This window comes from Ctenocephalides felis, unplaced genomic scaffold, assembly GCF_003426905.1.
Source record: "Ctenocephalides felis isolate EL2017-DRISC unplaced genomic scaffold, ASM342690v1 CF-g0.4_SCAFFOLD_03573, whole genome shotgun sequence".
Lineage (NCBI taxonomy): Eukaryota > Metazoa > Arthropoda > Insecta > Siphonaptera > Pulicidae > Ctenocephalides > Ctenocephalides felis.
Genome location: NW_020539727.1, coordinates 20778807 through 20850895, shown reverse-complemented (window position 1 = coordinate 20850895; position 72089 = coordinate 20778807). Strand labels below are relative to the sequence as shown.

Here is a 72089-nt window from a genome sequence, read left to right as displayed (position 1 = left end):
TTACTTATTGTGATATAGCAATTTATTCTAGATTCAATATGTGCAAGCATATTTAATTATACAGATTAAATTTTCAAAGTTATCAAATTTTGAGATAAAATTTGTTCATAAACTTATATATTGCATTACAACATTTTTTAAACAATTTATATTAGAATCAAAATGATTGCCTTGGTATATTTCGTGATATTTTTTATACTTTGCGTTAATTTTGTGTAATTTTGTTTGGACATGTATATACTATCATTTATCATTAAAAAGATGATAAAATTATCTATAAATTTGTGTATAAAAGTAAATAATATTCAGAACAAAATTATACTTAAAAAAATCCGCAAACAACTTATATACAACAAACAACCTTAGTGTACTTGGTGACAAAAATTTAGTTACATTATATTTGGTAATATTTTTATAATTTGCGTTAATTTTGAATAATTTTATTTGAACATGTATATACTGTTATATATCATTGGAAAGATGATAAAATTATCTATGAATCTGTATATAAAAATTAAAAATGCCTATAACAAAATTATATTGAAAAAAATCGTTAATAGGTTGTCAAGTATTTCCTTTCCGTCTTTTTGTATTATAAACCAAGAGCAAAAAAGCGGAAGGGAGATATTTGACATTTGTACAAAATACTCCTCAATAAATAACTTGCCAATAGTACAAATATTTTTAACAACCTTTTCTATCAATTTATCATTATTTTACCAAAGGTTCTCAACATCTGGTGTGGGTAAACCCGAAGAGATGGTCATCCTTGTCTTATGTTCAGTCAGTACAGTTAACATCGTATGGACAAACGCGCACGATTAAAGTTAAAACGCGATTTTAATACACCAAAATAGTTAAAAAGTATTTTTAATATTTAAATAAAGTATTAAACTAAGTATATAAAAAATTAAGCTCAGTGTTGTGGTTCAAGTAACGCTTTAGCATTAATTTTCAAAGAAGGATGGATATTAAATACAGTTGTATAGGATATTGTTTACAATAATATTAAATTATTATAAATAATTTTAGTGTATTATAAAATATAGTTTAAAGTGTTTTGTGTGTATGTGTCCTTGTTTGTGTGAAGTGTATGACGAAGCAAAATTAATTCCGGTGTTAATTTGGATGAATTTCTTTAGTGTTATGTAAGTTTCAATAGATTAAAATTATATAGAGTCCGCCAAATAATTTTATTTTTATTTGAAAAACCACTGAATATTTTTTCAAATTTCTTTTTTTATTTGAACGTTTTATAATGAAATTAATTCGGTTAACAATTTCATTCAAAAATGAAGAATAAAAACCTCGGTTGACCGTTGAAAAAAAAAAAGAAAATGAAAATGAAAAATGTTAGGTGGCATACCCTATATATATATATATGTAGTGGCAAGTTGTAATTTTTTTTTCAATTCTATAATTATTAATTTTTAATTCTATAAATTTCATTTTATGATTTTTTCTGTAAAACTTTGATTAATCTTTTTTGCTTGACTGATCTAAAAATTGATGTAGTAGTCGAATAATGGTTCCTAAATATCTTCTACAGAGGTTGCACAATGTCTGTTTTTCGAAATTGTTTAGATAGGTCTAAAATTGTCCATATAGGTTTGGAAAATTTACATTTGAAAATTTTTGTAGTACTTCAAAAAAGTCTAGAATTATCAAAAACATCTACAGTGGTTTTTGTGGTATATCAATGTTTGTAGTTGTCTATTTCCATAGGGAATGATCTAAGATTTTTATAGTCTATAATGGCCCAAGTTTATGAGTATTCTTACAATTTAGGATAGTCAGTATTTATCTAAAATATTTGTAGTGGTTTAGAAATGTCTACAATGTGCCAAGAATTTCTCTGGTAGTCTCTGAATGTTTATAGTTACCTACAAATGTCTATAGTAGTGCAACTGTATTCAATGTGATCTACTAATATGAACATGCTAGAAGTGTCTACAGTAGTCTAAGATTGTTTGAAAATAACTACTGTCATCTAATTTGTCAACTATGTTTGTAAAATATACAGTTGCCTTGATTTTGTCTAAGAACATCGATGGGTTTGTCTAAAATATCTGTCCAGAGTATCTGAGTAATATCTGTCTCAATTTATCGAAAACTTCCTAGGGTTGTTTGAAAGTGTCTAGGGGACACTTGTGTGTGTGTGATACATATTGTGTGTTATTTCCATAGCGATTCTGAAGATTTGGAAAATTCGGTATATTAAGAAAAACAAATGAGATTATTTTGATTGAAGTCCAGTCAAATAGTTGCCTTGAAGTCGGCCTTGGAGTTGGGATACTGAGGCAGGAATTGACATCTATCATGATAAGGAACCCTGGTTGATAATTAATAGCAGGATTTATTCTTGAGAAATTTATTACTTTTGGAAAATATATTAAAGTCACAAAACATGCAAAACGTATAGACAATACATTGTAGTATAAGTTTTGTAAACCAATCTCTTGAAAAACAAGTGAACATTACACAGAAATAAATAGTTGCACCAATTTGTTCACTGCTGCTCAAATGTGTTTACAGTTATCCAAAGCTTGTCTACACTTGCCCAAATTTGTTTACAATCGTTTTCAATTATTTACAATATGTCTACAGGTGCTCAAAATTAGCCTACAGTTGCTCAAATTAGCCTACAGTTGTCTAAATTAGTCTGCAGTTGCCTAAATCTGTCTCCAGATTAGCCTAGAGTGGCCCAAATTTGTCTACAGTTGCCTAAATCAGCCTACAGTGTTCCAGATCGGCCTAGAGTGGCCCAAATGTGCCTACAGTGCTCCAGATCGGCCTGCAGTGGCCCAAATTTGTCTACAGTTGCCCAAATTTGTCTGCCGTTGTCTAAATCTATCTTCAAATTGGCCTAGAGTGGCTCAAATTTATCTAGAAGTTGCCCAAATATGTCAACAGATGCCGAAAATTAGTCTACAGGTGCTCAAATTAGTCTACAGTTGTCCAAATTAGTCTGCACTTGCATAAATCTGTCTCCAGGTTTGCCCAAAGTGGCCCAAATTTGTCTACATTTGCCTTAATCTGTCTACAGTTGCCCAAATATGTCTAGAGATGCCCAAAATTAGTTACAATTGCTCAAATTAGTCTACAGTCTTTTACATTAATCTACAGTTGCTCAAATTAGTCTACAGTTGCCTAAATCTGTTTCCAGATTGCCAAGAGTGGCCCAAATTTGTCTACAGTTGCCTAAATGTGCCTACAGTGCTCCAGATTGCTCTAGAGTGGCCCAAGTTTGTCTACAGTAGCCTAAATCTGTCTACAGTGCTCCAAATTGGCCTATAGTGGCCCAAATTTATCTGCAGTTGTCTAAATCTGTTTACAGTGCTCTAAATTAGCCTAGAGTGGCCCAAATGTGTCTACAGTTGCCGTAATCTGTCTACAGTGCTCCAAATTGGCCTAGAGTGGCCCAAATTTGTCTACAGTTGCCTAAATCTATTTCCAGATTGCCAAGAGTGGCCCAAATTTGTCTACAGTTGCCTAAATGTGCCTACAGTGCTCCAGATTGGCCCAAAGTGGCCCAAATTTGTCTACAGTTGCCTAAATCTGTCTACAGTGCTCCAGATTGCTCTAGAGTGGCCCAAATTTGTCTACAGTTGCCTAAATTATTGGTCCAAATTTGTCTACAGTTGCCTAAATGTGTCTCCAGATTGGCCTAAAGTGGCCCAAATCTGTCTGCAGTCGCCTAAATCTATTTACAGTGCTCCAAATTGGCCTAGAATGGCCCAAGTTTGTCTACAGTTGCCTAAATCTGCCTACAGTACTCCAGATTGGTCTAGAGTGGCCCAAATTTGTCTACAGTTGCCTTAATGTGTCTCTAGGTTTGCCTGAAATAGCCCAAATTTATTTACAGTTGCCTAAATCTGTCTACAGTGCTCCAAATTAGCCTAGAGTGGCCCAAATTTGTTTAGATTTATCCAGATTTGTCTGCTGTTGCCTAAATCTGTCTGCAGTGCTCCAGATTGGCCAAGAGAGATCCAAATTTGTCTACAGTTGCCTAAATGTGTCCACAGTGCTCCAAATTAGCCTAGAGTGGCCCAAATGTGTCTACAGTTGCCTAAATCTGTTTAGAGTACTCCGAATTAGCCTAGAGTGGCCCAAATTTATCTACAGTTGCCTAAATTTGTCTGCAGTGCTCCAAATTGATCTAAATTGGCCCAAATTTGTCTACAGTTGCCCAAATTGGTCTAATATCGTCTGGATTTGTCAAAATAATGCCTGGAACTTTCTATATTGTTTGAAAATTTATGTCTAAGATTTATAATTATAAATTTATATATAAGATTTATCTTAAAATTCTCGATTTTATCTAGATTTGCTCAAAAATATCTGGATTCATCTAAAAATATCTCGATTTATTCACATCGACAATTTTCGATTAAAGAATGTGCAATAACAAGTTGTTCGACTTGGACTTGAATGTTTTATTAAATCTAGACTTGTGTTATAAAGTCTCGGCGAAGAAGAAACTTTCTCAAAACCTACTTTGAAGAAAATGCAGAGACACGTATTATTCAGTTTGAGTTTCTAGAGTTGGAAAAACTCGTGCACCGAAGGTCACTTTGAAACAATTTCATCAAAATATATTTATTCATTTCTTATAAGTTTTTGTGGTTTATTTTCGAAAGATCGTGTTCAACTTTCAGAAATGCAAATTTTGTGTTTTAGATTTTTAATTTTTTTGAAAAATTACAAAGTTGTAACAGATTTTCAAATTCTCATTTTGAACAGAAAAACAATCGTCGCAATCTGTAAAGATCTTTAAAGACTTAGTGAAATTTATTATGGACAAGATTTGTAAATGTTTTTAAAAAAATGAGTTTGAATGAAGTCTTATGACTGTTTTACAAAATTTATGAAAATTCAAAATTATTCAAGATCTTCAGAGATCTTTGTGAATATCTTGACGTTTTTAAAATTCCAATTTTTATCTCAATTATTTCTTTTGATTTGCCAATCTTTTCGTTTGCTTGTTATGAAATAAGCAAATATTTTTAGTAAAGATCTATAAAGATCTTTTCTGTATTATAATAAAACTAACAAAATTTTCTATTCTTTTTCAGATAAACCAAAAAATTAGTGCAAAATGGAATAAGTTTTTTATAAAATGTGCGAACAAAACAGATCTTTAACAATGTTTTCTGGAGACTGAGTATGCAAAATTAGTGCAAATTTCATTTATTAAAGTGATGGGGACCCTTAAAAAATGGATTCAGGTCCTGCCCTGCCTCGTACTAATCACCGGATACATCGGTAAGTAAAAATCTATATTTTAACCTATCGGCAAGTAATAAAAATACCATATTTTTTACTCTATACAAAACTCTAACAACAAATAAATATATATTTGTTCACGCGTAATGTGTTCACTGTTTTGGTTCCCGTTCTTCCCATTGGTCGTTGACCACCTGTTACCTTTGCGTTTGACCAATCGCAATGCTCGGATCGAAAACTTTCGTTGTTTTCACTCGATCCGATTCAAAACACTTGTAGAATTGAGTCTGTGTGTTCGCAATGATAGTTTTCTATGACCTACTTGAGAGGAATATTTGTATTAAATAGAGAGTTGATAACGAAAAATATTCAAAATAAATATTAATACGTTGAAAAATGAGTGGAAATATTTTTTAATGGATAGAAGAATGTTTGAAGTTTGGTGTACTGGTATTAAAAATAGTTAAAAGTGGTTGCTTATGTTTTAAAATATTTTTAAACTTGAGTATAAATATTTCATCTATAATTTGTTTAATGTTGTATCTGTATTAAAAATTATTTTTTAATCTTCTTATAATCGTTTTTTTAAATAATAACGATGAAAATTTATTAATAATTAATTTATTTATATAATAACAAACACTTCTGATCAAATTTGACATCTTTTGCTTCTTCTACGTTACTGTTACGTTTTTGTTACATTTCAGTTGCATATCATAGAAAATAGTGGGTAACGTTGCTGTTACGTTTTTTTGATGTGACACACAATAACGATAAAAATGTATTAATAATTAATTTATTTATTTATTAATAAATACTTTAGATAAAATCGGACATATTTATGTTGCATCTTTTACGTTCATGTTACGTTTTTGTTACATATTAGTGACATAACATAGAAAATAGTATGTTGCGTTACTGTTACGTTTTTCTAATGTGGTACACAATAACGATTAAAATGTATTAATAATTAATTAAATTATATAATAACAAACACTTTAGAACAAATTTGACATCTTTATTTTGCACCGTCGACGTTGATGTTACGTGTTTGTTACATATAAGTTATGTAACATAGAAAATAGTGTGTTACGTTTTTCTAACGTGGCACATAATAACGATATAAATTTATTAATGATTTATTTATTAACAAATACTTTAGATACAATTTGACACTCTTTATTTTGCCTCTTACACGTTGCTCTTACGTTTCTGTTACATTTGGTTACATAACATAGAATATAGAGTTAGAGACAGAAAACCTAACCTAAAAAACGCATAAATGTTAAAAAAAATGTTATCATAAGTGCATCTTCGTGATGTGCATTGATAACACACTCGAGAAGTTAAATTTTATGAGTATTTTCTTTTAGATATAGATTTTTATTAGCAAAATTGGAATTATTTAAAATTTATTAGAAGAACGTAACAGTAGCGTAATACACTATTGTCTATGTGTAACTGTAATGTAATGTAATGTAACAAAAACGTAACGTAGAAGATGTAAATTGAAGATATCAAATTTGTTCTAAAGTTTTTGTTGTCATATAAATTTATATTAGTTTTATTTTAAATATTCTTATTTTTATGTGTTCGAACAAAATGATTCAAAATTAACGCAAATTATGAAATCGTTTCCAAATAATAATATATTTCTATCACCAAATATACTTATATATATATATATATATATATATATTTATATATATATATATATATATGTTGTTTGAGGATTTGTTTAAACATAATTTTGTTTTGAACGTTATTTAATTTTATACACAGATTTATAGATAATTTTATCATATTTTCAATGTTATATAATAGTATATACATGTTCAAACAAAATTATTCAAAATTAACGCAAAGTATAAAAAATATCACCAATTATACCAAACATGTATACCTAATTTTACTTCAGTGTTGCGTTTGGGTAACTTTTCGGTCACATAACATGTTATTGTATTTTAATTTTTTGATAAAATAATATTTTTAAAATAATTTTATAAATCATTTTATATCGAATGATATTGCAAAAACATACCTTGTATTAATTAATAGCAATTGCAAATATTCAAAATATTGTTAGTGGTTTCGTTTGGTATTTTTTATGATACTGTTACGTAATATTAATTAAAAAATACATACAAAACGTGTTCAGATATTTAGTATTTTTTTTTACTATATAATAATTTATATTTTTTCATTTATGAGTAAAAAACCTCTCAGCTCTCTCACTATGTCTTCTTAGTTCGTTCTCGTCCGATGAATTTCTTTCATAAATTAACATCGAATGCAATAGAGCTTTCCCATCTTCGGCCATTTTGTCCTGGAAACCCATCTTGATTGATAATTTATTAATTTATTATTTTTAAAATGGGTGTGGTTAATTGGGTAATCGGTTAATGGGTTAATAGAGAGAAAAAAGTTAGTAGGTGTGTGTGAAAATTGAAGGCAAAGATAGAGGTTGAATTTGTGCATTTGTTTGTTGTATTTCTTGTAACTTTTGAATTAGTTTAAATTATATAGTATATTTGGAGTATTTATAGTACATTGAATGTACTTTGATTTGTTCTAACAATATATGATCCTAACACAACTCGGTATATTTAAAAAAAAAATCTTGAGTAATTGTATAGTTAAGTGTGACGCATATGTAAAGGTTGTATATCTTGTGCTTTTTTGCGTGAATTTACATTTAGTCCGTAATTTAATTAAATAATTTGCAAATGTAAATAATTTACAAGGTTTTTTAACTACCACAGAATAGACATTAAACACATTGTTTGTAATTTATTAATTAATTAATATTCTATGAACCGACGGTGGAGTAATAACAGTAATTAGGGCGGTGTATATGCAGTTGGTTAGTTAGTTTTGGGAAATTAATGGTGAATATATAGTACTAAGGGATGAATGGACAGTAGACCATGATTTATATATATATATATATATACATATATATAGATATATGTTATTACATGTGATAAGAATTTTGTTTTTAAAAATGTATGTGATTACACCTTTCAACTTTTTTTTAAATATAATTTTGTTCCGGACCTTATTGCTTGATATATACAGATTTATAGACAATTTTATTACCTTTCAAATGATATATAATAATATATAAGTGTACAAACAAAATTGTACAAAATTAGTGCCGACTCTAAAAAATAACATCAAATAATTAAGCTATATTTTCTGATACTAAATTTATGTATCTGTAGATCAAAAGCAGCGACTTAAATATAAAATTATAATTTTATACAACTATATATATACATATATATATATATATATATATATATATATATATATATATATATATATATATATATATATATAAATAAATCTTGACGATATAAAATTCTAAGATGATTTTTATTACATAACAAGATTGAATAGCCGAAAAAACGATTCTCACGCTGATTCTTTAATAATGTTTTATATATTCATATATATATATATATATACATATTGTGTGAATATAAATGTCTAAATTAAATTTACAATACTTTTGATCCGCCTAAACTTTCTCTTTTGAAATATTTCTATTGTGTTTTGTTCGAGTTTTTTTTTTCATAAAAGCATAAATCTTTATAGGAGTGAATGAAATAAGAAAAAAATTGAGTAATGTCTTAATATTATAAATATATTAATAATTTGATCATTATTTTGTTAAATAATGCGACGGTGAAAATTCTAAAAACTTATTTTTTTCTCTCACTTATTTATTTTTTTATCTTAACTATTCTAACTTTAGGTTTGCTTTTTCTATATTTAGTTATTTATTTATTTGCGTATTTATTTAACCAATGATATAAATTTTTAATTTATTTATTTATCTATTTTTTATATATTTATTTATTTATCTTTTTGTTAATGTTTATACTTAAATATTTATATCCGTTTATTTATATATTTAACTAATTCTTTATAAGTTCATTTATAAATTTATTATTTTTTATTTATATATTTGTTATTAATTCATCTACTTTTCTAACTACTTATTAGTTATATTTTAATGTATATATTTATTTACATTTATTTAACTATTTAGCAAACTATTTGTTAATATTTTTTTCCATTAGTTGTTTATATATTTTATTATATGCATTTATTTATATTTATTTAACTATTCATTCATTCATTAATTTTTTTACTTACATATTTATTTATTTATTTCTACATGTATTTTATTCATTAATATTTTTATTTAAAAATCTATTCATTATTCTATTCATTTATTTAAACATTTATTTTTATAAATGTATTTTTATTTGTCTATACCTTATTATTATTATTGTCTATTAATATATTTATTTATTTATTTATTTATTTATTACTGGAAATACTTTTTAATATAATCATACTCATATTTTTGACTTTACCAATTAATTTGAATATAATATAGGCTAAATTAAATACTACATTTATTATTAATAAATTATTATTTAACAAATATTAAAGTACTGAAATAATAATTACAATAAACAAGTTCACAAAATAAGTTTCTGAAATAATGAATTAAAGTAATTGGTTAATTTATTTGCCTTAATTGCGATTTAAAGCAAGGAATAAATATTTCATTAAGTCGATACAAACTTTTTACACTTAGGGATGAATAAATTACTTATATATATATATATATATAGACCAAAAACGCGTCTTAGGCAAAAACTGTCAATTTGTTTTAATGCACCAAGTATCAGCAGTAAGGGTTAACAATATTATACTGTAATTATATATAAATTAAATTTAATTAATACTTTTTTATTTTTTTCATTTGCATAGATTTATTGCCGACCAAAATACTATACTTATTATTAATATACTAATTATTAATAATAAACTAATTTTTGAAGACAATACGCAGGTAAACGCATTTGAAAGATTATCTTTTATGAGATATCTCTATTTTATTTTTATTTTTTGACATTTTATTTAAGAATTCATGGCAATTTTTTTTCATATTAATACTTGATTCTAAATATTCTCCCATATTTTATTTACATTTTAACCAAGGCCATCGACTTTTTTTTTTCTTCTTTTAACATATGATGTCATCGAATTGTTTGTGAATCGACTTTGAAAATAGAAAGTTAAAAATATAAATATAAAAATATAAGTATAAAATTATCTCATAAATTAAAAAATTCTATTTGGTCACAGATATTTAATATATATGAAGGAAAAATTTAAAAAAATAATTTCAAATCATAAACTTTATAATTCTAAAAAAATTGTCTATTATTTGTTTTTCTATTTTCTCTTCCCCTAGTGGTGTATCATCCTATCAATTACTCAAAACTAATCGATTATTAAACATCGGATGAAATTCGATGAATATTTAATGTTATCATGAAAGGGCGATAATACTAGCGATGTAGTAAAATCGATTCGATATAAATATTTAATTCGATTTTGTATCGATAATTACACTTTTGCGGTAATAGCCTGTATCGAAGTTTACTGAATAATTATGTGGATTTATAAATTATAAATAGAACAGTGGGTTAATAGATAGATTTTGTTGTTTTGAGGATCTATGGGTTGGAAATAGACTTTGTGGGTTGTTTAAATTAAATATACACACGGTTAATCACATAAGATAATAACCTATGAATATACACATTAGGGTGGTCCTTAATATGGACATTTTCGAATTTGCTTGCTCCCAAGGGCTCAAATGGTTCCAAATTGATAAAAAAACAATTCTCTGAAAGTTTTAGCTCTTAATATTAACTTTCAGATAGTGCACAATTCAATCAAATGGAAACAATTTTGAAAAAAAAAATTAGGTATAACTTATCGACAAATGAATTAAAAGTGAAAATTCGTATCATTTTTTATGAAAATTCGAAGCTCTGCAAAATTTTTGAAATTTTTTTTATGTTATTCTCATACAAAATTTTGATTGAATTGCGCTCTATCTAAACGTTAATATTAAGAGCTAAAACTTTCAGAGAATTGTTTTTTATTAATTTGGAACCATTTGAGCCCTTGGCAGCAAGGAAATTCCAAAATGTCCATATTAAGGACCACCCTAATACACATATAGTTAGAACTAAATGTCCTAATAATTTAATTTTTAATTTATTATACAATATTAATTTCAAACATTTTTGCTCTCAACTTTCTTACATCATTATCTTGTATGTATTCATTATATATTGGAATTTGTTACGCAAACTTTTCGCGAATATATTGAATAACAATAAATAATGAATACTGTACAATATAAATATTTTATGAGACGGGAATAAATTATTATCGGATATTTTGAAAGATTTTTTTGAGAGAATTATATGACTTGCGGATGCTGGGATTTACCGAAGAGAGAGGACTATGACGTGTATTGCAAATAAGTGAAAGTTTTTGCTAAAATACAAATATATATATATATATATATATATATATATATATATATACTAGATGACCCGACAGACGTTGTCCTGTACCCACATCTACGTTTTTTTCAATATCCTTTACTAATATTTACCGTTCAGTTAAAAATAATATTATTGTTTTTCATTCTACTTTATTTTGTCACGTGTTTGACGGTTTTTTTAAATATATTTTTGTTCTGGACTTTACCAATTGATATATACAAATTTGTAGACAATTTTATTATCTTTTTAATGATATATAATAGTAGATAGGCTTTTAAACAAAATTATTTAAAATTAAAGCAAATTATAAAAAAGTCACGAAATAAACTAAGGCCATTTTTATGTGTTATATTTTTGTTATGGACTTTACCAATTGATATATACAAATTTATAGACAATTTTAATATCTTTTCATTAATATATAAAAGTGTATAAGTGTTTAAACAAAATTATTTAAAATTAAAGCAAATTTGAAAAAATCACCAAGTAAACGAAAGGTTTGTTTTGTCATGTGTTTAACGATTTTTTTAAATATATTTTTGTTATGGGCATTATTAATTGATATGTACAGATTTATAGATAATTTAAGATATACATGTTCCAACAAAATTATTCAAAATTAACGCAAATTATAAAAATGTTACCAAATATAATATAACTAAATTTCTGTCACCAAGTACACCAAAGTTGTTTGTCATATATAAGTTGTTTGAGGATTTTTTTTAAGTATAATAATGAGAAATTGGTTGTTTTTTTTTCAATGGATTTTTTTCATAAAATTATGAGCTTTTTGAAAATCGTTTGTACTAAAGTTGTGGTATTTTCTAGAATTCATCATGATCTCTTATACCAAGTTAATTTTAGAGGGAATATAATCCTTATTTGTTTTTAATGTCAAACAATGCCTTAAATATTTTCAATGTCAATCAGTGATAAGCGGTTTTTTGTAATTTTTTCCATTTATTTCTACAATCTAACTAGATTTTTATGAACCAAAAAATCTTAGAAAATTTTCTTAACAAACTTCAGGAATATTTATGAAAATCCGAATAATAGTTAGGAGGATTAACCTTTCATATCCCATTACAGAAGAATTTTATATATAAGATATAATTTCCTTAGTATCGAATTACAACACTCAAATTCTTGATAATTTCTTATCAATGATCGATTCCTTTTGATGATGATCAAATATCCTTTTTCCAAGACAAATATTTATTTTTGATCTGTAAAAGGAATGAGCAATCAATCCACTTACTAAAAAGGACTCGAAGGAGAGAGTCCTTATATCAATTAAGGACTTGTCTGGGAAAAAGGGCCGGTTGAGACTTTTAGGGGATGAGAATTTATATAGTCATATAAATTTTAATTTATAAAATAATTTATTCATTGCAGATATAACTAATTTGTGAACAAAATATAAATTAACTGTTTACAAAATTAATTTCATTCATTTATTCATAACAATACCCAAATCAATTTTAAACAAAAAAATCATTTAAATTTTGCGCGCGGATAAAATCACGATTTGCAATTGTAAAATCATGATTTACAATTCATTCATTAATGCAATTATTAGCAAAAATTACACAAAATCAAATGCAATTTTCAACAATATGCATTTTAATTAAATCCATTCAGAGAATATACTAACTAACAAGACATAATAATTATTCGTGTGCGGTTTTCTCGGACAGAGTTTACGGTTTCATTAAAACCGCAAAACTAGAATCGCAATTCTAGAATAACATTTGATGTAATACTAAGTCTAGTCGTTAAAATAGTGATTAAAATCATTTGTGGTAATGGACTGTTAGTCAGGGCAGGTGGCGAGTAGATAATAAAAGTTTGATGGTTTTGTGCTTTTTTGCTATTTTTTTTGTAACTTTTAAATGGTTCGTTTGATGTCAATGAAATATTAGGAAAATTTGTTCAGAATTCAATTCTCAATAATATTTACTAATATTGTAGTGACCTACAGCAACTCGGTATACCCTAAAATCGCAATTGAAAATGCACCATGATTCCAGACGAATTAGTATGGCTTTAAACACAATTGCCCTTCAGGACATTTATTTATTGTAACTCTTGTAATTTCTGAGTAGCAATTCAATAGATGTTATTAGTTTTTTGAAATCATATTTTATTAAACAAAAAAACAATTAGAATATTTAAAATTAATTAATTAAAATGGCTCGGAACAGATAATACACGAGTTTAGCTTAATTGTTTTTAAAACTATAATTGATATTACCAAGTATGTATCAACATGTATCTAATATTAATTTAATGAATGTTTTTTATTCAAAAATGTATTGTTTTTATCCATTCAAAAATTTTCCTTTTACTATCAAAAATATTTTTATTCTTATATGTGAAAATGATGCATGAATAACAAATAATTATTTTCAAAGTTATTTAATCAAGATAAACTATTATTTTTTAGTTCTACGAATCAAAATTAAAATAATTTTGTTTACTATCTATAAAATTGAACAATAAATAAATTCAGTCTAATACTGCTCTAAATAACACTAAATTTGCGAATAAATTACAGAATATTCGAGCAAAATTTTATTTTTTATATAAAATTCGAAAACCGGTTAAAACCGTTTTTTTTTAGTAAAATTAAAATTCGAAAACCGGTTTTCTGAAATGTCGGTTTTTGTATAAATCCTATTACGACACATATTATGACACATATTAAACGGAATACTCCTGCTTTACAAAAAACTTAATATTTTTTCTCTATGTTCATTTTTATTTATTTCCTTTTATTTAAAAATTCAACTAAATATGAATGTATTAGTCATAAGAGTTACCGGGTTTAAAAATAAAAATACCGAAATACCGGTACTAGGGTTTATACAAAAACCGACATTTCAGAAAACCGGTTTTCGAATTTTAATTGTACTAAAAAACCGGTTTTAACCGGTTTTCGAATTTTATGTAGAAAATAAATTTTTACTCGAATATTCTGTAATTCATCCGCAAATTTAGTGTATTTTAGAGCACTATTTGACTGAATTTATTTATTGTTTAATTTTATAGATAGTAAACATAAATATTTTAATTTTAATTAGTAAAACTAAAAATAATAGTTTATCTTGATTAAAAAACTTTGAAAATAGTTATTCGTTATTCATGCGTCATTTCTACATATAAGAATGGTAAAGAAAAGTATTCGAATAAATAAAAATAAAACATTTTTAAATAAAAAAATGCATTAAATTAAAAAAATAATAAAAAAATATTATATAAATGTTGATACATACTTGTTAATATCAATTTTAGTTTTAAAAAGAATTAAGCTAAACTCGGGTATTGTCTGTTCCCAGCAATTTTAATCAATTATTTTTAAACATTCTAAGTGTTTTTTTTGTTTAATAAAATATGATTTCAAAAAAATGAGAACGTCTATCGAATTGCTACTTAAACGTATCTTTTGTTTACTCTCAAAATTTCCTGACCAAATTATGCTTAATTGTTTTTAAAGCCTGATATAATAATTCTAAGTTTTTTGTTCTTTAGTTTGTGGCTTCTAGGGTTTAAAACTCTTTTTTTTTTTAAGTTTGAGTAGAGGAAGTTACTTCTTTAAGAAGAAGTCACACTGATTTAAATTAATATATACACTGGTATAAAAATCTAAATTAATATATACAAAACCTTTCTGGGAACCATTACAGACTGATAAGATATCAAATGCTATTGAACCGATTTGATTTCTAGAATCAAAACGCTTTCATCTATCTTTTATATTTGGCTATATTTGTCATTTTCCATTTAAACAGTAAAAACCGGCTTTTTTCACTAAAAAACCGGTTTTTAAATTTCGTAATTTTCGCCAAAAAACCGGTTTTTGAAAACCGATAAACCCTAGTACTAATCATAAGGTTTGCTAATTGCTACTGGTATTATTATAAAATCTACATAATTGGACTTAATATTAATGCATTTTAATGTGACTAACAGGTTTAAATACTAAAGTTTTTATAAAAAAAAAATTAGTTATTTCGTCTAATCAATTCAGTTTTCACTGTTTTTAAATATTTCAGTATTACTTCCAATAGCACTAATAATCACATATACTAAATTGATATTTAATTAGTTGTAAGTGGAATTCTGTCTTGAGGCAATTATGGTATCGTGCCTTAAGGCAAATTGCTGGAACTTCCCGTACCGTAACGAAATGTTCGAGGAATACTGAATGTTTTCAAATAGTTTATTATAAATATTGTAACATTGTCTAATATTTATAAGAATTATATAAACTGAATTGCAGAGTTGAAATTATTTGTAAAGATATTAGAACTATAGTCAGAATTAAAAATAAAATCTGAAATATTTTCGATATATAAAAAACTAAAAAAAAAAAAAATGGAACAAATTTTTTTTTCCAAAATCAATTATTTTGTTAAGACAAGCAGAAAGTTCTTTGAATCATTTAAATAGGACGCTTAGTTCTCTCAAAAACTGCCATTTTTTACATATTTAGCTCCGTATTTTCAAAATGGCCGGGCCTGCCTTTGCCAAAAACTAATAAACACTTCTCCCAATCATTACTAATTGAATGCTTTTTAGATCATTCAAATCGGATACTTTGTTCTCTCGAAAATTCGATTTCTATTTTCTGCACTCTTTGCACGGTTGATCCGTGCGTCCTAAAACGTGACTGGAAATTTGTATCCATACATACATACACACACACACACACACACATCCATTTTTTCTGAGGTATGCCAAAACGTTCAGAAACCTTCAAAACGTCGAGAAATGTAAAAATTTTCAATTCCGATTTTTGGCCCATTACAATAACTTACCCTACGGGAAGTTAAAAAATGTTATCAATAATTTACATATGTAAGTAAATATTAAATTAACTTATCAAAGAAGGTTATTACTGGTTTTACAAGGGAAAATACCGAAATACCAGTATTTATTAATTATTCATATCTAGTATGTGTCATTGTGTCCTTTCTCCTAGGCCTCTAATATTTACTCCAAACAAATTTCAACCAATTTCTGTCCTTTTCCAGTGAACAGCCAATCGGTTAGCGAGAACACTCCGCCAATAATGCGCCTGGACAGAAATTGGCGAGTGAGCAGCGCCGAGCCGATAGGCAGCGTCATAGTCCGAGTAAGGGCCGAAGACGCCGAAAACGATCGACTGACCTTCGGCATAGAGCCGATTTCAAGGGACTCGAATTTGGGAGGACTTTCGGGAAACGTCGAAAGGGACATCCCTTTTGAAATCGATCCCGACACGGGAGTCGTCACTTTGACTAAGAGCTTGAAAGACAGGGTGAGTAGAAAGGATTGATTTGTAATAAAAAAAAAGTGCGCGTAAGGATCAAACGCGATTGAAGTAAAACTTATTTGCTACTGTACAAGATGGCATTTAAGTGAAAATAAATACATTATATAATAATTTTGAATAATGTTTATTAGTAATATGGTAACACTCGTGATGCACACATTTATTAGTGTCGACAATCATTATACACATTTATATAATGATAAATTATAAATTATATATTTATAATAGCATTAAAAATATGTATAATATTTACAAACAATAATGTAATCAAAGTCATACTTGAGATATGACATGATCGGTTTAAAGTAATTGCTGATTAATAAATTCTATAATATTCGTTCACACAGTGGATTATATTAAGCAACGCCTAAACAAATATTGTTTTTGCAAATTCACTCATCTTGTAACAATTGTGTTTGAAGAACTTCATGTAATTCAAATTAGCATACATTAATTGACTACTTTTTCGATGGTGATATAGTCTCATTCTTTGAACAGCTGTAATATCTGTCTTGCCTAAAAAATTGAAGCCATACTTTTATATTTGTTTTATTTATCAAGCCCTGCACGTGGCTTGATCTATGAATTATTTACTTTTTTATGTGAACGTTAATGCAATGATCATCATCAATATTACGAGGTAATAAATCAATCATATTATTAACGTCAACAGGCACATTTATAATTTGGCCAAACATTCCAAATTGTCTATTTGCATGTCGCAATCGTCTGATTTGCATGAAACACAACCTAGGTGAAATTAATCTTTCAGATACAGTATCTAGTTTAGGTAGATAATTTGGTTTAGGTGAAAATACAAACCTGTTAAATTTATAGAAAGTGCGAATTTTACCCGAATTTAATGCCTTTCGACAAGTTTGACATCCAACCTGATTATTTGAATCAATATTCAAAAAAACATTATTAAGAATTTGTTTTTGAGCATCATTTGATATTTCTAAGTCACTTTGAAACCAAAGTCGATCACACACAAAACATACATAGCCAAAGCTATCATTTGTAAATTATTTTTTAAACAATTTTCGTGCATTTCTAAACAAATTGAAGTCTTTATATGGAAGTTCAAATACTTCATTTGACTCTTGCAAAAGATCAGTTCTTATCACAATATATACAGAATCATCAATTTGCAATTGACGTGATGTAGTTGCTGTATCAGAAAAAGTTACAGCAGTACTTTCATCTAAAAAGATAACAGAATAATATATTCAAATGTGAATAGTTGAAACGTTTTTCGGGAGTCAAATAGCGAAAAAATATTCCTACTTATGCCAACATCTAAATTGATACCTGGCACAAGATTTTATAGTAAATTGGCAGTAACCGATTATTTTCCTGCAGTTGTTTTGTTTGACGATGTAATGTTGATCTTTCAGAGTTTGAACATGCATCAATATTTATAATTACTATTATAATAAATTAATATTATTCTTCATAGCCATCATAAAAGATAAACATGTAAACTTACGTTAAATTGCCAATGAAGAAATATTGTTTCCACAATTTCACTTATCATGTAATTGTGTTTGTAGAACTTCATTATTGGCTGCTTGTTTATTTTGACTATTTCGCTGGCGATACAGTTTCATTCTTTGAGCAAGTTTAGTATCTGTCTTGCCTATAAAAATATTTTCCATTTTAGTAATAACCTCAAAGGTATATAGAAACCTCGAATAACTCGAATAATACAAATTACTTCAATAAACTTATATTTCTTACGCAGCGCAGATTTTCCTTTGTTTCATTATTTGCGATCATTTGCACTACAGTTATTTATGAGGGACGAAATAAAATATTCTTCCGATCCTGACATTTTTATTAACTCACAAGTCAGAATTTATACCACTGTTTAACCTTAAAAAGTTTTGACATAACACCGGAAATTTGAACAATATGCTTCGTGCTTTCGGTGACGTATGATGGACGTATGCACGTATAAAGCACGCTTTCGGTGACGCACGCACGTATAAATTAACCAATGACTCTTACTTCACCTTGGCGTAACAGTTTCCGTTGCATTTGTACGGATTTACACCCATGTTGCGCCTAAAGAAGTTTTACTTCAAAAATATGGTATTGATATTTTTTAAATTTTTTATCCAGGGTGGCCAAAACTTTTTTCTGTACGTCACTGTGTTTGATGGCCAATTGAAGGCCAAAAATGAAGTCTATGTTAATATTGTTGACTCTGATAAACCTACCAAAGTTGTTGCTCCACACAACCAAGGTGAGATTTTGTAAATTCTTCTTATTGATTTAATTTATTTTTTAATGTAGTATTACTAATGAATATGTTTTTTTTTTTTGATCAGCTCCTCCACCGCCACCAAGGATACCACCATTTCTATCAGTACCAGGTTACAACAATCGTCCTCCAATATCACCACCAGATTTGAACGTTTTTTTAAATAATAATAATATAAATATAAACCAAGAAGGAGTTGGGGTTGTAGAGCCAAGTGTTGTCAAAAAAGATGGCCCAAAAATGGTGAGTAGATAATGGATCTAATCTCTGTTACTAAATATTTCAAAATTTTTAAAGAAACTTTAGTAAATTTACAAATTGGAATCAAAGTAGATAGATTGATGTATCAGTTACCAAAATTTTATAAGTGTAGTACAAACGGTACAGCCATAAAAAATTATGGCACATCATATTTTAATACTAAGTATCATTTTCTTTAACAATTTTTTATCTATTTTGCAGACAAATGCATCTCCCAATTCAACCAAACTTCTACCATCAATCGATTTCCATCCCTTACCAGCAAATACCACAACTGTTGGGGTAACTGACACCAATTTTGGCAACCAAACTTTGGGGGATGATTTGGATAATGAAGATGATACCACGACAAAGGTAAAAATTTAATATAATTATAAATTTTAAAATAAAAAATTTAATTTCAAAAAGAATTGAAAAATCACTGGTGGTACCTTGGTAGTTTTTGGTGAATTTTTGTCGTTGATGAAAAAAATTGTTGGGAAATTTGATAGTATAAGTATTTAGAGGTTGAAGTAGGTAGATTTGTGTACCAGTTTGTGAATTTTTTCGAAAAATAATAAATTATAAAATAAAATATTTAATCGTGGTTATATCCAGGATGAAACACCATTGGTGGTACCATGGTAGTTTTTGTAAAATTTTGTCTTTGATGAAAAAAATTGTGGGAAAGTTTGATAATTTTAGTAATGGATGTTGAAGTAGGTAGATTTGTGTACCAGTTTGTGATTTTTATTGAAAAAAACAGTAAATTCTAAAATGAAAAAATTTAATTATGGTGAAAACCACGATGAAAACCTACTGGTAGTACCATGATAGTTTTTGTAATTTTTTGTCGTTGTTAAAAAAATTGTGGGAAAGTTTGATAATTTTAGTAATGGAGGTTGAAATAGGTAAATTTGTATACCAGAAATTTTTGGGAAAAATAATAAATTCTAAAATAAAAAATTTAATTGTGGTTACATTTAGGATGAAAGACTACTGGTAGTACCATGGTAGTTTTTGTAATTTTTTGTCGTTGATGAAAAAAAATGCAAAAAAGTTTGATAATTTTAGTAAAGGAGGTTGAACTAGATAGATTTGTGTATCATTTTGTAAAATTTTTTGAAAAAAATAATAAATTCTAAAATGAAAAATTTAATTGTGGTTATATCCAGGATGAGAGACCACTGGTAGTACCATGATAGTTTTTGTAATTTTTTGTCGTTGTTAAAAAAATTGCAAGAAAGTTTGATAATTTAAGTAATAGAGGTTGAATTAGGTAGATTTTTGTACTAGTTTGTGAAATTTTAGAAGTGTAGTACAAACGGTGCGTGCAGGATCACGTCTTGAAAACAAGCAAAAGATTACTTATGGTGTGAGGAATGTAGTAGGTTTTGTAAGTTGTTATAAATAATTCAAAATTTTATGTGGAAGATTCCAAATTTTAGTATTTTCTTTCAATGAGGATAGTTTGTTGTACTAGTTGTCAAAATATTAGGAGTGTAATACAAACGGTGCGTCCAAAAAGAGTTTCTAAACATCTGTACAAGTCCTAATGATGTTTTGACCTAAGGAAGATTTTTTGGGCGATTGATGTGGTAGTTTTTGTAAGTTGCTGTGAATATGTCAAGATTTTGCAAAAATGTGTACTAATTTTAATGTTTAGGATTAAAGTAGATAATTTGGTGCACTAGTTGTCAAAATATTAGGAGTGTAATACAAACGGTGCGTGCAGGTCTACGTTTCGAAAATAAGCAAAAGATTATTTTTGGTACTAGTGACGTTTTCAAATTTTAGTAATTGGAGTCGAAGTGGATAGTTTATTGTTCCAATTGTCAAAATTTCAGGAGTGTAGTACAAACGGTGCGTGCAGGACCACGTTTTGAAAACAAGCGAAGGATCACTTATGGTTCTAATGACATAGTAGTTTATGTAAATTGTTGTAACTATTTTCATATTTTGTTAGAAATTGTACTAATTTTAGTATATAGTATCTAAGTAGATATATTGATGTACATATTACCACAATTTCAGTACTGTAGCGCCAACGGTGCGTCCAAAAACAGTTCCTAAACATCTGTACAAGTCTTAACGAGGTTTGGACCTACGGAAGATTGTTTACACTTATACAATAGGACGTAAAGTTTTAAGCTCCAAATTTATTGAATACAATACACAAAATATTGATAACAATATTTGCTACATAAAATTCATTCCAGTGGTTCCCAAATTTTTAATAAAATTTTCACTTGGCACCAAATCGATCACCAAAACTAAGCATCACCTACTTCAATCATTTGTAAAATTTGGACGTGCATAATAGAACGTAGAGTTTAAGCCTCCAAAATTATCAAATACAATACACAAAATATTGATAACAATATTTGCTACATTAAATTTATTCCAGTGGTTCCCAATTTTTTAATAAAATTCTTATTTATCATCAATTCAAACACCAGAACTAGTCACCACCTATTCCAATCATTTATAAAATTTGGACGTGCACAATAGAACGTAAAGTTTAAACCTCCGAAATTATTGAAAACGATACACAAAATATTAATGACAATATTTGCTACATTAAATTTATTCCAGTGGTTCCCAAATTTTTAAAAAAATCCTCATTTGTCATCAACTCTAACACCAGAACTAGTCATCACCTACTCCAATCATTTATAAAATTAGACGTGCACAATAGAACGTAAAGTTTAAGCCTCCAAAATTATTGAAAACAGTACACAAAATATTGATGACAATATCTGCTACACTAGATTTACTCCAGTGGTTCCCAATTTTTTAATAAAATTCTTATTTGTCACCAAATCGAACACCCAGAACTAGTCATCACCTACTCTAATCATTTATAAAATTTGGACGTGCACAATAGAACGTGAAGTTTAAGCCTCCAAAATTATTGAAGACGATACACAAATATTGATAACAATATTTGCTACAATAAATTTACTCCAGTGGTTCCCAACTTTTTAATAAAATTCTCATTTCTCACCAATTTGAACTCCAAAACCAGGCATCACCTACTCCAATCATTTATAAAATTTGCCAGATTTTTTATTTACCTTATTTTTATTATTTTTTAGATTCCAGCTATGGTAACATACAATTTTACGATCACTGTTATACCAATGGCAATTGTAGCAGTGGTTTCCATTTTGGGGTCCGGATTTGTTTTTTTGTGCCGAAAGAAATTGTGCATGTGGAGGAATGGCAAAGTCGATAAAAATAATGAAGAGGTGCGTAAATTGATTACAAATAGTAATTATTACTTGAAATTGATTTTAGCCTGAAATTTATCGCATTTTTTCGATTTGATTTACTATGTTATCTTATTTTGACTCCAATATTCTAACTTTCATTATATATTTTTTTTCCAGAGTAAAGATCCTTCTGGAGGCATAGCCCTTCAGGAGGCCCCAAGTGATGCTTCCATGGGCAACTGGAGGGCTCCAAGGGCCACTTCAAACAGATATGAACCTTGGGACCAACAAGGATCCAGGATTTTGGCCCAGGTAAGGAACCATATTAACATGGTCAACCTAATTTGATAAATTGCTTTTGATATATTATTCAGTTTGTGTTGCTGTTTTGAAGTATACAGAGTTGTTGTAGGGCCTCATGTTGTTAGACAAAGTTTTTGATGAATTAATTTTGAACCTATTTGTTCAATACGACTTTTATGTAAATCGAATGGTTTAGAAGTTATTGAATATCTAATGCATAATTGTACCTTAACTAATGTAAAGATTTGGACTACTACTCTGTTGGACTTAAGGGGCACAACTAGTGTGAAATTTTCAAAGAATCGAATTTTCAATTTTTCCATATTTCGATAGCTTATACCTTTAAAATAACATACCAAAATTTTAAATCGATATCTTAAATAGTTTTTGAGTCACAGCCATTTAAAGAGTATATATATATATAATATATAGTATCCCGACTGGAAATTGAAGTATGGCGCGGATCAGGGCTGCCCTAAATTAAGTAGGGTCCCAGTGCGGCAACCGTACTTGGCCCCTATGCGATATGTAACGCCTTGCCGGATAAGGTCTGTGTTGGGCAAACTGTTCCGGGCCCTAATCGAAAATATGAAATGGCCCCTATAAAAATATCGAACTTGGCCCTTAACTTAAAATAAGCATATGGCCCTGAAAATAATATGTGATATGGCCCTGAAAAATATATTTGATATGGCCCTGAAAAATATATTTGATGCGGCCCTGAAAATAATATGTGATATGGTCCTGAAAAATATATTTGATATGGCCCTGAAAAATATATTTGATGTGGCCCTGAAAATAATAATTGGCATGGCTCATAAAAAATGCATATGCTAAATTTTTTTTATTAATTCTTTTGATAACAATATTTTAATATATAATAACAATAAATAACAAATGTTAATTAGGTTTTATTGGTCCGCCTATGATCTCTCCCATTCTCCCAATCACGGGAATAATTTATAACCTTCCCGAGGGCTTGGTTAAATGCTTGCTCTTTAATAGGGCTCAACTGCGGATTTTTAATTGATTCAGTTGTCATTATACCTGTAACAAAATGTATAGCCATAAATAATAAAATCATCTATGTGTACTGTGTGAATAATACCTACCATATAAACACTTCACAAGTTCACTGTCTTTAAGACATTAAACACTAAAAAAATAAAAACTAAAAATTAAAATTAAATAATTCGATAATAATAAAAAGAAAAATACACGATAACTTGTTAACAAGAATACACTTACTTGAAGCATTGCGCGACTTATTGCCTAAATTTATGTTACATTCCGACAACTGATGATCGACGTTATTCTGATTTACAAAACGCCCTTTATTCAAGCGGTATTGTTTTTTCAGAACATCTTGCCTTCTGTTTATGGTTTCTTCATTGTCCGTAGAAAACGCATATTCCTTTTGTTGCAATATTTTTAACTTTTCCAAGGCAATTTAATATGTATCTGAAATTACAACTCAAATCAAAGATATGTTTATATATATATATATATATATATATATATATATATGTGTGTGTGTGTGTGTGTGTGTGTGTGTGTGTTTGTGTGTATATAACAAAATACACAATACGTAGTTGATCAATAATACTTACTCGCGTAATCTCGTACATCCACCTCATGAAGACCCCAATTATCCGATGCTGGTGCCGCCCGACGCTTCACCAAATCTTGAAGAAGAAGTAAATTTTCTCCCGATAGCTCATAATTATTTAAAAATGGGCATTCGAATTTATCTTATCCTTCATTATATATCAACCAATCCACCGGCACTACATCGATACTCTATTTTCACTTGTATCATTGAGAAATAAAACAACACAATACACTACTTTTCCACTGATTATTAAACGATAATTACACGACGTTCTTTTAAAACAAATAAAAATATATCGTAATAATATTTCGTAATTTTCGCACTTCCTATTAAACACATAACGACCGCTTAGCTTGGCATTCAGTAATGAACTAAAAAACTAACAATGGTCCTCTTTGATAGAAGATGAAGTTCTTACATACATGTATTGGTGCCTCGATCGTATTCCATATTATCAATCAATGGTTTATATAATATGATATGCAACGGCGCGATGATGATCTCTTTCTCTGCATTCAATATATACTATATATATATATATATATATATATATATATATATATATATAATAAATTTTTATGGGTCGTCGAATAAAAAAATTAATGTTCTATTAATTTTTTTACGTAGAACTTCAATATTAGATCTATTTGAACTAATATCAGTATTTCTGTCCACATAAAAAAATTGTTCGAAATAATATTTGACAAAATGTTTGTTGCCTATTCGTACTATATGAGCAATCATAAATGTATATTGTTCACAATCTGCTGTACGCCGGCATCTATAAAGTTAACGTGTGACATAGCGCCGATCTTTCTTACTCTTGCCCACTCTATTTCATTCGATGTTAATGTTTAGCAGTATTTAGAATATGTTAAAATGAAATGTAAAACTTTTGATATTTATTATTGAAGTAAAATTATGTAAATTTATTTCAGTTTTTCTACTTGTCCTATGTCAAGGTCCTATGCTTTAGATAGACCAAGTACGCATAAGAAAAAGGTCATCGATCCTGTTTCTGATTGTTACACTTTCGATACTCGATATGAGTTAATATTCATGTATAGTCTAGACTCTAAAATGAATAAATACGATATATGTGTGCTGGACGAATTTTCTAAGAAGGTCCTATATCTTATGCAAACAGTTCACGTACGCAGAATTGATCTTATTATTTCTACTTATTACATTAGATATGATTATTATATATATATATATATATATATATATATATATGTATATATAATTTCAGTGAGGAAACTACTACTATTATTAATAAATTGATCATAACTTATAGTACATTAATTTTTTTATTCGACGACCCATAAAAATTTATATATATATATATATATATATATATATATATATTATATGTCTCACATGACAAAATCGAAAAATAGTAATATAAATAACTTCTAATCACAAAAAGTATTATTTTTATTAAAAAATTATTTTATTGTATTCGCTATAATTTTAATATCTTGTTATATAATCGATTCAATAATTATTTTTATTGTTAATAAATTTTATGTAATTTCCTATCTTTCATGATTTTATTAATTTTATTAAAAAAAAAACACTTTTTGGTTTTGTATTACCATTGGATTTTTTGTTCATAGTTGTATAAAGCTTTCGTAAATTTGTATATTATATTTATAATATATTGATAATAATGAATACGGTATCATGCAGATTATGGAAAGAACGAAGAAATATATTGTTACCGATTACATATTGTTATTATTTATTAATAGTTATTTTTTATAATTCATTTATTGTTTATTATTTATTATTTCTTTATTATTAATTATATAATTTATTTCTATATTTATTTTAGGCTATAACGACAATCATTGATCAATAATACACATTATAATCCTTTTTTTTACAAAATATTAATAAATCAAACTATTTTGATTCTATTGATATTGAATCCTAGTAGGATTCAAATAAAGAATGCAGATAGGGCTTGTCTAAATAATCTGTGGGTAAGCCGTATTAGGGCTCTAATAATGAATTTCCAATACGGACCGTATCATCATATTATGGGCAATACGTATTAGGGGTACAATAGGGCATCCGAATATGGCCCGTTTCAATTATTATAGGGCAATCCGTGTTAGGGCTGAATTCAGGCATGCCTTTTATGGACCCTATTCAAATTACCATATTAGGGCCGCCCATATATGGCCCCTATGAGGGCCATGCACTAAATTCCGTAATACGGACGCCGGAGTAGAGCCTTATAGGGGCCTATAGGGGCCGGACCTGAGTTAGGGCTTGCCGTAACAAATTTCCACTCGGGATAACGATTATTTAATCTTTAAACGCGTTTTTCTCGAAACAGCATTTTCCGAATTTGCTGCAGCGATTACTCAAAAACAAATGATCCGATCACTATCAACTTTTTTTTACATGTTCTAAATATAGTTCTCCGTAAAATGAACTATCGATTTTTTGATCGGATCAAAAATCGAATTTTGGCAGTCCAAAAACGACCAAAATTTTGGGTACAATTCGACTTTTTTTTAAAAAACGCCGTCATTTTGTCAATATTTCATTTTTTTTCTTTATCGTAGTTCATTTTACAGACAATATTATCTAGTTTAACGAGATTTTTTTTTTAAATTTTATCCACGTAGAAGGCCGGAATCACTGCAGCAGTGAAAGGTCTTTATTTGTCGCGCCATTGGAGATCGACGATAACTTAAAGAAAAAATTAATTTTTTTCTTCAAAAATTTTACTAGGTATTCTTAAAATATGTATAAATATATTCCTAAAATTTTGAAATGATTGATAAAGTAGTTTTTTTAATATAGATTCCCAAAAATCACCTTGTTTTTAGGCGGTTACACTAGTTGTGCCCCTTAAAGCACTTTAGAATATTTTATCATTTCCTAATAATGATTTTTTTTCAACATGATGTTTCTATTCAAATAGGTCATATAGTTTTAATTTAACCCCAGTTTTTTATTATCGAATTGTTTCCACGATGTTAGGGAGTTTTTTTCGTACAGATTTGGCTTTGTGCGAAAGTGGTCCGTCCATTAACCCGGAAACAAAAGTATTAAAAACCATGATAAGAGCTCAAAGTATTATCACACATTTTTATTATTGAAAAACACATATTTGATGCTAAAAAATTACATATGAAACTTTAGCCATAACAATTTCTTCAAGTTTCTCTGGTCCTAGCCTAATTACAATAGTGATTTACAGTTTTTTTCAATTTGTTGTAAATATTTTCGGGAGAACGATTATTAAATTTAATGACAGCAGGCAAAGTAAATAAATTGAGGTACCAGGTGACAAAATTACAGATCTGTAATACAAACGGTGCGACCTGGAACACTTTTAGAAATCACCGGTAGAAGTTTTAATCAATCATTATCCATAGTACACATCTGCTAACCAAAGACATTTTTCATTTGTTTTAGCAACAAATTGTACTATTTTTCTAATATCTCAAAAACTAATAAAGTTACTAAAAAACAATATAAGAGGAAAAATAGTTTATAAAATTCTTTAAATGTTTCTTTAAGACAATTTTGTGCTAATATCAATATTTACAACGTTACATTTATTTGAAAGCTTAAATATTTTTGTTTTTCTAAATAATATTTAATACTCATAAACTTTAGAAACTTTGATGTAACAAACGGTACAAAATTGTATTATTTTTCTAATATACGGTTGTCAAATATCTCCCTTCCGCCTTTTTGTATTATAAACCAAGAGCAAAAAAGCGGAAGGGAGATATTTGACAACCTAATATCTCATAAACTAATAAAGTTACTAAAAAACAATATGAGATTAAAAGATAGTTTATAAAATTCTTTAAATGTTTCTTTAAGGCAATTTTGTGCTATTTTCAATATTTACAGATTTACATTCGTTTGACAGCATAAATATTTTTATTCACCATTCAGAAGTTTAAACCAGAAGTTTTATTAATCTTAAGTCTCAAAAATGTTAGTGAAGACAAAAGTTTAGAATATAATTTAGTTTATATATATATATATATAAATTATATTTAAACTGCAATTAGACAACCAAACACTACATAAACTATTAAATTAAAAATAAATAAATAATAAAAAATATAAAAAATAAAAACATAATGAGGTTGTGAAAATTCAAACACCAAAGCAATTTATATAAAAAATAATTAATATTTAAACCTTTGTATGCAAATTAATTGACAATCAAGGTACCAGTCAACAAAATTACAAGTCTGTAGTACAAATAGTGCGCCCTAGACTAGCATTTGAAATCATCAATTGAATCCACTATTGGTAGTACATGGCTTCTTATTATTACCAATTCTTGCCTTTGTTTGCTTACAAAATTCAAATTATCAAAAACAAATGATATATTTTTGACTACAAAGCTATATAAACATGTGTACACACTGTTTTTAAGTCTGGCCTGCGTTCAAACTCAAAAATATTTATGCAAAACCTATTTTATCTCTCTCAAAGCCATAACAATTCCTTCAAGTTTACTCGAATATTGAATTGAATGATACACTTTTGTGTCATATTAGGTTGTCAAATATCTCCCTTCCGCTTTTTTGCTCTTGGTTTATAATACAAAAAGGCGGAAGGGAGATATTTGACAACCTTACATATTATTTATTACCAGAAAGGACTTCAGACAAAAAAGTAAAAAATGAATAATAACATAGAATAGTGTAATAAACTCGTCCTCCAAAAAGACAACCTAAAAATTCAACTTTTTTTTTTTTTTGGCTTTTGATATACATCATAAGGCCAGATGCCATTCATATAATTGTTTACTACAAATTCTCATTAAATAATTAACTTATAAATTAATTTTAGTATTATTAATAAACTTAAATACATATTTATAAATTATTAAATTATTACTAGCTACTAGTGTTTGTACATTGATTGGGAAAATAACATTTTCTTTGAGTAAAATTCAACTTCAACTACTTTTTATCACTACATTTTTTATTATTTTTATCTGATTTTTTTTTCTTCAGGAGGCCAATATAAGTCCATCCTGTACGACAAACCTGGATGCAATTCCTGCCAGGTTTTCGTCCAGGGAACCAATCCAGGATCGTTGGGAATTTCCCAGGCACAAACTTAAAGTCTATGATATTTTGGGCGAAGGTGCATTCGGGCAAGTTTGGCGTTGTGAAGCACAGGACATAGACGGTAAGTTGGTGGAAAATTAATAAAAACACATTTAATATTATGTCTATATATAAATTGTTGTTTAGGCAAACAAGGACCAAGTACTGTAGCTGTAAAGACTTTGAAAGGCAACGCTACTGAAAGGGATAAAAAAGATTTGGAGTCGGAATTACAGGTAAATGTTTTACTAAAATCATCCTAATTTTATTACTATATTTTTAACTTCCCGTAGGGTAGTTATAGTAATGAGCCGAAAATCGAAAATGAACATGTTTGCATTTCTCGAGTTAAAATGACCTTTAGATTGCTGCAATATTATCAAAAGTCAAAAGAATGTTGAAAAAATATCACTTCTACTGGGTTTGCTTTCTAATATCCAACTGTTAATAAAAAAATACTCTAGTTGGTTTTTTATACGTTTAGTTTCTTCAAGAGTTTTTGTACAAAAAAAATCCGGTTTGATTATGTTAAGATTTGGCAAAGTTAGATCCGTGGCGCTAGAGTACGAGCTTTGGTCTCGCAACCCTAGGGATACTGTTATATCATGATGTAATGATATCAGATTTTTGCTTGAGTAAAAAATGCAAATTATTTTTTTAAATTGCAAATTGTCAGGGTTTTACACACATGACGAGTAAACACATCAAGACGCAAAATTCTGCCACTCGTCCATGGCGAGTATATTCGTCAATCACATTTAACCAGTCAAATTATAAATCATAAATACATTTATCATCGAAAATGTGATGAATTTTATAATCAGTTTATATGGATATAAACAGTGGTAAATTACCTAAGTTGATTAAATACAGATTTATTTTATAATCTGTTTAATGAATTTGATTTGTGATTAATTCGATAATATTTATTACACAGATGGAAATAAAAATTATTTTCTGAAAGTTGATTTTTTTACGAATGAAATTTGTGTGTATGTGTTATCAGAAAAATGCAGTACTATCACTTTATCTTATTTTCCTATAATAAATCTTATTTGAATCTCTCTGTGTGTGTCAATGTAAGTTAATTCATTTGAAATCCATTTAATTTAATTACATTACATGAATTAACGTATTGGTAAAATGCTAATTCAAGAATATATTCTAAATGAAGATAGAATAAGATTCTAGTGAAGTAAATATAAAGATTTTAGAAATATGAAAATATAAAAATTCCATCAAACTTTTACCTATTGACTTTTTCTTGATTTTGGCATTTCTCGACGTTTTGAAGGTTTCTGAACATTTTACTGCCATACCTCAGAAAAAAGTGTGTGTGTATGTTTTGTATGTCCGCATTTTTCCGTCCACGTTTTCGGGCGAACGGATCAACCGATTTGAATGGTTTAAAAAACATTCGATTCCTATTGAAAGGGAGATGTGCCAATTAGTTTTTGGCAAAGGCAGGTCCAGCCGTTACGGAGACACGGAGCAAAGAGTGCAGAAAATACAAATCGAGTTTTTGAGAGAAAAGAGTATCGGATTTGAATGATCTATAAAACTTTCTGCTTGTATTGACAAAACAATTGCTATTGAGGATAAAAAATTATAACATCTTTTTTTATTTCCCATAAAATATTTTTGTAATTTTTGGATTAAAAATTCAAAAAATTACCCAGGCTAAGCACAGTCTAAGCGCCACTCCGGTACAAATGTTTACCCAAGTGCGTTTAGACTGTGAAAACTACTGAAAAATGTGAAAATGCCGCCAAGCTAAGCACAATATAAGTGAAAATGTCGCACAGAATTATTTGCAAATGCGTGTAGACTGTGACTATCCGGGAGCACTTTTTCAATTTTGTTTAAATTAGGCAACAATTTTTTTTTTTTGAAATTGAATTCGAAATGAAATGACAATTGTTAATGCTCTGGAGATAAATTGATTTATGATTTACATTTGATTCGCTCAGATATATAACAAGATAGCAAAAATAATGAAAGTTACACTATTTGTAATAATATATTTGAAAACGTTTAAAATTTCTCGAATATTTCATTACGGTACGGAAAGTTTTAGCAATTTGCCTTAAGGCACGGTGCCATACACCACTAGTTATTAAAATGTATTTTTTCTTCAGGTTATGAAACAATTAGGCCCTCATCCAAATGTGGTGAGACTTTTAGGATGCTGCAGCGATCGCCATCCGATTTTAGTAATTTTGGAATTTGTTGCCAAGGGCAAACTTCAGCAGCATTTGAGGGATTCGAGGGCAAATACTGCCAGTGGTGAAGCCAGACATTACGGTAATAATAAAAAATATATTGCTTGTAGAATGAGTTAAGAATTTGTTGGATATTTATTGATGTTTTTGGTCTTTTTTCCCAAAGGTAACACCCATGGAAGTGGAGCAGCCCTGACTTCCAGAGAGTTGACAGCTTATGCTTACCATGTTGCAAGAGGAATGGAATTTTTGACAGCAAAAGGGGTAAGTTTTTATAAAAATCTATCAAAACTTGGTTAAATTTATATATGTATTTTTATCATTTCAGATAATCCATCGAGATTTGGCTGCCAGGAACGTTTTGGTCACCGAAGATGGTGTTTGCAAAGTCGCCGATTTTGGTTTTGCTCGCGATTTGGAGTCTAAACATGTTTACGAGAGGAAAAGCGAAGGAAGACTTCCTATTAGGTAAATATATATATATATAATATATATATATATATATATATATATATACGAGGTCTGTTCAAAAAGTACCCGGAATTTTCGTTTTTTCAAAAAAAATTTATTTATTCGTCTACATTAATGTGGTCCCCTTCAAAGTAGTCCCCCCGAGATATAATACACTTATGCCAGCGTTTTTTCCAATTTTCGAAGCACCCTTGATATTCACTTTTTGATATGTTCTTGAGCACTCTCAGCGATTTTCTTCAATCGAGGAAAACCGCCGTCCTTTCATGGGTCTCTTCAACTTTGGGAATAGGAAAAAGTCACACGGAGCCATATCTGGTGAATTTTTGCACTTTGCAACACTTTATTTCATTTTTTACAAATTCTTTGACTTTTCAATTCTTCCATTGTAAAAATCGCCGAGCTCAGGAAAACACGTTAGCGACTACCACAGACAAAGTAAACAGTGAATATAGCTGAAAATTTCATCATACTTTAGGGGCATGTATACCAACACAATAAAAAAAAAAAATTGACAATCAGACACTCCAGACCCGCGAAATTTAATTATTAGTAATTCCGGGTACTTTTTGAACACACCTCGTATATATATACACCTAAGTCTGTTTCTACACGGTCTTTTTGTACACGGTTTTGATATAACACGGTTTGAAAATTGAATATTTTTAATTTTTTTACACGATTTTATTCCATTTAGCACGATTTGAAATTTTATGTACTTAAATTTTTTTGTCAAATTTAATTTTTGCGATGTATGTTCATATCACAAAAAAGTATTTATGAAAGAAAAAAGTGTGAAACCATCGATAGTATCGATAGTTTGCGAACACTAGCTTAAAGATTTAAGTGAATTCCCCTTTAGCGCGTACAAACAATTTTTACTGGTCAAAGCAAATGTGAATAGCACTAATTTAGGGGAATTATTATTAAAATAAACATGAATTCTTGTTCTTGAAAATTCTGTTTTTCACTAATTTTAATAGGTTTTAGAGAGTAGGACAAATCACCCATTTTTGTATAAGATCAATGTCTTTTTTTACACGGCTTCTTCGGGAACCAATCTCCGTGTAAAAACAGACTTAGGTGTATATATATAATAAATTATATTTTGTGATATCTTTTTTTTTCTTAGATGGATGGCTCCAGAATCCCTCTATGACAACGTTTTCTCAGTCCAATCTGATGTTTGGAGTTTTGGGGTCCTAATGTGGGAAATTGTGACCCTAGGGTCAACGCCTTATCCAGGTTTATCAGCTGCCGATGTCATGAGAAAGGTAATTTATATATATATATATATATATATATATATATATATATCTTCTATATATATATAAATAAGTCGGGTTTTCCTTCCTGACGATTTAACTCCAGAACGCACGAACCGATTTCGATAATTTTGCATTCGTTGCAAAGGTTTCGGGCTCCGCAAGGTTTATAGCTAAGAAAATTAGTGGTGCATGGCATCGTGCCTTAATGCGAGTAATTAAAAATTCGAGTAATGACATTAGTGAGAATTATCAGAATTATGCTTGGTTAAGTCAACGAGCAATTCTTGCCGCAAAGAATAATGATGTACACGCACTGAATTTCACCATTCAGTGAAACGGATAATTTGCAGATTCACTTTCATTTACTTAGAGAAGTTCAATTAAAAACACTTTATTTTTGTAATTGAAATAAATTCATTACTGTTGTATAATAAAATCAAATTTTTCCCTTTCAAATATAAAACAAACAAAAAATTTCTTCATCTTTCTCACGAAACCATTTCTTCATCTTTCTGGTGGCGAAACGGAGTTCGTCGAGTTTGCTAGTATATATATATATATATATAATTTTTGAGTTATTTGATAAAAACCAAAAAATGTCCCGAATTTTCTATTTATTGCTAAAGAATGAAATATCGAATTCAAAGTCGTTTTTTTTAACTTCCCGTAGGGCAAGTTATGGTAATCACAAAAAAAACGAAAATGAAAATTTTTATATATCTTTACGTTTCAGAATATTTTGGCATACCTTAGAAAAAATGGATGTATATATATATATATATGTGTGTGTGTGTGTGTGTGTGTGTGTGTGTGTATGTGTGTGTGTATGTATGTACGTGTGTGTATGTATGTGCGGATACAAATTTTCGTCGACGATTTCGGGAACACGGATCAACCGATTTGAATAATTCAAAAAACATTCGATTCGTATTGATAAGGAGACGTGCTGATTAGTTTTTGGCAAAGGCAGGTCCAGCCGTTCCAAAGATACGGGGCAAAAAGTGCCGAAAACGGTAACTCAGTTTTTAAGAGAACGGAGCGTCCGATTTGAATAATTCAAAAAACATTTCTCTTGTATTGACAAGATGAGGAATCGATAAAATTTTCATGAAGGTAGGTCTAGCGGTTTCGGAGATATGGAGAAAAAAGTAAAAAAATGAGCCATTTTTCAAAGGTCAAAAATGATCATTAGACATATGCACATCAAATTATCAGATATTTTATAGAGATTTTAACAATAAGTATACATTTTGTTAACATTCCTATGGGTTCCGTACCAATGCTTATGCGTTAGACAGCGACGCGGCGCTTACGCCCTTTATATTTTTGTCCCTATGGAGTTAAAGCAGTACGATTGCTTTGAAAAAAAGTTCAGAAATTCCACAATATGTCAAAATAAAGAAATTTTTGTTTTCAAAAAAAAATTAAATTTTTTTTTTTTCTAAAAAAAATTTTTTTTCAAAAAAAAGTAATTTTTTGTCCAATTTATAGTTTCTCAAAAATCTTATTTTTTCAAAGTATTTTTTTTTCAAAAATGTTAATCGTTTTTAAAAAAATAATAATTTTTGGTACGGGAAGTTCCAGCAATTTGCCTTAAGGCACGATGCCTTAATTGCCTTAGGACAGAATTCCACTTACAGCTAGTTTAATTTTTTATATCGGAGTGTATTAAAGAATGTTGTAAATTTTATCTAGTTTTACCCTATCTAACTTCATATGAAATTTTTGTGTTATTTGACAAAAACTAAAAAATTGTCCCGAATTTTCTATTGCTAAAGAATGAAATATCGAATTTAGAATCGTTTTATTCAAAACTTTTATATCGTTTAATAATTTTGACATTAAACAACAAAACATTGTGAATTTTAAAAGCCACGGCAAAGCGAGCCTGGGTTTGCTGGTATATATATATATATATATATATATATATATATATATATATAAATTATTATTTTCATCTTTGAGTTTTCCAGACAGCATCGATAATGCTTTTGCTTTGATTCTCTGGAAGTTATTAAATATTTTAACGATATTGTCCAATTATGTTATCTCACTTTGAAATTGATATGAAATTCCTTTATAGTCCATTTTTAGACGTTTATAAATATATATATATATATATATATATATAATGAAGTTCGAGACTTTCTTGCAAATGACGTTTATTTAAAGTCAAGCAATTAATTTCAAATTGGAAAATTTATGAGTCTACACAATTAACTAATGTCACTTCCACTATTAAATATAACTTTATTTGAAGACGAAATTTAATTTAAAAAAAAAAAGTTTCATGTATAACTTATTATATCGACAGCAAAAAACAGTTTTTAGTTTATGGTACAAAGAATTATTTAGTACACAAGAATCTATTAACACAAATTAAGTGATCATACTTTTATTGACTCTCGTACTATAAAAAATTAATTGCTCTTTGATTAGTATTTGTATTTGTAAAAAATTCTAAAATTTATAATGATATGCATAAAAGTCAAACATTTATCTAAAGTTTTAAAGAATCCAGAAATTAGAGATCCTGGACGAAAAAAAAATTGTGTTTCATTTTTAAAACAAAATTGTTCACTGAAATGAATTGAATTGAATTAAAAAATGTATTACAAAAGGACAAAAATCTTTACACAAAAATGCTGAATATTATTAGATTTCAGAGGGCATAGCTTTTGTATTCTTCATGATTATTGAAGATAAAAAAGTTATAAAGTGATATTTGAAAAATCTTTAAAAATTTGGTACAAAGTATTATTTAAATTTAAATCTCTTGTAATCTGGTGATACTATTGAGCAATATAATCGAACCATCAACAATAAAAACCTAAATTATAAATAGTTTAGCATTATATTAATCATAACAATAATATATTCGTAATAAGATTAGAATTTGTTCTGAAATGTATGTATTTTATATTTTTGTAATTCCAAAAATAGTTTTGGCTATAACATACTCAAAATACAACTTTGTACTACAAATAATCCTCGAGATATAAAAAGAGTAATTTTTTTTATTAGCTTGAAAGAACAAAATCACGTTACCATATTTTTTTTGGAAAGCATATATTTTGAAATTTTGTAATAATTTTGTAATTTGGTAATAATAATTAATTTGAACTTATTTGTTTTACAAATTTTGTAACCATTTTATATTAACATACTGAAGAAGATCGTTTTAGTTTACTTGAGATTTAGGAACTCAAAGTTTACTATTTATTCCTAAACAATTTTGTTCTAAGATTTTTAAATTATTATATACGGATTTATAGATAATTTAATTAGCTTTCTAATGATATATAATAATAATGATATTTTTAATTAATGTATAACAGAATAAATATATTTGTAAACCGAAGCGTTGTAGCTAAAACAAATATGGACACCTGACGACGATATTAATTGCAAAGTTTGATGAATTATTTTTAAATAATTTTGTTCTAACAGTTACAAAGTTTTATTTACAGAATTATAGATAATTTTATTGATCTTTCAATGACATAACTTAATATATAATATATAAAATATAAAAGTTTTGAATAAAACTCTTTTGAATTCGATATTTCATTCTTAAGCAATAAATATAGAAAATTCGGGTTAGTTTCTTGGTTTTTGTCAAATAACTCAACATTTTCATATGAAACCCATCTTTTTAGTTAGATAGGGTAAAACTAGATAAAATTTACAACATTTTTCAGGAAACACTTTTATACACTCCGATATAAAATTTTTGAATAAAACGATTTTGAATTCGATGATATTTCATTCTTAAGCAATCAATATAGAATATTCGGGACATTTTTTGGTTTTTGTCAAATAACTCAAACATTTTTTATGCAACCATCCCTTTTCAGTTAGATAGGGTGAAATTAGATAAAATTTACATTTCCTATGGAATACTTGTAAACACTCCGATAAAAAAGTTGTGCATGTGTGTGCAAAATATGTGCATTTGAGGACACTATAAGCCGATTTCACACTCTTTTAAATGACGAACATGCCCCCGGACTTGAAATTTTGCAAGTCGCATAAGAAGTTTCGTAAACTATTTTAGTTTCAATTTATTATTATTATTATTATTATTATTACTATTATTATTATTGTTATTATTTTTATTATTATTATTATTATTTTACTATTTCTATTATTGTTATTTTGTTATATTTTTTATTTTTCTAGTATTATTTTATTATTCAGAAAATTTTATTTATATTAGGTTGTCAAATATCTCCCTTCCGCCTTTTTGCATTATAAACCAAGAGCAAAAAAGCGGAAGGGAGATATTTGACAACCTAATATTATCTATTAATTTTATTTTTATTATTATTTGCTTATATTTTATATCAAATCATATTACGGATATTATTTTCATGTAAATTTTATCCTTTGCACTTTTATTTATTTAAATTATGTTATTAATCATCAATATTACTTGATGTTAATAATTTAGCAGTTTTAATAATTATTGAAATTAATTTAAAAAAAAAAAAATAGTTTCAATATTATATTTTGCATTCAAATATCAAATCAAGCGAGAAGTATCACTCATCTTTTGCCCTCTACTTTAAAATAGTATTGTTGAAAAACTGCAAAACGTGTTTTTGAGATAATGCTTTGCCATCAACATTTGATATGATGGCACCAGCCAAAAAATGCCCCAAAACAAATATCCACTTCTTTTTTCCAAATTTCGATTAACCAACATCTAACCAATATATTACTTCAACAATCTAATATATTTTCATTCCAATTACACAATTTCATTGATAGTCAATCTATTTTTCCCAGGTTCGTGACGGTCATCGTCTAGACAAACCAGAGCACTGCAAACGCGAATTATATAATATAATGTACTACTGTTGGGCCAGAGAACCGGCAGACAGGCCCGGATTCCCAGAATGTGCCGAATTATTAGAAAGACTTCTTCTACAAGACACAGATTACATAGAAATGGAACTATTTCCGGAACACAGTTACCAGAATTTGCCGACTTTGAGCGAGACTGAAGTCACCGGAGAAAAACTGTAAAGGGTAAATAATTTATTTGAATTTCATAAAGCATAAGCAGAGGCACAAAGATCTACTTTTGTTAATCGACAATATATCTGTTTATATTGTGACAGCAACGTAACACATCTTTTGCCCTCTACTTTCAAATAGTATTGTTGAAAAACAGCAATACGTCACGTCTTATTGAGATAATGCTGGAATCAATGATAATAATTTTCGCACTCAACTTTGGTACAATTTATAATAACTTTCAGATGCGTGACTGTGCCCCTAATAGAATAAAAACATTCTAGAACAATAAAAATAATATTTCGGAACAGTTTACGAAATTTTTGGTTTATTTTGTGCTAATGCTAACGCTTTTCTTCTAAATGACGAACATGCCCCCGGGCTTTAAATTTTGCGAGCCACCTAAGAAGTTTTGTAATCTAGAAAAATATATATATATATATCAGTTTTAATATTATATTTTGCATTCAAATATCAAATCAAGTGAGAAGCATCACTCATCTTTTGCCCTCTACTTTAAAATAGTTTTGTTGAAAAAAACAGCCATACGTCTTATTGAGATAATGTTCACGTCTTATTGAGATAATGCTGGTGGATAAAAAAAAATTATTTCCCCAACTCGATGTGTTACTTTGCTTTTAAAAGAATAAAAAATTCTAAAACATTAAAAATACAATTTTGCAACCGTTTACGAAATTTCTGGTACGTTTTGTTCTAATTCTAACGCTTTTCTTTTAAATGACGAACATGCCGCCGGACTTGAAATTTTGCAAGTCGCATAAGAAGTTTCGTAAACTATATAAAATATATATCAGTTATATTTTGCATTCAAATATCAAATCAAGTGAGAAGTATCACTCATCTTTTGCCCTCTACTTTAAAATAGTATTCTTGAAAAAACAGCAATACTTCACGACTTATTGAGATATGCTGGTGGATCTTTCTAGGCTTTGTTCTACCTTATATAATTTATTTAAAACTTTTGGTGCTTCTCCTAAATCTGAATATTATGTCTATATTAGAGATAAGATTGTGTATTACAAATGAATTATAATATGATACCAGAAAGACGTGACTGTTCTCTTGATCGTTCGATAATGATAAGAAGTAAATTTTAACGTGCCTAAAATCGATAACAAAAATTTTCTTCTAAAAACAAACTAGTTGTGACTGTGCCTCTAATAGAATAAAAAAATCAAAAACAATGAAAATAAAATTTTGGAATGGTTGTAATTGAAAATTTCTGGTTTGTTTGTTTTAAATGACGCTTTGTTTGTTTTAAATGACGCTTTTCTTTTAAATGACGAACATGCCCCCGGACTTGAAATTTTGTAAGTCGCATAAGAACTATATAAAACATATTTCAATATTATATTTTGCATTTAAATATCAAAGTCAAGCAAAAAGTTAAATTAAAAAAAAAATCATTAACCTTGTTTAATATTATTCCATAATTTTAACAGGTATCATTTCGTTTGTTTATGCTTTTTTTATCAGTTTTAATAAAGCATGATTCTGCAAAGCGTCTCTGAGACGTTTTTATCCTTAACAAAAAATAAGACATTTACATTAAGTTAAATTAGATTTTAATTAATATTATCCAAAAATTATTCTTAATTAAAAAGTTACTATATATAAAAGAGCAACTTGACCATAGTCTAGTCTAATATTTTTAATTAAATAATTTTAAGTTTAATATTATTCTATATATATGCTATGTACTTTTTGTATGTGTTTTTTCTGTGTTGTGTGTGTCAAAATATTTTTATAAGTAATTTTAATAAATATGTTTTTGTGTTGTTGTACTTTGTGCTGTTGTTTTATTTATGTTGTTTGTGTTGTGTTTTGTTTTTATTTTTACATATTTAAAAAAAATCTTCTCAGCATGAAATATTTTTTTAAAAGTTATTTAGGTTTACTTTAATGTTTATGTTTTTGTGCTGTTGTTTTATTTATGTTTGTGTTGTTGTATTTTATGCTGTTGTTTTAGCAACTTTTGGCCTCCAGAATTATTATAAAATCAAAAAAAAACTTTTTTTTGAATCACAGTATCTTTTTTATCTTTTTCCCCCAATCAATACTTTTAATCCGATCTGCTCGTTCAGCAACTCCGTTAAAATAGTTCGAAACTGTTTTTACAGCTAATTAAAACAATCGACAACAAAACTTATAACGAACTCAACTAGATGATAAATTAAGTTAACATTTAGCTTGATTCCGGGAAAGAGAAAAAAAAGTTCCGGAAAAATTAATTATCGGAAAAACCGGAGCGATAAAGTAAACGAATCAGAGTTCGACAAATATTATTATATACTTGCGTTGCGATTTTTTAGTACACCGAGTTGCTGTAGGACATAATGATGTTGCCCAATATTATTGATTATTTAATTTTGAACAAATTTGCAGAATATTTCATTCGATTTAGACAAACCGTTCAAAAGTTACATCAATTATTACTTATATGGTTCTATAAATTTTCCTACGTGGTGAGTTTCTAATAAGATTCATTTATTCTCAGTTCGTGTCTTTGCATATAATATATGTTAATAAAATGATGTAATGAAAAGATCTAACGATGTTTCCACCCCATTTTCATTTTCCTATTTATTTACGAAAAAGTAATACGTTTTACTCGCGTATATTAAATTTAATTTCACAAAAGACAGTGGAGTCACAAATGTAAGAAAAGATTTCTTCAACAGTTTTCATATGGAAAATTTCTGTAATTCTGATAGATATTTTTTTTGGCCCTTGATTTTGAGTCCAGGATTTCAAAATTTAACTATATTTTTGGCCCCAAAATTTTACATCGAATAGTATTTCTAAAGAAAAATGTGAGGAAATACGTCTACAATCCAGAAATATTTTTATTGGCCCTTGATTTTTAGTTGCTATTATTAAATTATAATTTTAAAATGTACTTTTTAAATAGTTTTCTCGAAAAAAACATCTTTTATCTAATTAGAGATCTGTTAGTTCCCGAAATTCAATATTTGGCCATAGATTTCTAATTAAAAATTTATTGTTGGCCCTAGATTTCTAATCATACTTTCATTCTTGGTTCTAAATTATAAGGTATAAAATTTTTGTTTGTTTAAAAGTATTGTTTTCCTATGAAACATTTCTGTAATTCAGAGAGATATTTTCATGGCCCTTGATTTTAAGACTATGATTTCCACAATGTAACTAGATGTTGATTTAAAATTATATCTTTGGCCTTAAAATTTTACATTTCAATAGTATTTCTAAAGGAAATGTGAAAAAATACGTCTATAACACAGAAATATTTTTTTAGGCCCTTGATTTTTAGTCATTTCTTATCTAATTAGAGATCTGTTAGTTCCAGAAATTAAATTTTTTGTAATCGATTTCTAATTAAAATTTTTTCGTTGGCCCTGGATTTTGAATTGTAATTTTATTCTTAATTCTAAAATATAAGGTTTAAAGTTTTTGTTTGTTTAAAAGTTTTGTTTTCCTATGAAAAATTTCTGTATTTCAGATAGATTTTTTTGGTCCTTGATTTTAAGTCCATGATTTTAAGATGTAACTAGATTTTGATTTGAAATCATATCTTTGGCCCTAAAATTTTACATTTCAATAGTATTCCTAAAGTAAATGTGAAAAAAATATGTCTATAATGCAGAATTTTTTTTTTGGCCCTTGATTTTTAATTGCTATTAAAAATTACGATTTTAAGATGTACTTTTCAAATAGTTTTCTCGAAAAAACATCTCGAAATTCAATTTTTTGCCATAGATTTCTAATTAAAATTTTATCGTTGGCCCTAGATTTTTGATCATAATTTTATTCTTGCTTCTAAAATATAAAAAAAATATAAACTTGCTGCTGAAAAAAATATAATGCGGCTATAATTTAGTTAGAGATCTATTTATTCCTAGTTTCTTTCTGGCCATGGATTTCTGGATAATGCCTGGATTTTGAGTTGAAACTATATCCTATATAGTTTTCTATTTTTTCTATAATAATCCTGATAGTGTTTTAATTGGCCCTGGATTTTGAGCTAAAATTTTAACTTTTGCTATGGCTTTTTAGTTGTAATTTTATTGCTGGACTTGAAATTCAAGTTGAAATTTGGCCATGGATTTTTATTTATGATTTTAAGCTTAGCTTTGAATTTTGAATTGAAAGTATATTTTTGGACCTATATTTATAATCTAGGTAGAAATCAAAATGGTATTTGAGTTGGAATTGTAATTTTCCATGAATTTCTTATTATAATTTAATCGTTGATCCTGGATTTTCAATTGGAATTATATTCTTGGTTCTAAAATACAAGATTTGAAAAGTTTTCCTAATGAACAATAAATAACTCCAAAATATACTATTTGTTTCTAGATTTTGAGTTGAAATTCAATCTTTGGCTGCAGATTTCTAGTTGGAATTACATCTCTGGCCATGGATTTCTAATTGGAATTATATCTCTGGCCATGGATTTCTTATTGGAATTATATCTCTAGCCATGGATTTCTTTTTGGAAATATACCTTTGGCCATAGATTTCCAATTAGAAACACATTTTTGTCACTGTTTGTTATATATTATATTATTGATATCAGAAACCACATAAAAATATGTGACTATTTCTTTTAATTTAACTTATTTTTAATTAATTTTCAATTTACGCCGCCACTGGCATAATCTGAAGATTTCTCTCTTATTTTATTTATTGGAAATGTTTGAAATGATATAAAATGAAATGACAGGATTTTCCATGTCGGATTTGAATAATGCAACTGCACTTTTCATTTTATTTATTTTTTGATCCGGTGCAAAGAATTTAATAAATTTTGTAGGAAATTAAATTTAGTTCATAAAAGATTATATATATATATATATATATATATATATATATATATAATCTTAAACTGCAACGTCTTGAATCGTAAATTTAATTGCGAAGTTGCATTTATTTATAATATATCTTGTAACTTTTTAATCGTTCGTCTAAAATATACAAAATATTCAAGAAAATTGTTTAAAATTGGATAAGGTATAATATTGTTTAATATTGTAATACTCTACAACAGCTCGGTATACTTTAAATTTGATTTGAAACTTGGAAGTAATTTTATACTGCAACGTCTTTAATCGTGAATTTAATTGCAAGGGTGCATTTATTTATAATAAATTCTGTAACTTTTAAACCGTTTGTCTAAAATATACAAAATATTCAAGAAATTTGTTTAAAATTGAATAAGGTATAATGACATATACTTATGTATATATATATATATATATATATATATATATATATATATATATATATATATACAAATTTCAAATTTACGTATTTCAATCTTTTGACTTAAACTTTTGTAGTTTTTATTAGCCAATTATTTTTCCATCTTATCTGTTGCTTATAAAAGTATTATTTTTCTTTCAAAGAAGGTTATATTTTCAATTTACTTGGAATTATACGAGAATAAAAATACAATAGACAATTTATAAATTGTTTTATTAATGTTACTTCTAATAAAATAGAGATCTCATATAAAATCCATTATTACACAGTAGAAATTGATTTATGTATATAAATATAGTTTTTTACAAAAAAACTGAACATAATATTCAATTATAAAAGTTGTACCCCAAGTATTTGCGTAATTGTTATTGCAATTATTTTTCAGAATCTATTTTTCTCATTATTTTCTTCAACAAATAATATTTTTCCCTTTTTTTCTTTCAATTTTCTCTTAGAGAAAAATCTTTGATATGTTTTCAATTTATTCGGAATTATATAAAAATACAAAATAAAATAGACAATTTCTCTGTGACATTATTATTTTATATTGAATACAATCGCTTCGATTTATTGTACCATCTGGTGAAATTGACATAAAATCTTCTAAAATTGATATAAAATAGAGTTCTGAAGAAAAAGCTAATATTTTATAAAAAAAGATTTAAACAAACAACATAAAAGTTATTTTATAAATTATAATTTTTTATTGCACTTTTTGTAAGATTAAATCGTTGTTAATGTGGTATGTGAAGATGATATATTTTTGTATCTAAAATGAATTTTAAAGTATACCGAGTTGCTGTAGAGTACAACAATATTGAACAATATTATACCTTATTCAATTGTAAACAAATTTCTTGAACATTTTGTATATTTTAGACGAATGGTTTTACAAGATATATTATAAATAAATGCACCCTCGCAATTAAATACACGATTAAAGTCGTTGCAGTATAAGATTACTTTCAAGTTTTAAATTAATTTTAAAGTATACCGAGTTGTTGTAGAGTATCACAATTTTAAACAATATTATACCTTATTTAAATTTAAACAAATTTCTTGAACATTTTGTACATTTTAGACGAACGGTTTAATAGTTATAAGATATATTATAAATAAATGCATCCTTGCTATTGAAAAAGTATTGATAAAGTTTACTTCCAAGTTTCAAATCAAATTTAAAGTATACCGAGTTATTGTAGAGTATTACAATATTAAACAATATTATACCTTATTCAATTCTAAACAAATTTCTTGAATATTTTGTATGTTTTAGACGAACGTTTTAAAAGGTACAAGATATATTATAAATTAATGCACTCTTGCAATTAAAATTACGATTAAAGACGTTGCAGTAATAGATTACTTTCAAGCTTCAAATCAAATTTAAAGTATACCGAGTTGTAGAGTATTACAATATTAAACAATATTATACTTCATGCAATTTCAAATATTTTTTTTAGCATTTTATATATTTTAGACAAACGGCTTGAGTTATAAGATATATTATAAATAAATGCACCCGTGCAATTAAATTTACTATTAAACACATTGCAGCATAAGATTACTTCCAAGTTTCAAATAAAATTAAAAGTATACCGAGTTGTTGTAGAGTGTTACAATATTAAACAATATTATACTTTATTCAATTTTAAACTAATTTCTTGAACACTTTGTACATTTTAGACGAACGGTTTAGAAGTTACAAGATATATTATAAATAAATGCACCGTTGCAATTAAATTCACTATTAATCACATTGCAGTATCTGGTGAAATTGACATAAAATCTTCTAAAATTGATATAAAATAGAGTTCTGAAGAAAAATCTAATATTTTGTAGAAAAAAATTAAAACAAACAATATAAAAGTTATCTTGTAAATTATAATTTTTTGTTGCACTTTTTGTAAGATTAAATTGTTTTTAATGCGGTATATATATATATGTGAAGATATATTTTTGTATCTAAAATCGATTTTAAAGTATACCGAGTTGCTGTAGAGCACAACAATATTAAAAAATAATATAAATTATTGAATTTTGCATAAATTTGTCGAACATACCATTAAAGTTAAATAAACTGTTCAAAAGTTACAAGAGATATTATAAACAAGTGCATAACTAATTTCTGACCAACAAGATATATTTTTGTTATTCGAAAATATTTTAAAGTATACCGAGTTGTTGTAGAGACGACAATATTAAACAATATTATACCTTATTCAATTTTAAACAAATTTCTTGAACATTTTGTTTATTTTAGCCAAACGGTTTAAATGTTACAAGATATATTATAAATAAATGTACCCTCGCAATTAAATTTACGATTAAAGACGTTACAGATTACTTCCAAGTTTCAAATCGAATTTAAAGTATACCGAGTTGTTGTAGAGTATTACAATATTAAACAATATTATACCTTATTCAATTTTAAACAAATTTCTTGAACATTTTATATATTTTAGACGAACGGTTTAAAAGTTACAAGATATATTACAATTAATGCACCATTGCAATTAAATTCACGATTAAAGACGTTGCAGTATAAGATTACTTCCAAGTTTCAAATTAAATTTAAAGTATACCGAGTTGTTGTAGAGTATTATAATATTAAACAATATTATACCTTATTCAATTTTATATAAATTTCTCAAATATTTTGTATATTTTAGACAAACGGTTTGAAAGTTACAAGATATATTATAAATAAATGCACCCTTGCAATTAAATTTACGACCTTACAGATTACTTCCAAGTTTTAAATCAAATTTAGAGTATACCGAGTTGTTGTTGGGTTTTACAATATTAAACAATATCATAGATTATATAATTTTGAATAAATTTGTTAAAGATACCATTAAAATCAGACAAACTATTTAAAAGTTACAATAGATGCAATAGACATATACACAAGTGAGTTCATCATACATTTCTGAATATGTTTTGTTGTTTTAAATGAGATTTTAAAGTATACCGAGTTGCTGTACATATTTATACATCATATATTTTCTTTATATATTTATGCATTAGTATTCAGAAAACGGATCCACTGTAAAACTGTAGCTCTGAACTGGAAAGTAAGGAAATTGTATCGGACGACAAAGTTCTTTCTTTTCCGGAGTCATTTTTTATCTATTTTATCTACTTTATGCAGTAAAGCTTCTTCGATACTCTAAGAATACATTTTATATTCATAACACACATCTCCCATATGAATATAATAATCAATATTGGCCCACTGTACCATTTATAGTACGGACGAAAGATTTGAGCTTGGTAAAAAATAATCAGTCTAATAGAATCATGATATAATATTAATAAAAATTATAACGATTGTTCCTGCATACTCTATATAATTTTTGAAGAGCTTACGATTTTTTTCTATCTATTCGAAAGATTGAAAAAGAAATCAAGTTCTACCTCTGAAACTAAATTTTCTCTCAGTTTTTCTTTCAAATCTCTCCAACGTATATATATATATATATAAGATTTGGTATAAATCGTATTTTTAGAATAGAACATCAAACGTTCTCTTATTTCAATGAAAATATCGTCCTTTGAATTTTGAGTCTGTTTTTGAACTTTATCCATCTGTATGTTTTTGTATTGAATAAAGTCCTTTGTCGATTATTTTAGATTGTGGGAGTAGAAAATAATAATATAGGTAAAATATTTATATGTAACCAAATCCATTTTCTGTGTAGTGCTTTAAAACACAATAAAGACTTTTTTAAAAAAATCCCAGACAATTTAAAACTATGCTTGCTGACCACATTAATACTTTAAAACACAATATAGACTTTTTTTAAAAAAAAAACTCCCAGGCAATTTAAAACTATGCTTGCTGATCACATTAATACTTTAAAACATAATATAGACTTTTTTTAAAAAAAAATCCCAGACATTTAAAAACTATGCTGGCTGACCACATTCATACTTTAAAACGCAATATAGACTTTTTTTTAAAAAAAAATCCCAGACAATTTAAAACTATGCTTGCTGACCACATTCATACTTTAAAACACAATATAGACTTTTTTTTTAAAAAAAAACCAGACAACTTAAAACTATGCTTGATGACCACATTAATACTTCAAAACACAATATAGACTTTTTTTAAAAAAAATCCCAGACAATTTAAAACTATGCTTGCTGACCACATTAATACTTTAAAACACAATATATATTTAAAAAAAAAATCCAAGACAATTTAAAACTATGCTCGCTGATCACATTAATACTTTAAAACACAATATAGACTTTTTTTAAAAAAATCCCAGACAATTTAAAACTATGCTTGCTGACCACATTAATACTTTAAAACACAATATAATTTTTTTTTTAAAAATCCAAGACAATTTAAAACTATGCTTGCTAATCACATTAATACTTTAAAACATAATATAGACTTTTTTTAAAAAAAAATCCCAGACATTTAAAAACTATGCTGGCTGACCACATTCATACTTTAAAACGCAATATAGACTTTTTTTTTAAAAAAAATCCCAGACAATTTAAAACTATGCTTGCTGACCACATTCATACTTTAAAACACAATATAGACTTTTTTTAAAAAAAAAAACCAGACAACTTAAAACTATGCTTGATGACCACATTAATACTTCAAAACACAATATAGACTTTTTTTTAAAAAAAAATCCCAGACAATTTAAAACTATGCTTGCTGACCACATTAATACTTTAAAACACAATATAAAATTTAAAAAAAAAATCCAAGACAATTTAAAACTATGCTCGCTGATCACATTAATACTTTAAAACACAATATAGACTTTTTTTTAAAAAAATCCCAGACAATTTAAAACTATGCTTGCTGACCACATTAATACTTTAAAACACAATATAATTTTTTTTTAAAAAATCCAAGACAATTTAAAACTATGCTTGCTGATCACATTAATACTTTAAAACATAATATAGACTTTTTTTTTAAAAAAAAATCCCAGACATTTAAAAACTATGCTTGCTGACCACATTAATACTTTAAAACACAATATAGACTTTTTTTTTAAAAAAAAAAACCAGACAACTTAAAACTATGCTTGATGACCACATTAATACTTTAAAACACAATATAGACTTTTTTAAAAAAAAAAATCCCAGACAATTTAAAACTATGCTTGCTGACCACATTCATACTTTAAAACGCAATACAGACTTTTTTTTTAAAAAAAAATCCCAGACAATTTAAAACTATGCTCGCTGACCACATTAATACTTTAAAACACAATATAAACTTTTTTTAAAAAAAATCCAAGACAATTTAAAACTATGCTTGCTGACCACATTAATTCTTTAAAACGCAATATAGACTTTTTTTAAAGAAATCCGAGATAATTTACAACTATGCTTGCTGACCACATTAATACTTTAAAACACAATATAAACTTTTTTATAAAAAAAATCCAAGACAATTTAAAACTATGCTTGCTGACCACATTAATTCTTTAAAACGCAATATAGACTTTTTTTTAAAAGAAATCCGAGATAATTTACAACTATGCTTGCTGACCACATTAATACTTTAAAACACAATATAAACTTTTTTTTAAAAAAAATCCAAGACAATTTAAAACTATGCTTGCAGACCACATTAATACTTTAAAATACTATATAAACTTTTTTTTTAAAAAAATCCAAGACAATTTAAAACTATGCTCGCTGACCACATTAATACTTTAAAACACAATATAAACTTTTTTTAAAAAAAAATCCAAGACAATTTAAAACTATGCTTGCTGACCACATTAATACTTTAAAACACAATATAGACTTTTTTTAAAAAAAAATCCAAGACAATTTAAAACTATGCTTGCTGACCACATTAATACTTTAAAACACAATATAGACTTTGTACTATATAGAAAACGCAATTGTACTGTATAGAATTAAATTTTAATATCTAGGATTTATGTAAAATATAATTTAGTACAAATTTGTACGAAAAATGATTTAGATAAGACGACTTGTTTCAAAGTTACAAGAGATATAGTAAATAAATGCGTTTGTATTAAGTGTCTGTTTCCGATGCAATTTTAGAGTATAACGAGTTGCTGTAGAAATTTTTGATATTAGACATTATTATACACAGTTCAATTGTAAACAAACTTGCCAAATATTTTATTTACTTCAAAATAACGTTTTAGAAGTTACAAGAGATTTAGCAAATAAATGCATGGGATTCAAACTTAAAATTGTACTTGTCTGACCTAATAATATTTTTTGGTTTGTGGACGTTTTTAAAGTACACCGAGTTGTTGTAGGGCATTATAATAATAGACAGTATTGTAAATTATTTAATTTTGAACAAATTAGTATAATATTTCATTTATTTTAAGTAAACGGTTCAAAAGTTACAAGAGATTTAGCACGGGATTCAAATTTACAATCGATTACTAATAATATTCACTCATATTCAAGAACAATTTTAAAGCATACCGAGTTACTGCAGGGTTATATAATATTAAATAATATTATAAGTTATTTAATTTTGTACAAATTAGTAGAATATTTCATTTATTTTAGACAAACAGTTTAAAAGATACAAGAGTTACTATACATAAGTGCGCAAGTAAGTTAAGTTTCTCAAATGCCTCAATTGATTCATGTTTAAAAATAATTTGATAGTATACCGAGTTGCTATAGGGCATTAAGATGTAAAACAAAATTGTAGATTATTTAATTTTGTACAAATTTGCTGAATATTTGAGTTATTTTAGACAAACGATTTAAAAGATACAGGTGTTATTATACATATGCGGGAAAATTAGCTGTTTTAAATTTATTTTTACGTTTAGAATTGATTTTAAAGTATACCGAGTTGCTGTAGGGCTTTATGATGTAGAACAAAGTTGTAGATTATTTAATTTTCCACAAATTTGCTAAATATTTCATACATTTCCGAAAAGTAGTTTAAAAGATACAAGAGTTATTACATATAAGTGATTTTCTTATTATCCAATTTGAATGTTTTACGTTAAATTTACGAAACACCAGTGACGTAGCTGCTACGTAACGATTAGGAAACACAGATGAAACCAAAATATCAAAAAAAAAATCCAATAAATTAATATCAATTTTAAAATATTCGTGAATATTTGAGTTTTTAGACAAACGGTTTAAAAGATACAAGTGTTATTATACATATGTGGGAAAATTAGCTGTTTTAAATTAATTTTTACGTTTAGAATTGATTTTAAAGTATACCGAGTTGCTGTAGGGCATTAAAGTGTTAGAAGAGATTGTAAATTATTTAATTTTGTACAAATTTGCTGAATATTTGAGTTATTTTAGACAAACGGTTTAAAAGATACAAGTGTTTTTATGCATGAGTGTTCAAGTGAGCTGTTTTAAGTGGAATTTTACATTTAGAATTAATTTTAAAGTATGTACCGAGTTCCTGTAGGGCATTATGATGTAAAACAAAATTGTAGATTATTTAATTTTTCACAAATTTGCTGAATATTTCATGCATTTCAGAAAAGTAATTTAAAAGTTACAAGAGTTATTACATACAAGTGATCATCTTCAAAACAACTTATTATCTAATTGGAATATTTACGTTAAATTTACGCAACACTAGTGACGTAGCTGCTACGTAAAGATTAAGAAAAAAATACGAAACCAAAATATCAAAAAAAATCCAATAAAATTAATTAATCGCCCTATAACAATATTTCTATCTTTGATCTGCGTCCATAAATTTGTTCCATCTAATTTGGCAGCCGAAAAAAAACTATAAAAACAGCCAATAAATTGCTCAAAGAGTGATTTTTCTGCTGAATCAGCTAAAATAAGGAAAAGAATTGCTGGATGAGGAAAATACGGTTTTGCTAAGGATTATATATAGATAGTCCTTAAAATAGGTCTTGAAGGGCTCGAAGGATTGATTAACGCTTTGGGATTATAAATCTATCCAATATATATATATATATATATATATATATATATATATATAAAATATCCTATATAATTTTACGACATAATTATATCTTACTTTTTAAGCTTCCTCTTAAAACTTTTGTTGCCAAAAAGTTTTATTATGAATTGAAGTCGAGCGAAAATTGCTTCGTGTAAAAAATATATGTACGTTTTATGAACGAAATTGCTAATGGGATATTATGAGATTTTATATGATATATATATATATATATATATATATATATATATATATATATATATATATAAGCTAATTCTACTCGCTGCGCCAAAACAAATGATTTATATATTTAGAATTTAATTTAAAAATTAAATTCATAAATACTTATACAATTTGTATAAGTTTGTATAATACAGACTTTATATATGTTTTATAATGTTATATAATAACATATACAAATTTTACTATTTATATATTATAATTAAATTTTTATAAAAAATGTTTCCAAAAGAGCAAATCTATTTGGAATTGTTTTAAAGTATTTTCAAAATTAAATTGGAATAATTTTGTTTCATAAAACTATAATTTTTAAATATCAATACTTATATTTACAGATTTTAAATTATTTTTTACTACAAGTTAAATAAAGTTTGACCTGAAATTAATGTTTACTAAATGCAAAATTAAATGCAAGAATAATTGTATTTTTTGTAAAAATTTTTGCAAAATTAAGTCACAAAAGAAGTTTTTTTTATTTTTCTACAAGCATTTTTCTATATCATTAGAATATATAAATTTCGCGGAATCTTATAACTTTAATACAAAAATAATATTACATCATACATAATTATATGGAAATTTTTCGCACAAAGTAAAACAAATCAATCCACATGGGTTTTCTGATTAACTAGTATTTTCCTACTGATATTTCTATTCCCATACCAGAATAACATATAGATTTTCCGGAATAATATTTTATATAAAAACATAATATGATTCTTTCATATTTTTATGGAAATTTTTGTCAAAAAAAGCCAAAAAACCATCTCTTCGTACTGTCGTCCCACGCTCGTATAAAAATGATGTGATCTTCTAGAGGAAATTGTATTCGGGATGAAAAAGTACAGATTTTGTTTTAAAATACATAAAAATACAAAGAAATGTGGATATCAATACTCATATTATTTTAATTATTCCAGTGTCAAACGATTCAGAATGACATAAAACCTCAAAGTTTATCTGGCGAAAGCCTAAACTTTTCTTTCAGGAATTCATTAAGTTAATGTTATTATTTTAGAATAATTGTTTGTCCAGTGGCGTACATAAAAATAATACCAAGGGCCCACTTGTCCATTCAACTTTGATGTCCTTTAAGGGCACACAATAGAAACTAGACAATGCCTTTAGTATAGACCTTTTTGTGTATTGTCCACGAACTTTTGGAAGTTTCCTAAAACTTTATAATAATAGTTGACATAAATCACTACAATTTACCCTATGAGGGGCAAAAAAACATACGTCAAATTATAAACCCAAGATGAAAAAGATTTTAATACCCCTAAGTGATAAGGGTTATTCACCCTTAAATTTTTGTTTTAATTCTCAGACGATTTTTTTGTCCATATTTTATCTATAATGTGGCATTAAAAAATACGTACAACCCTAAATTTTTACGTTTTTATCACTAACCCCTATTTTTTATATGCATTTTAGTAAATCAATTAAATTTATACCGCTTTCAGTTAAAATTTGTGACCATAAAGAAAAAGCTTAAATCTTATTTCAAAATACAATTTACTTTTATTAAGAGTTTTCCATCCAACACTAACATTTTTTTAAATTTTTAGGTTATTTTTTTATTTAAATTTTCTATAATTTGAATTTGATAAATACACAGAAGACTTTTTGCTTTGAAAAACAATTTATTTTCATCAAGAATTGTCCAACTCTAGAATTTTTTTTTATATTTTGTAATCACTTTTTTGAAGTAAAACTTCTTTAGGCGCGACTAGTGTGTTAATCCGTACAAATGCAACGGAAGTGCGTTACGGCAGATAAGATGAGATAATAGTCAAGTGCCAATGCAAAGATTCGTCATTCACTCTCGATGATATCATTTCTATACGGGTCGATTGTGATTGATCGTCGTGTATGTGAATAGAGATCTGTCGTTGTATGTGTACCGATATCAACAAGGAAATCGGCATAGATAAATAAACATTTTAAAGTTACATCATAGTATTAAATCTTGATTTAATGAAAAATGCCTGAATCAGCGGAATATTTTTCCGTGTTCCTTGAAAATAATAAAATAAATTAAACATTTGTGCCGTGTACTAAACGTAAGTTTATTGATTAGAAATTATTTCTATATTATTCGTAAATAAGAAGGGACTCTACTGACGACCAAATAGAAAAAAATTCAAAAAGACTACTGATGATTAAATTAAAACTTAAAGTAAAAAGAAAAAAAGGACTCTACTGACGAGCAAAATTGAAAATGAAAGAAAAAGGGACTCTAATGATGAGCAAAATAAAAATTAAATTAAAAAGGGACTCTACTGACGAGCAAAACTAAATTTTTTTTGGGTTATTGTTCATAGCAAACAATACACAAAACTAAAAATAAAAGAAAAATAAACTCTACTTATAATTAAATTAAAAATAGAAGAAAATGGGACCCTCCTGACGAGCAAACTAAAAATTAAAGAGAAAGGGACTCTACTGACGACCAAATAGAAATAAAATTCAAAGAGACTACTGATAATTGAATTAATAATTAAAGGAAAAAGAAAAAAAGGACTCTACTGACGAGCAAAATTGAAAATGAAAAAAAGGACTCTACTGACGAGCAAACTAAAAAAATAAAATTAAAAAGGGACTCTACTGACGAGCAAAATAAAAATAAAATTCACAGAGACTCTACTGATGATTGAATTAAAGTTAATGGTAAAAGGGACTATACTGACGAGCATACTGAAAGGGACTCTACTGACGAGCATACTAAAAATAAAATTAAAAAGGAACTCTACTGACGAGCAAAACTAAATTTTTTTTGGTTTATTGTTCATAGCAAACTATACACAAACTAAAAATGAAAGAAAAAAACTCTACTGATAATTAAATTAAAAATGGAAGAAAATGAGACTCTCCTGACGAGCAAACTAAAAATTAAAGAAAAAGGGACTCTACTGACGACCAAATAGAAATAAAATTCAAAGATACTCTACTGATGATTAAATTAATAATTAAAGGAAAAAGAAAAAAAGGACTCTACTGACGAGCAAATTGAAACTGAAAGAAAAAGGGACTCTACTGACGAGCAATCTAAAAATAACATTAAAAAGGGACTCTACTGACGAGCAAAACTAAAAATAAAATCAAAAATCGACTTTTAGTTTCTATAAATCTTTGAAGTTATTAAAATGAAAATATTTTTTGCCAAGACATTATTTATTATTATTATTATTAGACATATTACAGCTGTTTACAGAATGAGATTATATCGCCAGCGAAAAAGTAAAAAAAATACAAGCAGTCAATGAATGTATGTTAATTTTAATTACATGAAGTTCTTCAAACACAATTATTACATAATCCACTTAAAACAATATTTGTTTAGGCGTTGTTTAACATTTTATAGAATTTATTAATGAGCAATTACTTCATTTCTCTAATGAAGATTCAAGTCCAAAATGCAAATTACAATGACAAACCGATCATGTCGTATTTGAAGTATGACTTTAATTACATTATTGTTTTTAAATATTATACAAATTTTTAATATTATTATAAATATATAATTTATAATTTATCATTATATAAATGTGTATAATGATTGACGACACTATTAAATGTGTGCATCACGAGTGTTAACATATTACTAATGAACATTATTCAAAATTGTTATATGATGTATTTATTTTTACTTAAATACCATCTTGTACAGTAGCGAATAAGTTTTACTTCAATCGCTTGTGAACCTTACGCGCACTCATTTTTTGTTAGCCTCCCTTTGCACTTGTGCACCACATTTGCAATCGTTTAGTTATTTTTGTACTACATTTTATATGAAAAATATTTTTTTGCTAATATATATATATATATATATATATATATATATATTTACATATCCACATATATCCATATTCCGAATTTAGAATCAAATTTCCGTCCCCCAAAATTTTTCCCATGACACGCGATATCCTGATGATGACATCGCGTCGTTAGTCGTAACATGTTACATCCTTTCCCGTCCCCAACTACCCCCAATAAAAATCCAAACATTGGGGGTAGTTTTTCCCCCCCACTCCTCCTGTGGCGCCCTCCAACGACGAGGCGCTCCACTATGGGAGAGATCATTCGTCGCGCGGTCGTCGTAGGGTCAACATCGAAGATAAAAGATAAAAATTTGATAATTAGATAATAAAAATAAATCGAGAGTTTTGAAAAAAATATTAAAATATTTTGCAAGGTGTTAGAAAATTTTTAAAAATAAATTGGAAGTGTTGAGATTTTTTTTAAGGACCTTCAAAAAAAAAAATCAAGTGTTGTGTTACTCGGGGTTAATTAATTTTTTATTAATAAGTGTTGATTTTTTTATGGATTAAAGTGTTGGTGTATAATTACAAATGGATTGTAATTTTAATTTTAGTGATTGTTAAAAAAAATAATTTATATAATTAATTAAACTAATAGGTACAGTTGGAGTCGTCGATTTTATGGTTTTTAAGAACAAAATATTTTTGAAATAGCTAATATTTCTTCTATTTTTTTTTCAAGTGCTTTTTTAAAATTTAACGTACAGTTTTTTATTATTTTGAAAAATAATAAATTATGATAATTCAAAAAGTAATGAATGTGCAAAAAATAAAAAGTATATGCTAAATTACATAATTTTTAAAAATAGTATAATGTAAGTTGTTAGCATAAGTTTTCTAAATTTAAAATGACGTTTTTCTGTTGTTTTGCAATTTTTTTGCAGTTTCAATAAAAATTGTGCGTAGTAAAAACGAAAATTAAAAAATGTAAGATAATTTACAGAGCAATGGTTATAAATAAATGAAAAATAAAATAAATAAATAAATAAATGGTTATAAAAATAAATAAATGGTTATAAATAAATTGAATTAAGTTCGGAATAATTATTATAAATTAATCAACTTACACAAAATTTAATTTTCAAAAATTAAAAAAAAATATTTTTATTATAGTTTCGATAATTCAAATTATTATTGATTTATTACCTTATATTAAATTTGATTTTCTAAATTCTATAAGAATATTTTAATACAGTTTCGATAATTTATATTATATTATGATTTTCTAAATTTAATAATTAATTTAACAAACATAATAATTTTTAATGGGTTACAATATTATTTCAATTATTTAATTTATTAATAATTGTGTAAATTAATGTATTTTTTTAAATTTACTGTGATACTTTAATTTTTGATTAACACGTTGACGGACAATTGCGGCTGTAGCCGTCAAAGTGAAGTTCACAATGCGGCATGACTGCTATAGCCGTCCAAAACGAAACGGTCGTTTTTAGACACTACGGCTATAGCAGCCCAAATGTGCACTTACTGGCGTATACGTAGAAGCATAGTGTCGTGTTTTGAAAACATCTTTTTAGGTTGAAGTTCATATTTCACCTGTTATACGAGTTGCAGATTCAGTATGCACATGGTTGTGAAGGGAGTAGTGCGATCGTGTTTTCTATTGAATTTATAGTTCTTATTGATACGTTTAACGATATTTATTATTATTTATATAACTATACTGGTATGTATTTGTTTATTATTCATTTTATACTTTAAACAGAAAAGGTAATCTTTCATCTACTGGATGTAGCAGTATGGAATTCTTTCTACATCTTTAAACAAAGACAGGTTCTCAAATGAAGTATATAGAGTACAGGGAAGCAATCATACGATCTCTAACTGGTATAGATAATGAACGGGATGGAAGAACTTTGGTTCAATTTAAACGTGCACAAATCCAAACCAATGAAATCAACAACAATGGAACACAGCATTTTCCTGAGAAAATTTTACCTCCTGAAAATTATCAGCGAAAAACATTTTTCAGCGTTGTAAACAATGTTATAAACAGGGAATAAGGAAGGAAACATCATATTACTGCAAGAATTGCAATTGTATAATAATTATAAAATTATAATAATTTTTTTTGTCATTTATTTATTTTTGTTTGATTAAGAACTAACATTTCGTGTAAAACTCCCAAAAATACTTTGTTGCATACAAAAATTGCTTGTTTGAACCATTAAACCTGTCATTTACGTTTTTAAATTTTTGCTGTTATAGCCGCAACCTAATTAAAGGTACTAAATTAATCAAAATTAAGTTTATTTAAGCAGAAAGAGTAAAACTATACTTCTAACATTCTAAAATTCACAAAAACATATAGTGTCAATTTTCGAACTTCGCTTGTTCCTACTGTCCGTCAACGTGTTAATATTTTTTTAAATATCTCATATTTTTTAAATTTTTTTTAAAAAGGAGGATACAAAAATATTTGTTGGAATTTTATATTGATTTGGTCTTTTTAATTTGGAATAATATTTTTATTTGGTTCTGCAAATTTTATAATTTCTTAATTTTTAAAAATAAATAAAATAAAAAATGTAAAAATAGTAATTATCATAAAAGTATAGATATGCATTAAAAACACTTTTTTAAATTTTGCAAACATATAAGAATTTAATAATTAATATATTTTATATATATTAGTTATAGAGAAAACAAATAAATTTCAAGAAATCTCAAAATTATCTAATATATTCTAATAACATTAAATTTCTATTATTTAATATAGATACTGCATTAATTATTTATTAAATTATATTATAAAATATGGAAAAAAAGTTTCGAATAAAAATAAGTAATTAATTTTAAACAAACAAATAATTTCTAAAAGTTGTAAAAAATAATTTATTCTTCCAATTAAATTTTTTTCATTTGCAACAGAGACTATATTTATATAATATTAAAATATATGTTAAAATGTTAAAGAGTATATATAACAAAAATTGTTCTTGGAACAACAATAATATATATTATTAAAAAAATAATATCAAATTTGTTATTTGTATAAAGTGTGTAATTTAATGCATGTATAAAGTGTGACAAAAATGTTTAAAAAAAAGTTTAAATGCATTTAATAAAATAAGTATATGTAAATAATATTGAATGTTATAGTATAAATTATTATTAAAAAAAAAATAGTGCACATGTGAATTTTGTCACATTTGGATGGAAGTACTAAAAAAAGTAAGTTTTATGTCCAAAATTTTATTCCCAATCACACCAATCTCCTCTAATATATCATTTACCCTCATATCAATATACTAATTCAGAATATGAATAGAATAATTCAATTTCAATTCGATATTCACTAAAACCCACATCAATTACCAAAATGTCAAATTAGCAAATATTTCACCGGATTTAATCATAATTAAATCGAATTATTATGTTTGACCTATTGGCAAGTTGCACGAATGTAATTGAATATCGAGGGAATGGATAATTAGATGACAGCAAAGTTTGGCAAAATGTTTTGGGGTTTTCGGAGGCGATTTTTGGGTATACGGAGTTGCTGTAGGGTTTTATAATGTTAGATAATATTGTAGATAATTGAATTTTATATAAATTTGTCGAAGAAATTTTTTAAATCGCGCAAGTAGTTTATAAATACATTAAAAAATAAATGTATGTCTGTTGCAAGAACACAATAGGTATTGAAGCCGTATTAAAACTAATTGATTTTCTATTGAATTTTAAAAGTACACCGAGTTGTTGTAGGGGTTTGTGGTGTTTGAAAATATTGTAGAGAATTCAATTTTATATAAATTTTCTTCATACAGCATTTCATTTTTAGAAATATTTTAAGTTATGAATTATGACAAAATGATGCACTTTAGTAACGCACCTATTAAATTTTCATTTTTGAGTGAAACATATGGGTATACCGAGTTGATGTTGGTATATAATATTGTAAATTATGCATTTTAGTACAATTTGCCAAATACACTATTTGTGTTTCGACAATAGTTTAAAAGTTATAAATTATTTAAGCGAACATATGTCATTCTCATAGAGTTCATACTCGTATACTGTAATATTGATATTTCAGAAATATTTTTCAGTTTCAAAGCAAGTTATGAGTATACAGAGTTGATATAGGGCATTATGATGTTAGACAATATTATTAACTATTCAATTTTGTATATATTTTCCTAATATACTATTTGTATTCAACGAATAGTTCAAAATTTATAAATTATTTAGCGAGTCCTTTCTCATGTACAACGAGATTTATAAATGTCATTTTTAAACCTTTGTATGAGTACACCGAGTAAATATAGGGCATAATGATGTTAGACAATATTATTAACTATTCAATTTTGTATATATTTTCCAAATATACTATTAGTATTCAGCGAATAGTTCAAAAGTTATAAATTATTTAGCGAGTCCTTCCTCATGTACAACGAGATTTATAAATGTCATTTTCAAACCTTTGTATGGGTACACCGAGTAAATATAGGGCATAATGATGTTAGACAATATTATTAACTATTTAATTTTGTATGTATTTTCCAAATATACTATTAGTATTCAGCGAATAGTTCAAAAGTTATAAATTATTTAGCGAGTCCTTCCTCATGTACAACGAGATTTATAAATGTCATTTTCAAACCTTTGTATGAATATACCGAGTCAATATAGGGCATAATGATGTTAGACAATATTATTAACTATTGAATTTTGTATATATTTTCCAATTATACTATTAGTATTCACCGAATAGTTCAAAAGTTATAAATTATTTAGCGAGTCCTTCCTCATGTACAACGAAATTTATAAATGTCATTTTCAAACCTTTGTATGGGTACACCGAGTAAATATAGGGCATAATGATGTTAGACAATATTATTAACTATTTAATTTTGCATAAATTCTGCTAACAAACTATTTATCTCCGACAAATATTTTAGAAGTTATGAGTCACTTACCCATTTAGCCATTTACCCATCAGCTCTATGTCTATTAAATCAAAAGCGAAAATTCACAAAACGTTCCTCCACCGTTTGTATAGAAGTTTTTTTTTTCATACAATTTTCGGTTTATCTATTCTGCTGCTGCTGCTGCAGCAGAGTTTTAATGAGTTAAGAACAGTTTTCAGCAGTTAAAGCACACGTTTTAGTAAATTTTATTTCATTAAAACAAAAACACGACTCGAATAGTGAAAATCTGGTTAAAATCCACGAGAAAAAGTAAATAGTAGCTGTACAAAGTGTTGAAAAGGATATATGGGTATATATATATATATATATATATATATATACCCAACATTTCTGGGCTCAATTTATGAGAGCTTCATCAATTTTTTTAATATTTTGCTTAATAACAAATGCGTATTATTAATTAAACTAATATAGAAGATTAATCCATCTCATATAGAATTTCATGTATATCCATGTACATTAATTAATGAGAATATAATATCAGCAAATCTGACATAAGCCTATTTGATTCTAGATTTATTATCAAATCCTATTTAAGGAGAACAGATTTTGTCTAATTAAGGGAAGAAATGTTCCCTTATATACCCGCATAAGGATTTCATACAGATTCTTTTAGATACAATTTGGCAAAAAACTAAAACAAAAAAATAAATTAATATGCAGAAATAAATATAAATACGTTACTGTATATAATTTTATAGTTGCTAAAGTTATCGATTTGTTTAAATTATTTCTAATATAGCGACATACAAGTATTTTGTACTTATATGATGCAAAACTGTATATAATTTATTACAATATATACTTTTGTATATGTCTTCGAACTAAATTTTGCATTATTTCGCAAAAACTTATAAAATTCCTCAGCCACCCATATCAAATTAATAATGTACTCTACAAGTTTTCTATTGCCAAAGTCTAGCGATTTATTTTAATTATTTTTAATATAGCAGTATATAAATATTTTGTATTTAAATGATGCAAAATTTTATTACATTTTACTACAAATATAATAAATATACAGCTTTAAATTAAATTTTGAGTAATTTTGCAAAAACTGATTAAATTGTGCTCACCCTCTTACAGCATCGACAATTTCACTTCAAAAGTTTTTCATTGCCGAAGTTTATCGATTTATTATAATATTTCTAATATAGCAAACATACAATTATTTTTCAGTTAAATGATGCTAAATTTTACGTAATTTATTGCAATATATACTGATGTATAAGTCTTTAAACTAAATTTTGAGTAATTTTGCAAAAACTTAAAAATGTCCTCAGCCACCCATATCAATTTTATGTACTCTACAAGTTTTCTATTGCCAAATTCTAGCGATTTATTATAATTATTTTTAATAAAGCAATATACAAATATTTTGTAACTATGTTATGCAGAATTTTATAAACTTTGCTATAATAAATGTACAGGTCTCTTAACAAAATTTTGAGTTTTTGGTAAAAAAACTGATAAAATGTCCTCAGCCATCCGTATCAATTTATTGTTCTCTACAAGTTTTCTATTGCCAAAGTTTAGCAATTTATTTTAATTATTTTTAATATAGCAACATACAATTCTTTTGCAATTAAATGATACAGAATTTTATATATTTTACTACAAAATATAATTATATATACACCTTCAAACTAAATTTTGAGTTTTTTATAGAAACTGATAAAAGATCCGCAACATCTCAGTAAAATAAAAGTTTCTTATAGCTAAAGTTAATTGATTTATTATAATTATTTTTAATATAGCAACATACAATTATTTATAGTTAAATGATGCAAAATTTGATATATTTTACTAAACATATAATAATATATACGCCTCCAAACTAAATCTTTAGTTTTTTTTTGCGAAAACTGATGATGACAAATCTTTTCATTGGCCCTCGACTCTGCCGTAACGCACTTCCGTTGCATTTGTACAGATTTACACCCTAGTCGCGACTGAAAAAGTTTTACTTTAAAATTCAGATGCATTTATTTAAATAATTCAGCACCGCCCAAGTCATTCATGTTTATAAATTTCAACAACCCATCAACTGATGAATGACAAATCTTTACATTGGCCCTCGACCTTGCCCGTAAACGCACTTCCGTTGCTTTGTACGGATTTACACCCTAGTCGCGCCTGAAAAAGTTTTACTTTAAAATTAGAAGCATTTATTTAAATAATTCAGCACCACCCAAGTCATTCAGTTTATAAATTTCAACAACCCATCACCCATCGCCATGGATTATTTTTCAAAACTCGAACCCCTTCCCAATACTCGAACCCCACCGCCTGGTGGTGGAGTAATACATTAATTAACGATAATCAACGTCGACTGGCGGTTGACTAGAATCGGACAGCCCTTGATGGTGGTTGGTGGTTGGTGGTTGACACAGGGTTAATTATCGCTAATGGGAAACTAATTCAAGGCACCTGAGCACCTTTTTAAAAGCTTCCAAACAGACGGAATGGGGATTATTTTGTTACGGTTAAATGTAATTATTTAGAAATTCTTCTAACGGATGATGAATCCAAACTTCTCCTACGCGGTTATTCTAATTTTGATAAATCTTTTTGGAGTTTATCAAGGACTATTTGTAAGATGTTATGAACTATACAACTATAGTAATATTGTAGAAATAAAAAAAAAAATGGCAACAACTTATTATTGTTAATTAGGTGAAAACTGTGAAAATGTTAAATTATGGGTAAGCAAAATAAAAACTGAAATATGCTTAGAATTAAATTATTAAAAATAAATAAAAAAATGAATAAATTTGATTTAAACGCTAAGACGTCAATTTTGAGTAATAAAAATAAATCGATAAACATTGTCAATAAAAATACAAGTAGTCAATGAATGTATGTCAATTTTGATACATGAAGTTTTTCAAACACAATTATTACATGATGAGTGAAATGTGTGGAAAACAATATTTGTTTAGGCGTGTTTAACATAATTTACTGTGCGAACAAATAATATAGATTTATGAGTCAGCAATTACTTCATTTCTCTAATGAAGGTTCATTTCTAAATGCAAATTACAATGACAAAACCGATCATGTCGTATTTGAAGTATGACTTTAATTACATTATTGTTTGTGAATATTGTACATATTTTTATTATATTTTATATTTTTATATTATGAATATATAGTTTATAATTCATCATTATTAGTATTTCTAATATTTTTGGGAAGTTAATAAAAGTAATAAAAAGCATGAAAATGGTCTCCAGGGTGATAAGACTCACCGCGTGTTGTAAATTTAATTTATTGCCAAAAATTATATAAATATTACTTTATGGTTAATTTACGATTGAGTAATCTTTTATAATTTCGGGATTTTCATTTCGTTTCGCCACGAATTAATTTATCAATTAGCCTTATGGCTGTTTTATTAAATCCATAAATTATATATAAACGGGTTTTAGGAAAAGTTAAGCATTTGCGGAAATATTTTAGTGATTTATGAGGGATTGTGAAAATTATTTATTTGCTAAACATTTAAGCTGCAAGTATAAGTTTATGTTTTCGTCACAAATTAAAATAATTGTGAGATAATTATTTTTACTGAACATTATTTAGAGACGTTTTGTCGAATCATGTTTCATTATTGTTGATAAAGACAGTATCAACAAACGAAATGATACCTTTTTACTTTGCTAAAATATTCAAGTAACATGTTTTTAAATTTATTTTTACTATTCAATACTAATTATATATATACTAGCTGACCCAGCAAACGCTGTTTTGCCATCAAAAATATTTTGCCGCTTTGCAGAAGTTCTTATAATATACGTGATATATTAATAATAATGTTATATTTTTATTACACAAATTTCTTTACATTTCGATAATTAATTCTAACGCATCATAGTGTTTTGTTTATTTTAATTTTATTTATGTCAGTGAAATTTTTTTAAGCAATGAATATATTGGATTTTAGTCTGAATCAACGCAGTACCATTATCTGAATTTATATAAATATCAGATTTTTTACTTTTGCATTTAATTTAAAAATATTGGATGTCAATTTCATATATCCAATATGCACTAAATTTTTAAATGCCAAAATATTTCCTTCATGATTTAAATTTAATATAATATGATATAATTTATTTTTCAATAGTGTTTTGTATCTATAATTTGTTTGGCAATATTGCCTATAACATAACTTGGAATAATTAATGTATTTATTTCTTATTGAAGTCGTTAAAAATTCAATTTATTTGAACTGTCAATATTTTGTTTATGATTAATATTAAATTCAATATGCCGCTTTTTTATTGTGATCTAATAATGTATTGATGAAGTTCTGGTATCCGAAATAATTTGGTAAGCTAATCAAATAAATATAAAATATAAATCTATTTATCTAATTATTTTCATAAATATTGACAAATGGCATTTTACTTTTTTTCGTGTCAACATTTATTTAAATTTATAAACATTGATTTTTAATTAGATTTTAAACTATGAACAGTGATTTTGAATATAGCATTTCATCTAATTTGGATATAAATGTTGGATATGTCTATATGTATATGTTTTTGAATTATATTGTTTGAACTGTCAAATTTTGTTTTCAAAATACATAATTTTTTTTTTCTCGAATTTTCCAAAAATTTTGACATTTGTCATTTTAGTGTTTTGTTTTTTTGCCATTTTCTGTCAAAATTTTTAGAAATTTATAAAAATTATATATTTATATTTTAAATTTAATTTTCAAAATTTCCTATAACCTAAGTTGGATATATATGCACACGATGAGACAATAAAATTTAAAATCGGTCCAGTAGTTTGGGCGTCCATCGCGAACCAACATCGTGACACGAGGTTTATATATATTTAGATATATATTTAACACATAATTATATAACCACCTACTTTGTTTATTATAGCTTCTAGCAGTAAACAAATTTTAATTTCTATATTTATAATTACTTTCAGACAGAAACTACAGAAACAGATAATTATAAACATCGTCTTCAAAGAGAAATATATCATTCTAGTGTAGTGTAATGTGAGTGAAGTGAGTGAAGTGCACCGTAGTCATGACGTTAATTGCAAAGGGTGGAAAAATAAAAAATAAGGGCTGGAAAAAAATAATGAATTTTAGGGAAAATGTGAGAAAAATATAGAAAGGATTGAATAAGGAAACTGTTGGCGAGATGGATGGGTCTAATTGCACTTACTACAGCTGCGAGGATTATAAGGTGAGTTAAATTTTATTTTATAGATACTATATATATATATATATATATATATATATATATATATATATGTGTGTGTGTGTGTGTGTGTGTAAAAAAAAGTACCTAATTTTCTTTAGTTTAAATTTTGCGCGTTATGATTGTCATAGATACAGCTCCTATAATATTAGGATAGCGAAACAAATGATAACCTAAAATAAATCAGGGCGTAATTAATAAAATTTCGTAAAAGTAAAATAGTAGATATTGGTGTAAATGTGTTTAGGAACTGACATTGTGATTAATAACATTAAATGTCGTTTCTTTTCTGACAGGTATGTAAGGTTTTGTATTTAAAACTTTGTCTCGTGTAAAACTAATAATTAAATATATCTTTTCTGACAGAGAAACTCAATTGTGTTTGATTGGCTTTGTCATCCTAAGCCCGAATATAATCTTATATATATATATATATATATATATATATATATATATATATCATATAGTGTATACAAAATGAATTGCTATAACCGCCCTCCAACTTTTGTGCGCAAAACTCGACAAAAATTTATAAAAACACAATAATTACAAAAACTATGTAAATCAAACCATATCAAACTTTAAACACTTGTTTAATTTTTATACTACCACGAACAAAACGCTTCGCCGAGTCTTGCTTTATTATCATGGATAAAAACAGTATTAACAAAAGAAATGATACCTTCTTACTCAGAAAAATTCAAAGTCGTTTCATTCAAAACTTTTATATCGGAGTGTATAAGAGTGTTCCTTAGGAAATGTTGTAAATTTAATCTAGTTTCTTCTTAACTAACTGAAAAGGAGTGCATCAATATAAAATTTGCGAGTTATTTGAACCAAAAAAAAATGACCCGAATATTCTATGTTTATTGCTTAAGAATGATGAAATATCGAATTCAAAGTCGTTTTATTCAAAACCTTTATATCAAAGTGTATAGAAGAGTTCATTAGGAAATGTTGTAAATGTTATCTAGTTTCATTCTGACTGAAAAGGGGTGGTTTTATATGAAATATTTGAGTTATTTGACAAAAACCAAAAAAATGTCCCGAATTTTCTATATTTATTGCTAAACAATCAAATATCAAATTCAAAGTCGTCATATTCAAAATTTTCTTACTGGAATGTATATAAATGTTTTCATAGAAATATAGTATATTTTATCTAGTTTCACCCTATCTAACTTAAAAAGTGTGCTTTCATATAAAATTCGTAATTTATTTGACAAAAACCAAAAAAAATGCTATAAGAAAATTCTTATTATTGTTCCTATTCACATAAAAAAATCGTGGTTATTGACAAGTTAGTTGAATCAACATCTGAAATTAAAAATTAATTTATAATTTATATATATATATATATATATATATATATATGTTAAATAAAAAAAAAATCATCATATAAAAATACAAACTTGTAATACAAACATTTATTAATATTATCCACTATACTAATATTTTAAAACAACAAATTAATTTCTAACGTATATCAAATATGATATGATTGGTTCGAGATAATTAAAACGTTTGACATAAATGCAATCAGAATTTTTTTCAAATAATTCTTTGTTAAATTTTAATTAAATTAATCGATCGGGAGTGCTCCACAATTGTCGGCAACGCTCGGTAACTCAGTGACGTCACAGTCTTGTATTTCTGGACACTTATTTTGGTTCAAGTTTTTATTAAATCTATCAAACGTTTTCGATCTCGTTCCCAATCACATCAATTTCTTTCGGAAGACACGGACGGCGAGTTATGAGTCAACAATCAAATGTTATTATCGGTGTAAACTTTGTGCATTTTGTGACCATTTGCCAACAATCGCAGGATTTCCATCAAGGTATTTCGCACAAGTAGTTCATCGTTGTAACCAGAGGCGAATTTTAGAATATAAGTTTTAAGAACTACATCAATAGTGCAAACTGCATTGCAATTACCCCGAAGCCATTTCATTAAAGTCGTATATAATTTTGACATTTTTAACATATCATCGTAAGTTAGTTGAATTTGGTGTCGGTTTGAATTTAATCCTGATACTACACGTAAAATTCTTTTGGCATGAATTTGTTCCGAAAGTTTTTCAATGTTTTCCTCGATGTATTTTTGCAAATCTTTGGCTCCTGAATAAGCCAAACTGTTCCATTGAATAATCATAATTCTTATATCGACTAATTGATCGATTGTCAAGTTCAAATCGTTCCATTCAAGGATTCGACGAATTCCTTGATAAACTGCATCGGTTTCATCGTAAATTTTTTGCGAGGATTTTTGCATTTCTTCTAACTTTTGCATTTCTTCGACACTCATTTCTGATTCGCACGCATTTATTACTGCAAAAAATGCTAAGAAAACTAAAATTGCACGTTGAAAATACATTTTTTTACTTGGTGTAACTGTATTTTACAAGATTTGTAGTTGTACTGGTTTTGTTAGAGAAAAATCTTTCTTATATACTAATTTCTGCGAGATTTATCTCCACTTTGTTTTTATTTTAAAATTGTTAATTACAGATAAATCGGTGCAATTGGTATTCGGAAACAATTGTCTCGTGTGACATTATTCGGATTGTTTATAAAATTATATCATTAGTGAATATTTCAGCACCCGCAGTATTTAGTTTATCTATTAAAATATAATAATTATTTTATGTTTTCATTAGCAAAGCATTTGTCTAAATTTATGCATACTTCAATTTATCTATAACTAGCTGTGGCATTTTGCCTTAAGGCAAGTTACATAAATATCCCAAAATGTGCAAATAATAATTTAATTTTTTTTTTTAATTTGAAAATTTGCTTTATTTGACTTAAATACATACATTGATTTTTACATAAAGATACAAATTGTATAGACCTATTCTGGGAATATCATTATACTATCATAATATAATATTGTTTGCATATATATATATTTGTTTATATAAGTATGAAAAGAGCTATTAAAAACATGATATAATAAAATTATATAATTGGCAAATAATCAATTTAATGAATAATGAATCTCAGTATGTTAATTTATAATATAAAAAACTACTGCAGATTATTCAGTTCTTTACAATTGTTAAGTAAATCTTCTTAAGAAAGTAACTCTACAAAATTCTGATGGAAATGCGTTACTGTTTTTTTTTGACATATGGCATTTTCAATAATATATTGTACACTTTGATAGAATTTATTGAAATATTAATATTTTGACTATGAATTGAAATTTTTAATATTGCCTAGTGCCTAAGTTAGAAATAAATGCATCTATGAATTATGTCGGGACATTTTTAGTTTATTATTTGTTTAATATAGTCCTGTACAAATATCTTGAATAAAACTAATGTAAATACGACCTAATATATTATGCAAATTTACTAAACATATATGGATTCGGTTAGGATATTTTTTACGTTTTGTTAAATTGTTCAAAAACTTTTTCCAAAACACTATTTTTTAATTAGTTTAGTAGAAACTAGATAAAATTTACTAAAGTTTTGTATGAAGAGCCTTATGTAGTCCTATACAAAAATCTTTTATAAAATTAGTCTCAACTTGTCTTAATATTTTGTATAAATTTACTAAACATACATGGGTTCTGTCGGGACATTTTCTACAATTTTGTTAAATAATCGTGTATATTATTTTATGAGTGATTTATGAGGAGTGCGATTTGTTGTAAACTTTTACAAAAGCTATTGCAAATTTTTCAATTTCATTAAATTTTTAACTAAAACTTTTTACAAAATGCATGCTGATTCGTCATTGGCAGTCGATGTGATCATTCGAAATAAGTTGATATGATTGGTCAAAATATCACGTGAGATTTATTTATATTATGGAGATATAATATAAGATTTTGTAATTTGCACGACGATGATGTTTATATAATATTTACTTAAAGAGGAAATGAACAAAATTTAATCGAGTTGAGTTAAAATTATAGGACCTCATCTCATATTTACAAGAATTGTTTAAAATGGATTGCAAAGTTGAAATTATTTATTTTAAGTATATATGTCAGCTTTGAATTGCACTCTTTAGCAAAAAGTAGATAAAATTAATTAAATTTTATATACTAAAATTTGTAAAAAAATCTATTGTGGATACGCTCTAATATAATGTACAAATTGTATTATAAAAAAATACATATTTGTATTTTGTCGGGACATTTTTTTTTAAGTTTTATTAAATTGTTCGTTGAATTAATTAATTAATTCTACGTTTTGTTGAATTGTTCGAAAACTTTTCCCAAAGCACTATTTTTTCATTAGTTTAGTAGAAACTAGATAAAATATACTACAATGTAAAAACTATTGTAGATAATTTAGTGATTCAAAAAGTTGTTCTAATAACATTTTTAATTTGCCACCGAATAAAGATACTCTACCAAGTTCATCGAGAATACACTTTCTTTATATATAAATTTCAAGGATCCGGTGAAATAGTTAATAACAATGCAAGTCGATACTATATTAATAGTCAATTGATATATTTTTAAAGTTAATTTATTATTACCGTTGCGTAATAATTAACTATCATGTTTTCTATATGAGTGCGCAAATTAATGTTGTATTTTCAGTGAACGAGTTAAAACAGCAAATCGTGATTAACACAGTTCGATGGCAAATTGAAAGTATTATATAAGCGACTTTTTGAATTTCTAAAATATCTCAAAGCGTTCTCGAGATATTGCATTTTTAAATATTTTGATTTCGCAGAATCCATATTGATTTTTTACAACTTATAAAATTTGCAAAGTGTAAAAGTGCAATTTTATAAAAAGTATTACAGATATTTTGATGATTCAAAAAGTTGTTCTAAGAACATTTTTAATTTGCCATCGAATAGTAATACTCTTAATTTCACTAGTTCTACCAGAATATACTGTATGCATAAATAAATCTTCAGGATCTGCAGAAATAGTTAACAATGCAAGTCGATAAAATGTATCTTTATATTTAAATAATATTTTTTAAGGTTATGTTTTCATTACCGATTGTATTATTTCATGTTTTCTATATAAGTATGCAAATTAATGTTGCATTTTTAGTGAAAGAGTTAAAACAGCAGATCGTGATAAACACAGTTCGATGGCAAATTAAAAATGTTATATAAGCGACTTTTTAAATTTCTGAAATATCTCAAAGCGTTCTCGAGATATCGCATTTTTAAACATTTCGATTTCGCAGGATCCATATTGATTTTTTACAACTTATAAAATTTGCAAAGTGTAAAAATGCAATTTTATAAAAACTATTGCAGATATTTTGGTGATTCAAAAAGTTGTTCTAGAAACATTTTTAATTTGCCATCGAATAGTGACACTTACATTTCTAATTTTTACTCTTTTAATCACAATGTTTTAAAAATAAATACACATTGAGTTTCTGGTAAAAAAAGTTACAAGTATATGTCAACAGTATATACAAAAATCTTTTTAATACGTGTTGACAAATTAATTTATAGCTGTGCAATATATTATTTGATGTTTCTATGTGAGTATGCATGTTTATGTTGTATTCTTAGTGAACGAGTTAAAGCAGCAAATCGTGATTATTACAGTTCGATGGCAAATTAAAAATGTTATATAAGCGACTTTTTGAATTTCTAAAATACCTCAAAGCGTCGAGATATTGCATTTTTAAACATTTCGATTTCGCAGGATCCATATTGATTTTTACAACTTATAAAATTTGCAAAGTGTAAAAATGCAATTTTGTAAAAACTATTGCAGATATTTTGGTGATTCAAAAAGTTGTTCTAGACACATTTTTTATTTGCCATCGAATAGTAATACTCTCGATTCCAAATTTTGCCTAATTCGCCAAGAACATACATTATGCATAAATAAATCTTCAGGATTTGGAGAAATTGTTAACAGTGCAAGTCGGTATCTTTATAGATAATTAATATATTGTTAAAGTTTTGTTCCATTACCGATTGTGTTAGTTGATGCTTTCCATATAAGTATGCAAATTAATGTGTCATTTTTAGTGAA

At 26.8% G+C, this 72089-nt stretch overlaps 1 protein-coding gene and 1 long non-coding RNA gene across 2 annotated transcripts; one reads left to right on the top strand and one right to left on the bottom strand.

Moving 5' to 3' along the window:
* The first annotated feature begins 13420 nt into the window (after nucleotides 1-13420).
* Nucleotides 13421-65942, top strand: LOC113389735 (tyrosine kinase receptor Cad96Ca-like). The gene is made up of 15 exons (XM_026626749.1): nucleotides 13421-13427; nucleotides 16652-16917; nucleotides 19057-19180; nucleotides 19266-19441; nucleotides 19661-19813; nucleotides 22537-22689; nucleotides 22831-22965; nucleotides 29578-29755; nucleotides 29821-29909; nucleotides 31812-31977; nucleotides 32062-32159; nucleotides 32224-32363; nucleotides 33499-33640; nucleotides 38426-38668; nucleotides 65827-65942. Exons 1-14 carry the CDS (start codon nucleotides 13421-13423, stop codon nucleotides 38663-38665), a joined length of 2067 nt encoding a protein of 688 aa, XP_026482534.1. The 3' UTR covers nucleotides 38666-38668; nucleotides 65827-65942.
* On the bottom strand, nucleotides 23874-24999 carry LOC113389230. The gene is made up of 4 exons (XR_003368230.1): nucleotides 24567-24999; nucleotides 24205-24417; nucleotides 24069-24112; nucleotides 23874-24003 (listed from the first exon to the last, which is right to left on the bottom strand). It is a non-coding gene; the product is annotated as an uncharacterized LOC113389230 (long non-coding RNA).
* Nucleotides 65943-72089: the final 6147 nt, after the last annotated feature.

What these genes read in the sequence shown, in the direction of transcription:
- LOC113389735 (XM_026626749.1), top strand. An exon ending in TGAAGCACAGGACATAGACG is followed by an intron (nt 29,756 to 29,820) that starts GTAAGTTGGTGG and finishes ATTGTTGTTTAG; the next exon opens with GCAAACAAGGACCAAGTACT. An exon ending in GAAGGAAGACTTCCTATTAG is followed by an intron (nt 32,364 to 33,498) that starts GTAAATATATAT and finishes TTTTTTTCTTAG; the next exon opens with ATGGATGGCTCCAGAATCCC.